Source organism: Vulpes lagopus, chromosome X (genome assembly GCF_018345385.1).
Source record: "Vulpes lagopus strain Blue_001 chromosome X, ASM1834538v1, whole genome shotgun sequence".
Taxonomy (NCBI): Eukaryota; Metazoa; Chordata; class Mammalia; order Carnivora; family Canidae; genus Vulpes; species Vulpes lagopus.
Genome location: NC_054848.1, coordinates 100,125,394 through 100,197,482, shown reverse-complemented (window position 1 = coordinate 100,197,482; position 72,089 = coordinate 100,125,394). Strand labels below are relative to the sequence as shown.

At 39.1% G+C, this 72,089-nt stretch overlaps 1 pseudogene; it reads left to right on the top strand.

Moving 5' to 3' along the window:
* The first annotated feature begins 25,959 nt into the window (after nt 1–25,959).
* Nucleotides 25,960–70,941, top strand: LOC121482664 (annotated as a pseudogene).
* The last annotated feature ends 1,148 nt before the right edge of the window (nt 70,942–72,089 follow it).

The following is a 72,089-nucleotide window of genomic DNA, read 5'->3' as shown; positions in this document are numbered from 1 at the left end:
CTATCGAGTGTAGAAAGTGCTAGACTGAAGTCATCAAGTATAAGTGTATTATTATCTAAGTATATCTTAAATTTGGTTATTAATTGATATATTTGGCAGCTCCCACATTCGGGGCATATATATTGAGGATTGTTAAGTCCTCTTGTTGGATAGATCCTTTAATTATGATATAGTGTCCCTCTTCATCTCTCACTACAGTCTTTGGGGTAAATTTTAGTTTATCTGATATAAGGATGGCTACCCCTGCTTTCTTTTGAGGACCATTTGAATGGTAAATGGTTCTCCAACCTTTTATTTTCAGGCTGTAGGTGTCCTTCTGTCTAAAATGAGTCTCTTGTAGACAGCAAATAGATGGGTCCTGCTTTTTTATCCAGTCTGAAACTCTGCGCCTTTTGATGGGGTCATTAAGCCCGTTCATGTTCAGAGTTACTATTGACAGATATGAATTTAGTGTCATCATGATACCTATTCAGTCCTTGTTTTGGGGATTGTTCCACTGGACTTCTTCTTAAAGGGGAATTTTAAGAGTCCCCCTTAAAATTTCTTGCAGAGCTGGTTTGGAGGTCACATATTCTTTCAGTTCTTGCTTGTCTTGGAAGCTCTTTATCTCTCCTTCCATTTTGAATGAGAGCCTTGCTGGATCAAGTATTCTTGGTTGCATGTTCTTCTCATTTAGGACCCTGAATATATCCTGCCAGCCCTTCCTGGCCTGCCAGGTCTCTGTGGAGAGGTCTGCTGTTACCCTAATACTCCTCCCCATAAAAGTCAGGGATTTCTTGTCTCTTGCTGCTTTAAGGGTCTTCTCTTTATCTTTGGAATTTGCAAGCTTAACTTTTAATTGTCTAGGTGTTGAACGGTTTTAATTGATTTTAGGGGGGGGGATCTCTCTATCTCCTGGATCTGAATGCCTGTTTCCCTTCCCAGATTAGGAAAGTTTTCAGCTAGGATTTGTTCAAATACATATTCTGGCCCTCTGTTCCTTTCGGCACCCTCGGGAACCCCAATTAAACGTAGGTTTTTCTTCCTCAGGCTGTCACTTATTTCCCTTAATCTGTCTTCATGGTCTTTTAATTGTCTGTCTCTTTTTCCTCAATTTCCCTCTTTGTCATCAACTTGTCTTCTATGTCACTCACTCGTTTTTCCACCTGATTACCCTCATTGTTTGGACTTCTAGGTTGGATTGCATCTCATTCAATTGATTTTTAATTTCTGCCTGATTGGATCTAAATACTGCAGTCATGAAGTCTTTTGAGTCCTTTATTCCTTTTTCTAGAGCCACCAGTAGCTGTATAATAGTGCTTCTGAATTGGCTTTCTGACATTGAATTGTAATCCAGATTTTGTAAGTCTGTGGGAGAGAGGACTGTTTATGATTCTTTCTTTTGAGGTGAGGTTTTCCTTCTAGTCATTTTGCTCAGTGCAGAGTGGCCAAAAATAAGTTGTATTGGGAAAAGGAGAATAAGAGAGGAGGGAAAGAAGGAAAGAAAAGAGAAAAAGAAAAAAGAAAAAGGAGGAAAAAGAGAGAAGAAAAAGAGAAATAAAAAGAAAGAAAGGAAAAAAGGGGTGGGGTAAGCAAACAGAAATCAAAAAGCAAAAAAAAAAAAAAAAAAAAAAAACCAAAAACAAAAACACGGGGGAGTATCCTCTGATTCTGTATACTTTAAGTCCCTTGACTTCCCCTGGAACTGGTCCATCTCGCTGGTCTTCTGGGGGAGGGGCCTGCTGTGCTGATTTTCTGGTGTTAGCACTTGGGGGAGCTGCTCTGCCCCTGCCTGGTGCAGGGCTCAGTGGGGGTTGTTTACCCCGTGAGGCCCCAGGAGGAACAACCCCAGTGGCGGGGGCAGCTCTGGAGCCCTGGATCAGCCCCCGCAGTAACTCCGGGGCTCTCCGTCTGCAGGGCCTGGGGGTTCCGGGGCGGGGCCGCTGATCTGCTCAGCTCCGGGCAGGAGCATCCTTGCTGTCCTGGGCCCTCCCGGCCTCTGTCTGTCCCGGGGGGAGGCCGGATCCTGGGCTGTGTCCCGGCGCCCTGTGCTCCGGGGTCTGCGCTGTTGGATTCGCGCTCCCGCCCCGCAGCCCCCTCCGCGGAGCCGCCCCGAAGCCCCTCCGAGCTGCTCCCGGAGCCGCGCAGCCCCCTCCGCGGAGCCGCCGCCCGAGCCCCTCCGAGCTGCTCCGGGTCCCGCCGCGCGCTGCAGCCCTTAGGGAGCTCGGCGCACTCTCCCGGGGCGCAGTTCCTCTGTTACTGCCCCAGGGAGCCCGAGGGCATCCCCGCCTTTCTGGGGATCCTGCTCCAATTCCCGGGGAGCCCCTTTCCCCCCGGGAAGGTTGGTGCAGCTCCTGCTCCTCCGGGTCGGGGCTCTCCTGTCCTGGGGACACTCGCCCCGGCCTCAGCCCGGCTCCTCGCGGGGCCCCTCCCCCTTGGAGGCCTTTTGTGTCTTTATTTCTTTTTCCCCCTCTTCCTACCTTGATGGAAGCGCGAACTCTTCTCACTGTAGCATTCCAGCTGGTCTCTCTTTAAATCTCAGGCCGAATTCGTAGATTTCCAGGATGATCTGAAAGTTACCTAGGTGAGTTGGTCGGGTCAGGTGACTTGGGGACCCTACTCTTCTGCCATCTTGCCCCGCCCCCCATGGTTATGTTTTGTTTGTAAGCTTCAGTGGCCTAATCTATATGATCTTCTTATTGAATATACTCTGGATATTATTTCTGACTTACTAGCTGGATAAGGAGTTCTTTGAGAATAGATATTTCGATCAAATTAGAATCTGGCTATGGAAGAGACTATAAAGTTTCCCCAGCCTATTGAAGAGTCTGTAACCAAACATGGAACTATCTGGATACAAGTCTCCACCATTGGACTTTAGGTCTCTGCAAGGAAATAGAACCATCAGAATTCTCTTTTTTATTACTAGGGAATTAGTATTATAAGTAATTTAGTATTACACATTACAAGTGACTTAGTATTACTGGTAAGCTGAACTGATGTAAGAAGGCAGCAAAGGGAAGGGATCAGATTGGGTCCAGAAGCCTCATCATAGTTGAAATTCAATGAAATATCAAAAACCATTTTACCATTCAATATTTTGCAGCTAGCAAATGTCTCCAGATACTGCACTAAGATGTTTTTCTTCATTATAAGCCTGGGCACATTTTAGGACCTATTGAATCCATGTGCTTCCAATTGATTTACATTCAACACATCAAAATATTGTTTTGTAAGAGAGATTTGATGTTCAAAAGCCCACTGAGCTGGTTTTATGAACATTTTAAAGCCTTTCTCTTTGAAAGGATTGAAACCTGGGCAGTGCTCCCTGTTGTTTCTGTTCTCAGAAGGCCAGAGGGTACTAGAATTGTAGAGGGTCCTGGGATAGCCTATCTCATATAGAGTGACTGGTGATCTGGAGTCAGTGAGATACTGAATTGAAATGTGGGTCAGGAGTGGGTGGGGGTACATTCTTTGTGTATGGAGGCCAGATAAACATCTAAAATACCAAATATCACCTATTAAAACATAGTTCAGGTCCTAACTCTTTCAATGAGTCTTTCTTCTTTCTCCTTCCGACTTTGTCTTCTTCAGTTTCTTAAACTTTATTCTAAAAACCACAGTGCTAGACACCGAGAAGTTGCTTGATTCAATGTTACTTTGGTGAGAGTGTATAGAGTGTTCTTGTTGGAAGAGCAAAAGAGTGCAAAAAGAATAAAAAGCCATTAGAACTTAATGAACATTAGGTATAAGGCACCTGATACAGTAGTCCTAAATGCAAATGCCCATGAGTGAAGCTGGTGGGGGATGGAAGACACTAGGGAGTAGAGGACACTTGGGGGAAGTAGAGTATATATTCTCCACCTATAATAAAATTAGTTGAACACCAAGCAAGCCAAGCAAAGTATTTTAATGGACCCAGTTCACCACACAGGTTTCCAGCTTACAGAATCTTGGTCTAATTCAATCCTCAAATTTATCAACAAAGAAAGCTAAGGCTTGAGAACTGTAAAGCAAATTGTCAGAAGGTGCTTAGCAGGTAAATGGCAGAAAGAAACTTGAATTTAAGCTTTTCTTTTCTTTTATTTTTTTATAGATTTATATTTTATTGGTGTTCAATTTGCCAACATATAGAATAACACCCAGTGCTCATCCCATCAAGTGCCCCCCTCAGTGCCCATCACCCAGTAACCCCCACCCCCCGCCCACCTCCTCTTCCCCCACCCCTAGTTCGTTTCCCAGAGTTAGGAGTCTCTCATGTTCTGTCTCCCTTTCTGATATGAACTTTAAGCTTTTTGAATATAAGCACTCCTAGTCTAGTGCTTTTTTTCATTACATGATCCTGCCTCCGTAGGTTGAATCATACAAATTTTTTAAAAAATAAGAGATAAACACATGAAACCAGTGAAGGAAACTCATATGAATAAATCATCCCAAAGCCTAGTTCTGGTACTTACATGGGGAGAAGACTTACAAATTTACAAAGGAGAAAGAATGAAATAGTGGCCTGGACATCAGAATTGAGGCAACGATTGGTGGCAACAGCCAGTCCCTCCAAAGAATTAGGTAAGGGAGTCTGAGACATTTAGTGGATAGTCATCTATGGTTGATATTTGAGTTAGCAGTTTAAAAGCATACCTGAAACTACCAAAGCTAAGAACTGGAGGAGAGACTATTTGCATTTATCTGGAGGCTTTGATTTTGAGCAATGTAATGTAAGCACATGCACATGCGTGTGTGCATACTTCTGTGTCTAGATCTGTGAGTTAAATCCTACTGTATGCCTAAGATCAGATGTTTGACTGACAAGAAAATGAGTTACACTGTATAAGTGTCTCATGTTACCTCCATATATATATACTAAATTTTGACAGCTTCTCCTGGGGAAAATTGTACCATCCACGTGTATCATGATCCTCATTTAATTGCTGTCTAATTTTTACATGCAGTTAGAGGTTGATATTATATGTACCTGTGAGGTGTCATTTCAGGCCCTCTGTTTTCCTAGCCAACTGTGTGATATAATTTTGAGGATTGACTGTGTTCAATAACACCCCCAAAAGAATAAATTTTCAGGTAAATTTAAGGGAGTCATAAAGTGGATTACTTCAGGGACATAGTCATCTTCTACATATTGGGGTAGTATGTTCAAATCTCAGTCCACAAATTTGGGTTTCTATAAACTTAATTTCTGTTTAGGCCCTTATATCTTTTGGGTGGAAGAACTCAGTACCATTCTATTCAAGGATACCTCTCTCTTTTCCTAGGGTCATGTACACTGGGGAGGTATCTGGTCCTCTGTGTTATATACCAGGCATGTTGCAGGTTGACTTTTCTCTACCTGTCCCCTTCAGCTCTAATGATACTTCTCTGATACTTTCATGCTTCATTTGAGGATTTGGAAATTATTCTGTTTCTTCCAGGCCACAGTCAGGCTCAAAAATTTCTTTTCCTTTCAATTTCCCAAGCTGTTGTCCAGGAAGCAGGTTGTAGAGACCTTCTTGCTAGGTTCCAGTCATATTTATAGTCTCAAAATTTCCCTCTTTCCTTTTCATGGCAAAAGGTCTTTTCTAGTCTGAGGAAATATGAAATATTTCCCTCCTCTATAAACATGTTAACTTTATGCTCTGTCCTGTCTAGTGCCATCAGAACCTAAGGTTTTGGACACCAGAGCTGAACAACATTTTTCTGCTTTTGTTTAGGCATATCCCTCTCTACAGAAATGAAAATAGAACTGCTGAACTGATGGAGATGGGAAAAGAGTGGTGGTCACTGGCATAGAGACTGAACTACCAGGAGAAAAATAATCTCAAATACTGTTATCCTGATCTAAAAACTAAATGATCTAAAAATCATCATGATGATCAGCATCACTATTCTTTGTTACTTCTCTTGACCCATTATGTGCACTTCAAGTTACTTCTCAAGGATGAAGGTCAAACTTTTCTGGGGCTAGTTCTACCATTCTTATTCCCAAGGAACTCCTAGGATTCTGGGGTATAACATCAGGGGCAGTATATGGTCTGAAAACTAACTAAGCAAAGCAGCCCGTGTGGCAATTGAATGATGCCAAATCTTCCTTGCACTTCTCACTTTAGTGTCTAAAGTCATTGCCTTGCTTAAAGATGCTGTTTAATGAATTCCTTTTTGAAAGGGATAACTACTCTTTAACGATTCTGAAAAAGCAGTGTGTGTAATTCTTGGTTTGCTTAAGATTTCTAGTTGGAAATACAGATACCATTGCAAATCTTTTCAAACCTTAACACATCTGCTTGCAGAATATGTATGTGTGTATGCATGTGTTCACATAGGGAGGTAGATCAGGAAGGAACACAAACAACAGACAGAAAACAATTAGGACAGTATACAACGGGGGGCAATAAAAGGCTTTTCGAATTTCAGAAAACCAATAAGTACTTGAATTATGGGTAAGAGCAATAGAACGAAATGGATGTGCAGAGGGTTAAAATAGGAAGATTGACTTTGTTTCAATAAGAGACAAGAGGCTTGCAGAATAGGGGAGAAAAGAAGCTGCAAATGTTAATTCAAGCTCATTGCCCCTTCTTTGCTCTTCTCCCACCCTACCTCCTCATCCCATGGTGAGAAATAATGATCATGTTCCGCACTTGGAAGATTGGGTAATGGGAAGCATGGTGAGAGGAAATGACTTTCTCAGCTAATTGTTAGCAGAGGTTGAAGGACCCATAAGTAGTGGCTCCTGGGGTGCTTTTTCATACACAATTCCAAAGCAGACTCTGTCTGGTTAACTCAGCTGGTCAGAGTCCGGTGTTAATGAGACCACGGTTGTGGGTTTCTTCTCTTTTGAGCCAGGTAGCTTCACTCTGTTCTCAGCTATAGACTGAACCCATAAATTCTGAACCTAAGGATAGTCTCAGTCTATGGCCCTAAACCTCGTTATGGGTTGATTCCCTTAACCCAGCCATAGATTGAACTCCTAACCCTTCTTAGCTACTTTGGATATATGCATTATGGGTCATAAAAAGGACCGGGAAAGGAGGTAAAGATATTGTAGTGTGTTTCTATTACTTCTACTAAAAACAAAACAAAACACAAAACTTACTCGGCTAAATAGGACAGGAGTGATCTATTTTCATATGGTAAATGCTACGTATATGATTTTATATTAGCAGCTTCGGTACTGGAGTGAGAATGAGAACTATTACCCCTAGCTCAGAGGATAGAAGGAAGGATAAAAGTGATAAGATCTCTTTGAAGATGTGTCTGGCATTCCCTGTATTGGTCAAAAGGACAAATAACAAATAATGTCTAGTTTATCTTAATCCACTTTCTTATGTTTAAGATTCCATGGCCAATGGCCATGGCAGCCATTTGTGAAAATGGCACCAAAGACTGAAAGCCCTTTTTATTACTGAATCATTTACCCCATGAGTGTGCCAAAGCATCTGAAATGTTCAACATTAGTCACTCTTTGGGTTTTAACATTTAGTAGCCTGTTTATCTGAAACTTTCGAAGTATATAGATACTGAGAATTCAAATGCTTTTGGGAAATGAGTCTATTCTGAAAAACCAAAATAAATGATTTCCAGAATTCAAACCAGCCCACAAGTTGGTGGGGAAAGTGTACAAGAGATTTAATTACTAATTGGACAAAGAAAACTTAAAATGGAGTAAATCTCACTTGATAGAAAAAAAATAATGCAAGTTTAAAATCTTCCAACATTTGTAAAAGTATAAGGAAAAGCTAATTTTAGATACCTAAAGGGAAGCTGTGTTAAAAGCAGGCAAAACCAGAGGGTGACCACTTCTAACTAATAGTTAAGGCCTAAGTGATAAATTGAAGTTGGCTAGAAGGTAGAGTATTTCACATATGCTGCCTAAGGATAGGCTTTTGGCCTGTTTGAGATTTTTAGTTGGAAGTCTAGCTATCATAGCATATATTTAAAATATTGGCACTTCTGATTATAAGGAGGCTCACATCTATTAGGGAAGCATGGAGTTTGGATTGCTGGAAAAGATGGTGGGACTATAAAAGGCTATCTTCTGATCCTTCAGTCTCTTTCTCTGTTCTGTTTTTAATCAGTCTCATGTAACTTGGATCAACATAAACAAAACAAAAACTGTTCTTCAATCCCATATTCCCATTCCTAGCCAAAATGTATTAAAAAAAATAGGGTAAACTAAAAAAAAAAATAGGGTAAACTTACGATCTCCCTCATCTACATTTAATATTATTACATTTCAAATTTATTTTTTTCTTTTTTCTTTTTTTTCTTTTTTAATAAATTAATTTTTATTGGTGTTCAATTTACCAACATACAGAATAACACCCAGTGCTCATCCCGTCAAGTGTCCCCCTCAGTGCCCGTCACCCATTCCCCCCCACCCCCCCGCCCTCCTCCCCTTCCACCACCCCTAGTTCGTTTCCCAGAGTTAGGAGTCTTTATGTTCTGTCTCCCTTCCTGATATTTCCCACACATTTCTTCTCCCTTCCTTTATATTCCCTTTCACTATTATTTATATTCCCCAAATGAATGAGAACATACACTGTTTGTCCTTCTCCGATTGACTTATTTCACTCAGCATAATACCCTCCAGTTCCATCCACGTTGAAGCAAATGGTGGGTATTTGTCGTTTCTAACGGCTGAGTAATATTCCATTGTATACATAAACCACATCTTCTTTATCCATTCATCTTTCTATGGACACCGAGGCTCCTTCCACAGTTTGGCTATTGTGGACATTGCTGCTAGAAACATCAGGGTGCAGGTGTCCCGGCGTTTCATTGCATCTGAATCTTTGGGGTAATTTCAAATTTATTGAGGTATAATTTACATATGATAAAATGCATACTTTAAAAGTGTACATTAAGGATGATTTGTACACAAATTTTATACCTGTGGTGTGTAACCATCATCACAGTCATGATACAGTACATATTTATCACCACAAAAGTCATTGCCTCTTTCTAGTCAATCCTTTACTTCCCAGGCAATGTCTAATCTGCTTTTTATCACTACCGATTAGTCTTTTCTAGAGTTTCGTATCAATAGAGTTAATGGAGTATAGCAAGGTAATTTTTACATCTGACTTTGGCTAAGTATAACGTTTTTGAGATTTATCCATCTTATAGCATGTATCAGTAGATTGTTAGCTATAGGGTTTTTTAAAAAATCATTTTATTTTCATCATAAGTATACTTCTTAATCCCTATCCCTTAATTCCCCTCTCCCCCAACCTATCTCCCCTCTGATAACCATCAATTTGTTTTCTGCAGTTAAGTCTATTTCTTTGTCTCTCTTTTTTTTATCCTTTGTTCATTTGTTATACTGTCTAGCTGCATCCATGTTATTGCAAATGGTAAGATTTCATTCCATTATGTACATAGTGGAAAATTATTCAGGCATAAAAAAGAATATATATATATATATATATATATATATATAACTTAATGGAATATACTTATATATTCTTTTAGATATATAAAAGAATATATATGTGTATATATATATACACATAATAGAATATATATACATATATTCCATAAAAATATACACATACCACCTCTTCTTTATCCATTAATCTATTGATAGATACTTGGGCTGCTTCTAAAATTTGGCTATTGTAAATGATGCTGCAGTTAACATAGTGGTGCATGTATCCCTTTGAATTAATGTTTTTGTGTTTTTTGGGTAAATACCCCATAGTGTGATTACTGGATCACATGGTATTTTTAATTTTTTGAGTAACCTCTATACTGTTTTTCACTGTGGTTGCACCAGTTCATATTCCCACCAGCAGTGTAAGAGTGTTCCTTTTTCTCCACATCCTCACCAACACTTGTTTCTTGTGTTGATGATTTTAGCCATTCTGACTTGTGTGAGGTGGTATCTCATTGTGGTTTTGAATTGTATTTTCCTGATGATGAGTGATGTTGAGCATCTTTTCATGTGTCTGTTGGCCATCTGTATGTCTTCCTTGGAGAAATGTTTGTTCATGTTTTCTGCCCATTTTTAACTAGATTGTAAGTTATGTTTTTTGGATTCTGACCCACAGGATGAGGAAGTCCCCTCATCTTCCATCTTTCCCAAGAGTTTTTATAAGGAAGAAATAGAAGGTGGATTTTGTCAAATGTGTTTTTGTACCTTTTGAGATGATCATATGTTCCTATCTTTTTAGTCTCTTAATATGGTGACTTATTTTGATTGATTTTCTTTTTTTTGATTGATTTTCAAATATTAAATCAACCTTGAAATGCTGGGATAAACCCCCTTAATCAGGATGTATTGACTTTTTTTTTAATATATAGTTAGATTTAGGTTCTTAAATTTTGTTAAGACTATATTTTTCATGAAGGATATTGGTCTGTAGTTTTCTTATAATGGCTACATCATGTTTTGGTAACAGGAATGCTCTTGAGTTTTCTAGAAGCATTTTTAAAAATATTTAATTTATTTATTCATAGACACACACACACAGAGAGGCAGAGACACAGGCAGAGGGAGAAGCAGGCGTCATGCAGGGAGCCCGATGTGGGACTCGATCCCGGGTCCCCAGGATCACACCCCAGGCTGCAGGCGGCGCCAAACTGCTGCACCACCGGGGCTGCCCTCTAGAAGCATTTGTGTTGAATCTATATTATTTCTTCTTTAAATATTTTGTAGAATAACCCAGTGAAGGAACGCCTGGGTGGCTCAGCAGTTGGGCATCTGCTTTCAGCTCAGGGTGTGATCCTGGAGTCCTGGGATTGAGTCCTGCATCAGGCTTCCTGCATGGAGCCTGCTTCTCCCTCTGCCTATGTTTCTGCCTCTCTCTCTCTGTCTCTCTCATGAATAATTAAATAAAAATCTAAAAAAAAATATAACCCAGTGAAAACGTCTGGGCCTGAAGTTTCTTTCTGGGTAGCTTTTTAACTACAAATTTAATTTCTTTAATAGATACAGGTTTATTCAGGTTATCTATTTATTCTTGAGTGAGTTTTGATAGTTTTTGTCCTGCAAGTAATTTGCCAATTTCATGCAAAATGTCACCTTTATTTTTTATTTATTTTTAAAAAGATTTTTATTAATTTATTCATATTTATTCATGAGAGACACACAGAGAGAGGCAGAGACACAGGCAGAGGGAGAAGCACACTCCATGCTGGGAGGCCAAAGTGAGACTAGATCCCGGGTCTCCGGGATCACGCCCTGGGCTGTAGGTGGCGCTAAACCACTGAGCACCCAGGCTGCCCAAATTGTTACCTTTATTAATAAAAGTTCCTCATGATATTCTCTTAATGGCCTTTTAATATTTGTAAAATTTATACTAATGGCACCACTCTCATTTCTTACATTGGTAATTTGCTTTTTTTCTTTTTTTCCTGATCAGCCCAGCTATAGGTTTATCATTTTTGTTGGTCTTTTCAAAGAACCAGATTTTGGTTTTATTGGTTTTTCTTTATTGTTTTTCTGTTTTCTATTTCATAGATTTCCATTCTGATTTTTATTGTTTTCCTTATTCTGATTATTTTGGGTTACATTTGCTCTTCTTTTTCTAGTTTAATATGTAGAAGACCTTTCTTTCTCTCAAATATATGCATTTAATGCTACAAATTCCCTCCTAACTACTGCATTATCTACCTCCTATAAACTTTCATATGCGGATTTTCATTTTCATTCAGTTCAAAATGCCTTGTAGTTTGCCCTTTTCCCATTCTTGTTTAACCCATGGTCATTCATAAGTGTGTTGTTTAGTTAGAAACTAAACATTTCATCCTTTATGGGTGTTCCTCCCCACCACCAGGATTGGGTAGTTTCCTCACATGGATGTGCTAATACTCAGCTGAGTAATCAAGGAGGACTCTCTATAGCTCTCCAGAGTTCTCTGCTATCCAAAAACTTGCCCTATCTAGCCTCCTGACCTCTCTAGACTTCTGGATCCATCTTATCAACTCAAGGATTCTGTTAAGCTAGGAATGGGTTTCCTCTTCCTGTGCCATGGCCTAGAAGTTCTTTCCATGTGGTAAGCTGGGACAACCATAGGCATGGGGCTCACCTCATTTACTTCCCATCTGTTGAGCATCATTGTCATTTGTTGCTTGATGCCCAATGTTTGAGAACTATTGTTCCATTTATTTTTGTTCCTTTTTATTAGTTGTTTGAGGCAAGAGAGTATGTTCCATCCCTAGTAGTTCATCTGGACCAGAAGTAGAAGTTCCACTAACTTTTTTTAAAGATTTTTATTTATTTATGAGAGAGAGAGAGAGAGAGAGAGAGAGAGAGAGAGAGAGAGGCAGAGGGAGAAGCAGGCTCTATGCAGGGAGCCCAATGTGGGACTCGATCCTGGAACTCCGGGATCATGCCCTGGGCCAAAGGCTAAACCACTGCGCCACCTGTGCATCCCCCCCCACTTCCTTTTTTTTTAAATTTTTTATTTTATTTTATTTATTATAGGCACACAGTGAGAGAGAGAGAGAGAGAGAGAGAGAGGCAGAGACATAGGCAGAGGGAGAAGCAGGTTCCATGCACGGGGAGCCCGACCTGGGATTCGATCCTGGGTCTCCAGGATCGCGCCCTGGGCCAAAGGCAGGCGCTAAACTGCTGCACCACCCAGGGATCCCCCCCACTTACTTTTAAATACACTCAAATTAGTCTTCTATGCTCATGATACTGAAACTATCCTGTTATGAGAAACCAACATTTTTTGACAAATTCAATGTATGATTTCTAACCTCTTATTTGACCTTTTGGTAGCATTTGACCCTGTTAGACTAGTACTTTCATCTTGAAATACTCTTTACCTTTGACTTCTGTGAAATTACATGCTGTCCTACTTTTTCTCCAACCTTGCTAGTACCCCTTCTCAGTCTATTTCATTAACTCATTTTCTTCTAGTTGTCTCATTAATATCAGTATTTTTAAAACAATAACAAATATTAATCGAACCATTCCTAGATACTAGATACAGTGCAAAGTGATACAGGGACCTCAAACTCAATATGCCTCAAACTAAAATCATAATCCTTTACTTCTGACCCTGACCTCATAATTTACTTTTTCTGTGTTTCTTATCTGAGGAAATGCCTTCTAGTAGTCCCAGCTGGAAACTTAAGAATAATCCTTGGTTTTCCCCTCAACGTCACTATTTATCTTTGTCCATTTGGGCTGGTATAACAAAATGTAATAGACTGGGTGGCTGATAAACAACAGAAACTTATTTCTCACAGTTCTTGAGACTGAAAAAGTCCATGAGCAAGGAACTGGCAGATTTGGTGTCTGGTAAGACCTCTCTTCCTGGTTCATAAATGACCATCTTTTTGCTTTATGTAACCTTACATGGTAGAAGAAGGGAGAGGTCTCTTTTGGGAGGGTTTTATAAAAGATAAGGGTATTAATCCCACTCATGAGGGCTCTCCAAGGCCCCACCTCCAAATACCATTAGAGGGGAATTAGCTTTCAACATATAAATTTGGGGGGGCACATATAAATATTCTGTCTGTAGCATTGTGCTCTTGGCCCCTCAAAATTTGTGTCCTTCTTATATGCAAAATACATTCATTCCATCTCAGTAGCTCTTCAAAGTAATATTTTCCAACATCAGTTTAAAGTCTAAAGTCCAGGGCAGCCCGGGTGGCTCAGTGGTTTAGTGCCAGCTTCAGCCCAGGGCCTGACCCTGTAGTCCTGGGATCGAGTTCTGTGTCTGGCTCCCTGCATGGAGCCTGCTTCTCCCTCTGCCTGTGTCTCTGCCTCTCTCTGTGTGTCTCACATGAATAGATAAATAAAATTAAAAAAAAAATAAAGTCCAAAATCTTATCTAAATATCAGCTAAATCAGATATGAATGAGACTCAAGATACACTCATCCTGAGGCAAATTGTTTTCCAGCTGGGACTCTCCAAGGTCAAACAAATTATGTTCTTCCAAGGTACAATGGTAGGACAATCATAGGAAAGACAGTACCATTCCATAAGGGAGAAAGAAGAAAGGAGTGTGATAGGTCCTGAACAAGCTCTAAACTTTTACCCCATCAGCACACTTATCATATTTTAATTATAATTGCCTATTTGTTATTTGTCTTTAGAGCTTGACTGTAAACTCCTTGAAAGCAGGGACTCTTCCTTGTTCATCATTATATTATAAAAGGTGAGCATAATTTCTAGTACATAGCACATTTTAGGAACAGATTTATGAATGGTAAATTTAACCTACATTTAAGAGGAACCAATACCTTAAATGTGTCTTGAAGTACCCCTACATTGTCCTCAGGTTCTCTACTCTATTCCTGTGGAAGGTATGGAGGAGGGAGAGAGTACTTCTCCATGGAATGATTAGCGAGGCTCTATGGGAAAGTAAATTTTGAGCTAGATTTTTAAAATAGATAAAAGAGGGATCCCTGGGTGGCGCAGCGGTTTGGCGCCTGCCTTTGGCCCAGGGCGCGATCCTGGAGACCCGGGATCGAATCCCACATCGGGCTCCCGGTGCATGGAGCCTGCTTCTCCCTCTGCCTGTGTCTCTGCCTCTCTCTTTCTCTCTCTGTGACTATCATAAATAAAAAAAAAATAAAATAGATAAAAGATTGCTAAAACTCAGACAGCAATTTGGCAGTGTGGCAGGATACAAAATCAATGCCCAGAAGTCAGTGGCATTTCTATACACTAACAATGAGACTGAAGAAAGAGAAATTAAGGAGTCAATCCCATTTACAATTGCACCCAAAAGCATAAGATACCTAGGAATAAACCTAACCAAAGAGGTAAAGGATCTATACCCTAAAAACTATAGAACACTTCTGAAAGAAATTGAGGAAGACACAGAGATGGAAAAATATTCCATGCTCATGGATTGGAAGAATGAATTTTGTGAAAATTTCAATGTTACCCAGGGCAATTCACACATTTAATGCAATCCCTATCAAAATACCATGGACTTTCTTCAGAGAGTTAGAACAAATTATCTTAAGATTTGTGTGGAATCAGAAAAGACCCCAAATAGCCTGGGGAATATTAAAAAAGAAAACCATAGCTGGGGGCATCACAATGCCAGATTTCAGGTTGTACTACAAAGCTGTGGTCATCAAGACAGTGCGGTACTGGCACAAACACAGACACACAGATCAACGAAACAGAACAAGGAACCCAGAAATGGGCCCTCAAATCTATGGTCAACTAATATTGAACAAAGCAGGAAAGACTATCCACTGGAAAAAGGACAGTCTCGTCAATAAATGGTGCTGGGGAAATTGGACAGCCGTATGCAGAAGAAGAAAACTAGACCATTCCCTTACACCACACATAAAGGTAAACTGAAAATCAATGAAAGATCTAAATGTGAGATAAGAATCCCTCAAAATCCTAGAGGAGAACACAGGCAACACCCTTTTTGAACTCAGCCACACTAACTTCTTGCAAGATACATCCACGAAGGCAAAAGAAACAAAAGCAAAAATGAACTATTGGGACTTCATCAAGATAAGAAGCTTCTGCACAGCAAAAGAAACAGTCAACAAAACTAAAAGACAACCTACAGAATGGGAGAAGATATTTGCAAATGACCTATCAGATAAAGGACTAGTATCTAAGATCTATAAAGAACTTATTAAACTCACCAGCAAAGAAACAATCCAGTCATGAAATGGGCAAAAGACATGAACAGAAATCTCACAGAGGAAGACATAGACATGGCCAACAAGCACATGAGAAAATGCTCCACACCACTTGCCATCAGGGAAATACAAATCAAAACCACCATGAGATACCCCCTCACACCAGTGAGAATGGGGAAAATTAACAAGACAAGAAACAACAAATGTTGGAGAGGATGTGGAGAAAGGGGAACCCTCTTGCACTGTTGGTGGGAATGTGAACTGGTGCAGCCACTCTGGAAAACTGTGTGGAGGTTCTTCAAAGAGTTAAAAATAGATCTGCCCTACGACCCAGCAATTGCCCTGCTGGGGATTTACCCCAAACATACAGAGGCAGTGAAATGCCGGGACACCTGCACCCCGATGTTTCTAGCAGGAATGTCCACAATAGCCAAACTGTGGAAGGTGCCTCAGTGTCCCTCGAAAGATGAATGGATAAAGAAGATGTGGTCTACGTATACAATGGAATATTACTCAGCCATTAGAAATGACAAATACCCACCATTTGCTTCGACGTGGATGGAGCTGGAGGGTATTATGCTGAGTGAAGTAAGTCAATTGGAAAAGGACAAACATTATATGTTCTCATTCATTTGGGGAATATAAAAAATAGTGAAAGGGAATAAAGGGGAAAGGAGAAAAAATGAGTGGGAAATGTCAGAAAGGGAGACAGAACATGAGAGACTCCTAACTCTGGGAAACGAACAAGGGGTGGTGGAAAGGGAGGTGGGCAGGGGGTAGGGGTGACTGGGTGACGGGCATTGAGGGGGGCACTTGATGGAACGAGCACTGGGTGTTATGCTATATGTTGGCAAATTGAACTCCAATTTAAAAAATGTAAAAAGAAAAAAGAAAAACATAAAAATTTTGACAAGTGATCTTGGAAGGACATATTCAAATCCAGGGAACAATTTGAGCAAGGCAAAAAGGAAAACCTGATTGTGCATAGAATGTTTGGCAAAGAGTTAATGCTTTAGTATTATTAGAAGAAAGGGTTGATACTATATATAGAAAACCCTAAACACACCACCAAGAAACCACTATAATTGATAAATGAATTCAGGCTACAGGAAACAAAATCCATATATAGAAATATGTTGCATTTCTATATACTAATAATGAAACAACAGAAAGAGAAATTAAGAAAACAATCCCTTTACGATTGCACCAAAAATAGCAAAATACCTAGGAATAAACTTAACCAATGGGGTGAAATAACTGTACTCTGAAAACTGTAAAACATTGATCATAATCACTGAAGAAATCACAAACAAAAGATATTCCATGCTCATGGAATGGAAAAGCAAATATTGTTAAAATATTCATACTACCAAAGCAATCTATAGATTTAATGCAATCCCTCTCAAAATACTAACAGCATTTTTCACAGAACTAGAATAAACAATCCTAAAATTTGTATAGAATCACTAAAGACCTCGAATAGCCAAAGCAATCTTGAAAAAGAAAAACAAACCCGAGGTATCACAATTCTAGATTTCAAGTTATACCACAAAGCTGTAGTAATAAAAATTGTATGGTACTGGCACAAAAATGGACACATAGATCAATAGAATAGAATAGAATAGTGAGCCCAGAAATAAACCCATGATTATATGATCACTTATTCTTTAGCAAAGGATGCAAGAATATGCAATGAGAAAAAGATAGCCTCTCCAACAAATGGTGTTGGGAAACCTGGATAGCTACATGCAAAAGAAATAAACTGGATTACTTTCTTTCACTATACACAGAAATAAAATTAAGAACTTAAACATGAGACCTAAAGTAATAAATATCCTAGAAGAGAGCACAGGCAGCAATTTGTCTGATGTTGGCCATGGCAACATTTTTCTAGATATGTCTCCCAAGGCAAAGGAAACAAAACCGTAAACTATTGAGACTACATCAAAATAAAAAGCTTATACACAGGAAAGAAAGCAATCAACAAAACAAAGAGACAACCTATGGAATGAGAGAAGATATTTGCAAATGACGTATCTGATAAAGGGTTAATATCCAAGAGATATAAAGAACTCATACAACTCAACGCTAAAAAACAAATAATACAGTTAAAAATGGGTAGAAAACATGAACAAACATTTCCCCAAAGAAGGCATCCAGATGGCCAACAGATACCTGAAAAGATGCTCCACTTCCTATATCATCAGGGAAACGTAATTCAAAACCACAATGAGATGTCACCTCACACCTGTCAGAATGGCTAAAATCAGAAACAAGAAATAATGAGTGTTGACAAAGATGTGGAGAAAAAGGAACCCTCCTACACTGTTGGTGGGAATGTAGACTGGTGTAGCCACTGTGAAGAAGGAATGGTGTTTCTTCAAAAAATTAAAAATAGAACTACCATGTGATCCAGTACTTCCACTAGTGAATATTTACCCAAAGACTACAAGAATACTAATTTGAAAAGATATATGAACTACTATTTTTTAAAGTATTATTCCCAATAGCCAAACTATGGAAACAGCCCAAGTGTCTATTGATAGATGAATGGATGCGCATACACACACACTGGAATATCACTCTATTAAAAAAGCATGAAATCTTGCTATTTGCAACAACATGGATGGATCTAGAGAGTATAACGCTAAGTGAAATAATTCAGAGAAAGACAAATGCCATATAATTTTACTTGTGTGTAGGATTTAGGAAATAAAACAACTGAACAAAGAAAGAAGAGAAAAACCAAGAAACAGACTCTTATCTACAGAGAACAAACCTAAAGGAAGTGGGTAGGGGATAGGTGAAATACGTGAAAGGGTTTAAGAGTACACTTATCCTGATAAGCATCAAGTAGTGTATAGAATTGTTAAATCACTATATTGTACAACTGAAACTAACATAATACTACATTAATGATACTAGATTTAAAATCAAATTAAAAGGACTGATATAGAAGTGTGTAATAGGAGATGAATCTAGAAAGGTAGGTTGGAGATCTGAAGTTGGAAACTTTGAATAGTACACTATGGCATGTGGAATTGTGTAGTCTCTGAAAAATGTTTTTCAGATGTTTATAATATATTTCAAACTTCTTAATGATTTGAAAGGATTGGGCTATCTTGAAACACTGTATTTTATCTTTTTATTCTGGGAATATATCTCAAATTGTACTATAAATCAAGAGAGAAAGAATTATTTTACAAACATCTATTTTGCAGACAACCTTTCAGGAACACATGGTATTCTTTAAATGATGTGAATTTAAAATATATTTTAAACTCAAATGTCTTTGAAATGAATCCACAGTTTTGGACTATACTTGCCATGGCTTCCCTTTTAGCAGAGATAATTGACAGTTAACTATATATTAAATAGACAAACTGTCAGCTTGGTACATGATGCCTTACCTCTGACAAATATCTTAAATTATGGTTGCAATTCTTAGGATCAAATGCAGTAATCAACCATGTCAGTTGTTAGCTATGGCAGGAGAGGGCAATGTGAGTTAGTGGGATGGGAGTGGGGAGAGAATATGAATCACTGAACTACAAAGGAAAGGAACTGGATTCTGGTCTTGCTTTGATTCTGGCTAATTGTGTGATTTTGGAGGAGTCACTTTCCTTTTTTGTTCTTGAGTTTACCCAACTGCAAAATAAACATTTAACTGTAACATTATGTATGGCTTTATTTATGTTAACATTTTTCAACCAAGACATCTTTATTTGTTGAGAGAAGATTCCGTTTCTTAGAAACCAATTTGTTTCTAGTGGGTTATTACCCTGATCATGTGGCCTATTTATTTGGTTCTGATTGGTAGGAACAAAAAAATAGTTATTTTTTTTCTATGTAGTGCTTTATTGAAAATGACTCAATTCAGTTCCCAAGATAACTGTCTCCCATTTAGAAACTTTGTTCAAGTCTCCTCCTTATTTCTCTTTATTCATTCTGGTGGGTGATCTAATATACTCTTGCAAAAGATTTCTCAAATCTACATTTTTTAGTTTTGACCAATTTTGTGAAATTTGGATTTAAACTTCTAACACCTTTTGGGACATTTTCACTTACTTAGATATCCTGCAGGCACCTCAAACTCAAAAGGTCTCCGAATGAAGTACTCACCCCCAAACAATAAGAATGATGATACAAACAAAACCAAATATAGTTCTCCCCTTATTCCCTAACTCAGTGAATAGTGCAGGAAGTACAACTTAACATCACTGGTATCTCCTTCATTTTCCCCAACCCTTAAACCTAATCAGTTACACATGCTTTACAACATCTCTCACTTCTTTCCTTTCATCTCCTACTGCTCCTGTCCTTAAATAGGCCTCAGTCATCTCTGGTCTGTTGCAGGAGCCCCCTGAATGGCTTTACTCTTTCTACTTCTGTCTGCACTCCACATGCCCATCAGAGTCATCTTTCTAAAGCACAGCTGTCATTATGTCACTCTCCTCTTCACAAACTGCCACTGCATTGTTCATAGAATAAAACCCAAACAACTCGAGTTGGCATCTGAAGCCTTCCATAGTCTGGAGGCTTGAGCCTACATTTCCAGTCATTTTCCTCTTGTATCCTATTCTCTGTATTTGAAACCTATCATATTCTTTTTTGCCTCTATACCTTTGTTGACATATTGCCTTCTACCTGCTATGTATTTCTCTCCAACTCTGCCTGATAAAATCCTTCCATCCTTTAGCTTGTTATGTGTGCTTTCCTTAAATATTTTGAAATTCTTGGTTATGAAATTATCTTTATTGATGATATTTCCTACTAGACTATTTACCTACTCCTGTTTATTACTCCATGCCAACCAGCCACAATGACTGTTCAGCTCTAATCCCATACTTCATGCCTATCACCAACAACTACTCATTGGCATTTCCCATCACCAAAGTATCTACCAGACATTCCTACTGCAAGCAGCCATGCAAGCATCCATTAGCAGTGGCCACATCACTGGTTCCCCCAGTACTAATTATATTTAGCACACTTCCTTGCTACCACCTTTCCCCTATTATGTCCTTAATTTTCTGGGCTGTTTTTGCTCATACTCATTCCTCTGCCTAGAGTACTTCCACTCTCTTGTCTCTCCCAGGCTCACTCTTCATCTAGATAATACCAACTCACCTTTCATTTCTCAGCTTACATTGGCCTCTCATAGTAAGTTAGAACCTCATTTTATTTGTCTTTTATTTTTCCTTCACAGACTATTACATATTTTAATCACTTAATTAATTGCCACCATTTAAGTTCTGTTAGGGTACATTTATATCTTGTTCACCACTGTATCCCTCAAGACCTAGCATAGTTCCTGGCCCATAATCAGTGTTCAAACAATATTTGTTGACTGACTGACAGGCTAGGTCACTCTTTATTCTTCAGCTAGTCCTTCAGAGTGTTCTGGTGGTGTGAATTAAATTGAACCTTGAGGTATTTATTTTCCCATTGTCTCCCCACCCATTGGCCAGGGACCTGATATTCCCACTGTTCCTTACTCTTCTGTGTTGAGGCTTTACAGACACCTGTGAGATGCAAAACTAGTGGCCATTGATTATTACCAGCAAAAAGGACTTAGCCTAGATCAGAGCCCTTTGGGATAGACATTAAGCCATAGGTTATGATGGTAGGGGAGGACATAACTTGGCAGAAAAATCCTACAGCATAAATTCTGGGGAGGGTGTGTGAGAGCAGTGCCCAAGCACTCAGTGCAAGGATATTGATGAACTAGGGTGGGGGTAGGGATGGAGAGAGGCAGTGATGCTATAAACCAGGCTCACTTAGCTTAAGTTAAGATATGTGTACATTATTTTGGTTTCTATATGGGAATTTATTGGCAAAAATTGGGGCTTTTTGTGGGAAATAAAAATTCTAACCTTTTATCAAATGACACTGTGAGATTTATAATTAGATAATAGTGGCTGTCTCCTGAGGGGACTGTCAGTTTGCAAATGATTCTCACCAGATTATGGTGAGATCAATAGGAGCTGAATAATTAAAATTCGATACTACTATGTCTCTCTCAATAACACTGTGGAGAATGATGTATGACAGATTTAATTGAATTTGTCAGACACCATGGCTACATGCATAGATCACCGGGGATATTTTTAGAGTTATGTATTTGATTTTCTGATGAAACTTGCAATAGGCCTTTTTAACATTTGAGGTTCCTCCTGAGCCTTGCACTATTGTGCTCTGGGAGTGTTGACAAGGCCAGGGAGCACTGACCTGACTTTGTGCCAAACGTCAAAAAGTCTAAACATAGTGGAAAGGCAGAGGTTGCTGCTAACTACACAGAAAAAGTTGATTTTGGGGGGTAAAAGGTCCTAAAAGGCAAACCCCACTTTTTACTACCTAATAATTGTTTTCTCATAGCATTTTATTATTAGCCACTGAAGAGAGAATTCTGGAATAACTCAAGTGACTTGAGTTCTAGTTCCAACTCTGACATGCACTAGATCTGTCACCTCCAAAAGTCACCCAAATCTCCCATATGCAGGATGATAGAGTGATGCCATCTGTTTACCTTTTCCGCCTCACAATATTATCAGGGACAAATAAAATAGGAAGTTTTAAAGTGCTTTGTAGACTGTGGCGCACTATGAACATGTAATGTGTTGCATATTATTTTTAACATTTGTTCATTCATCAATCCATTCATTTCCTTATCCATTTAATCATCCATCCACCATTAATTCAATGGACTTTTACTAAGTGTGAACTGTGCCAAGCTCTGCATAGTCCTTTTTGAGGGACACCATGCCTAGTGACAGAACAAGCCAATATACGTTAAGTGCTATAAATTGCTACAGGTATTATGACAGAATCATGTACTGGTGTGGGGCACAAATTAGGCCATGGTGATGACATCAGGAAAGGTTTGAAAGAGAAGTTAGCATGACATGAGTTGTGAATATTGGGTGGGAGTTCACCAGGCAGATGCGGGTGCAGAACATTTAAGGTAGAGGGAGCAGTATAAACAAAGGCACAAAAACATGAAATGTTCTAGTGTGCTTTGGCAACTCCATATAGTTTGGTGTGTTTGGAGAGCTGAATCTGGAGAAGTAGGTGGGGTCGGTTCATGAAGTGCTTTGTGCATCATTTGAGGGTACTGGATCTTTATGTCTAGTGAAGTGGGAAGCCACTGAAGGGCTTTAATTTAAGCAAGGGAGTAAAATAAAGAGATTTGCATTTGAATTAGAATCCTCAGCAGCAGTGTGGAGGGAGTATTAGAAGTGGTAGGGTAGAGGCAGTAAGACCAGTTAAAAGCTTATTATGATGGTTCTAGGGAGCAATGCAGTGGTTCTGAATTACAGATTTAATCCCTACATGAATGATGACTTAGTCATTTCAGTGGAGACAATGGGAGGATTTTAGACAAACTCCTCTTCTGTGACAACTTTTGAATTTCCCTCCAACTCTGGTTCTCTCTCCATTATTCAGTCTGAGATACTGGGTCTATCATTCTTCTATTTGCACAAATCAGAAACGTGCCCCCTTCTAACCCGTGACATCCAATAGTGCTGATTATACCTCCAAGGAACACAAAATAAGCAAGATTAGTATGAAAAGTGTTTGAGAATCTTTTTTAAGCTGATGGGAAAAGACAGGATCCATTTTTGGTGCATTAAGTATCCTGAAGACAAGCCAGTTCTTTTTGTCTATTGAAGGTGGTAGGGGGTAGTGATTTACAGAATCTCTTTTTTTTAAAGATTTATTTATTTATTTATTCATGAGACACACACACACACACACACACAGAGCGTGAGAGAGAGAGAGAGAGAGGCAGAGACACAGGCAGAGGGAGAAGCAGGCTCCATTCATGGAGCCTGCGACATGGGACTTAATCCCGGGACTCCAGGATCACACCCTGGGCTGAAGGCAGCGCTAAACCACTGTGCCACCAGGGCTGCCCTGATTTACAGAATCTTATATCCATACAACTTACTTTGCTTTCTCTTACAGGGTTCAGGTGGGCGTGTTTCATTTATTTTTCATTATTATTTTGTTTTTTAAAGATGTGTTTATTTTTATTTGAGAGAAAGAGAGAGAGAGAAAGAAGGGGCAGAGGGAGAGGGAGAGAGACTCCTTAAGCAGGCTTCCTGCTGAGTGTGGAGCCTGATGCAGGGCTTGTTCCCAGGACAAGCTGATCATGACCTTAGCTGAAATCAAGAGGCAGTTGCTTAACCACCTGAGCCATTCAGGTCACTTATTTTTAAATTTAGCAGACACTTTACTCTTTTAAAGAACTCTTTTTCTGGTTTACTCACTGTTATGCTTAGGTGCCAAATGCGCTTTGCTCATTATCTCATTTATGTTACCCAATTTTTTCTTTTCACAAATGTTTATGGAACTGGCATCTTAAAAACGTAGACAGCTGTGTACATAGTAGGATTTTACAGACTCATAAGGTGTCAAAGCTGGAAGGGACCTTAAGGATTATCTGTGCCATGGCCCTCAAAACAATGTGGTCAGAAACACAAATCTGGATGAAAATATCTCTTTCCTACCACACACAAGCTTTACAGATTTATACAAGTCACATAACTGCTCAGAACTAGTGTTCCTTATCTATAAAGTAGGCATTTTAATAACTGCTTAGGAAGATTAAGGGAATGATTGATATAAATAGCCTTGAGCACATTGTCTAACACATGGTAAGAGTCTATAAATTTTAGTTCCTTTGATCTTCCTCTCATTTTATTAATAAAGATACTGAGACTAAGAGAAAAGTGACTTCCCTGAGGTCAAATAGCTAGATAGAGCCCAAATTAGAACACAGGTTTTCTGTTTCCTCATTCATATTTGTAGTTATACTTAGAATCTCCCTGCTCTGGTGTAGGAACAGGTAGAGGGTGGAGGTTGGAAAGACTTTGTGTTGCTGGCCTAGGAGATAGGGACAGAGAAGAGGGAGGCGTGGAAGGACAGGGAAGCCAGTGAAGACAGACTTCCCCTCCCTCCTAATTTTGCTAAGGGCTCTAAGGGCTGCTTTCATCCTAGAAAATGATGTGGTCTCATTTATCATTAATGATTTCTACTTATGAGTTTGTCTATTGTCAGCACACAGGGCTGCTAGAGATAGGGATACACCTGATCCCTAGAGGACCTTCCTAGCAACATGTTGCATGCTAGGAGGAGTTAACTGGAAGGAGCCATTAGCATCTGGGGAATAATTGGGAAATGACCGGATTCCTGAGATTGTTAGAAAAAGACATATGAATGAATCCCCAACAATTAATAACAAGCAGAACTTGACAGTTGTTTCAGAGTGAGCTGCCTTGAGGTCATTCAGATATTTTTTCCATATTTCAAATATAATGCCATTGGGAGACTGAAATTTATTTTAAGAGCCATTATTTACAGCTCAAAGCTACAACAAATGGCAGTGATGTTGGATGTTTCACATTTGGATACTCCTAAGGTTGTTGCTTTCAGACATTTATTGTCTACTCTGTTTATAAATATTTACTTTCATGAACATTATTGCACCATGGCTCAGTTCTTATTTTTCCAATATGAGCAGAGTCAGGGTTATGTCAGTAAACACAATAAAAAACACATCTTGATCTTGTTGACCATGAATCTCTGAGGTCTTAGGTGGAGTAGGCTCTCCTTAATTCACTTTGTTTGCCTACATAAAAGACTCTATTGTTATCCCTCCCTGCCTCCTATCTCTCATCTTTTACTGGTAGATTATAAAATATAGTTGATAACTTGGTATCCTTCCTATAGCAAAGTAACAGCATTGATTTATAGTTAATTAGAAAAGATGTGTCCTTTGAATCATGTCTCTACTGGTGGGTCATGGGTTTTTTCTGAATCAATCATACTTTTTTTTGGTCGTCTTAGTATCCAGCCATAAATAACTGTCAGTTAGCCAGGGTTAGAGTTTAGCCAGTGATTAGTGTTAGGGGCTCAGTCTGGGGCCAGGATTAGTTAGGTGCCAGGGGACACAGTGAAAATAACTGGATTGTTTACCATTGATGGAATGATTAGTTCAAATTGCCCCCAATTGGATTTTTCCTTAAACCCCAAATAGCATATACTTACATGATCTGGCACCTGCCACATTCTACTTAGAGCACAACCTTGAGGGAAGAAAGCCAGAACTGTAAGGTAGAGGGCAAAGGAAGAAGGAAAGGAAGGTCAGAAGCAAGCCTAGTCTAATTCAACACATAGGTCAGCTGTCACTGTGGGATGCCTGAGGACATCAGATCCTATCAGATGGACTATGCAGGAAATGAACATGAAGACTGAGGAATCTCAGAAACAAACCTCACATACTTCACAACTTTTTCTTTCACAACTTCTGTAGAATCTAGCAGTTCTGTCTGGTGGTATTTTAAAAGGAGGCATTTTAGAATATCACATGTGGAATGACATCTGTGATGTTTGTTTTCTCCATCCTTGAAACCATGGGCTATTTTGGAGTGTTAACCACCTTGAGCAATCTCCTGGTCCCATTGGTAGTGAGGATCTTTGCATGTGAGTACTTATAATCTGATCACGTAGCATGGTATTTAACCTGGAGGTCTGAGCCTGCTGCCAGGCCTCTCACTTGGGAGAGGACAAGTCTTTCACTGGCTGCTGGATGTGATAATCAGAGAAGGTAAAAGGTCTCTGAGGAAAACCCTTTTAAAAGTATGCAACTTTAGTGTCACTACAGATGCCTACTGCAGCTTTGTAAAGAAAACAGGAAATGCCCTTGGTGTCTGCCAGGGGACATATGCTAGAACACAGTTGCGATGGCAGCCAATTTAACAATGCTTTGGTGAAGAATCAGGCAGTCCAAAAGGATTGTGGCTTAGGAATGCAGTAAATAGTGGTTACCAAAACTATCCTAAAAGTTTGTTGAATATGGAGATGGCAGGGCCTTATGTGGAGATTTTGATTCATTCCATCTAGAATGGGACTGGGGAGCCTGTATGTTTAACAAGTGCCTCAGGGAGTTCTGATGGTATCTATGCTCAAAACTGATGCAGTAAGAATTCATTATTTCAAATTCTTGTATTGGGCTTTGTGGTCATTCTGATATGAGTTGAACTGAAACTTCTGTTGGGATCTGTGATGAGAGGGTCACGTTAGCAGTGGAACACTGCAAACAAGTTTAAAACGTGGAGAACAGTTTACCTACATAGAATACCCTGATTCTAGGAGAAAGAAACGTTAGCAAGCACTGTCAGATTATTGCTTTTTGTACTAAAAATTACTACTCAAAAAAATAAAATAAAAAAATAAAAATTACTACTCTATGTACATTTCTGGTAAATTTTTTTTCTTTCTTTGTAGTATATTCCATAAGGGCCTCTCATATGCAATCATTTCTTTTCTAAATTTAGCTTAGTATTTTTTAGGTTTTATTTATGAGAGAGAGAGCAAGTGAGTGAACAAGCATGGGTAAGAGCAAGGGAGAGGGGCAAGCACCCTTCACACTGAGCATAGAGCCTGATATGAGGCTCGATCTCAGGACCCTGAGATGCTTAACTGACTGAGCCACCCAGGTGTCCCTCCAAGTTTAGGTTAATATTGAATGACAGAATAAAAATCTGCTTCTGGTTTTAAAAAAAAAGTCCATAATTAGACTGACTGGATTGACTTCTTCACAGTATAGTAGAATTACAGGTAATGAAGTTGAGGGTATAAAGGGGAGATCAGTAGTTGAATTGAAGGAAAGATTGACTTCAAATAAAGGACTTTTGTGCATCTTGATATAGAGATCTCTACTAATATCTGCCCCACCCCTAGCAAAATCCCATTTTTATCAAGCTCAAAGCATTAAAAGCCAGAAAAGAGGAAAGGAAAAAGGAGGGGTGGGAGTGAGAATGTAAGAAAGAGAGAAAGATAATCAAAGGGCTATCTAGTGAGTCTGAACAAGCTTCTGAGTTCTTTGGATTTTTTTGCTTTGGTGTTGTGGACTTCATCAACTTTCTCCAACACTGACTTCCTGTTACAGTCTAGACATAGGAAGGGGGTATATAGGAATATGGAAAAAGAGGAGCAGCCAGACCAAGCCCAGCAGATCCTCCATAGCCCATTCTTTAGCAGCATCCTGATACTGTCCCTGCACCTGTCCTGGGTGTAGTACTCTTCATATATAGTACCATAATCTGGTTTGCTGACTATTTCCCTGTCCATAAGCTAAAGCTCACAGGCCCAATCAGCAATTTGTTTTGCATTTGGCAGGGGCAGCGGAGACTAATGTATATATAATTAGCTGGCAGCTAACTTAATTATATGAAATTGTGGTCCCAAAATAGAGAAGCCTGATTGAATAAAAACTAGGGAGTTTGGGGACTTAAATAACATAAAGATTGTGGAAGGGGCAGGTTGTGGGTTATAGATGGTTGGGAAACTACCAAATTTCCTGATTCTCTTGTATCTCCACAAGTACGAGGAATACATAGTAAGGATGTAAGATAGATGGGGAAAGTAGACTTTGGTTGCCTATCATAATTGGCAGTCATAGGTATCTTAGTCTCTTTTTTTTAATGGTACACATCATAGCATTGTTTAGGACAGTGCTTTTCAAGCTGTAATATATATAGAATCTTGTTAAAATACAGATTCCAGTTCTGTAGGTCTGGTAACAGGTCTGATATTCAGCATTCCTGACACTTCCCATTGTATGAGTGGGGGCAACTGGGCAAGGCTTCAGGGAAGAGTTATGTCTTGAGCAGGGCATTGAACAATAAAATTACATTTAGACAGAGAGGCTATAATGGTGCAGACATACATTGTGTAGTGCAGAGGAATGGGAGAGACTTATGAAATAAGGGCTCTGAGGATGGGGTAAACATATGTGGGCGGGACAATGAAAAGCTGATCTTTGCAGGATAGAAGTCTCATTTGAGGAAATAGATGAAGCTAGGATTGAGTTGGCAACATGGGGGCATTTCATGGAAGAGGGTCTTGAATACCAATCTGAGGAGTTTGAGCTTTGTACTGTAAATAAACAAAAAATCAATGAAGGATTTTGAGAGAGGAATAACAATCTGGAAGTGGTGCCTTCAAAAGAACTAATCTTACAGCAGTCCATAGGATGGATCAAAAGAAGAGAACCTTATAGGAAGGTAAAAGATCAATTGCAATAAGACAGGATGAGGCCCTGGATCAGGGTGGCAATAGAGTTTGAGAAGCAAGTCATCAGACTGGGAAACAGACTGACTGATTGAAGCCTCCCCTGTGTCTTTCTGCCACTCCTTTATATCACCTCATTCAGAAGAGGTAAGAGGCTATGGGCCAAATTTATCTCACTAGTGCATTTTTAAAATATTTTATTTATTCATGAAAGACACACACACACACACACACACACACACACACACACACAGAGGCAGAGACATGGGCAGAGGGAGAAGCAGGCTCCCTGCAGGGAGCCCAATGTGGGACTTGATCCCGGGTCTCCAGGATCAGGCCCTGGGCTGAAGGCGGCTTAAACTACCGAGCCACTTGGGCTGCCCTCACTAGTGCATTTTTGAAGCTCTTGTTAAACTCCTGAAAATCACACTGTGAAATGAGATGGCTACAGTGACCTTGTGGGAGAACATCCCTCTCTTGTATTGCCAGAGGGGCTGAAAGGTGATGTTCTAAATTTTATATAAAATTCTGAAAGAATGGGACAAATGGTGGCCAATAAGCCTTGTGAGACAGTAACTACTGCTGAAACACAAGGTCATAGTCAGACCTTGGAGAAGCTAGAAATGAAGAAAGCAATTTAGGCTGGATTTTATTTACAAGGTAGGTGTAATTGGAGACCATACAGACAAGAGCTAGGCTATAAATATAGATTTCATCCAGAAGCTATTTGAGGACAATACCTGATATGCTGTGGGAATGAAGGGTTAAGAGGAAGAAGTAATTGTGGGTTTGGTCCTTTCAGAATTTGTGAGGCCCTCGCCTGATTGGCCAAATGTTCCTCTGCCCTTTCCAATACCTACATTGTGTCCCCACAGCGTGATAGCATCCCTAGTGTTCATTTCATTCAGAAAAGTGACATATGCCCCTATTCCTGGGCTGTGAATTGAACATGACACTAAAAATCCTCTTCCTCTGTCTATAAGTCCCTCCCATCATTAATCTGCCATGAGACCTGAAAATGCCCACTATGCAAGTCATTCTGTGAAGGAACAGGGCCCTGTGAAAAGGTAAGTATGTTAAATTAAGAGGAGTTACTTCAATAGAGATTGTTTTTACTATCACCTTAGCATAGAGAGAACCTCAAGGGAATGGGGATATAGGGCAAGTAAGTTGTGGTAACCGGAAGCAGGAAAGTTTTGGGTGATGAGATAGTGTTGGGAAAAGACTCTCTGATATGCATGTAGATGGTACTAGATAGGTAAGGGCCACTGCTGGGTGTGGAAAGATGAAAGATTTGTATCAACTTACATATGTTCCCGGATCAGCTCATAGAAGCCTCACAGCCAAGGAGCAGCAATCTTGAGAAAGTCTTAAGTTTGAGGTCTGGTAAGTGACAGTTTTCTATTGAAGGGAGGCTGGTGAAATGTGCTGTTTGATAGGTATCTTGCCAGGCATTAGACTTTTGTGATAAGAGCGTTAATTCATATCATAACAGTATGTTTCTGCTGGGATGAAAAATAACCTGCTAGACCTTAATGAAAGAAATTTACTAACTGTGAGACTAATATATGTGAATATACCTCCCCTAGATTCCTTTGTAGCACTAAGAAGTGGAACTGAGGGGAAATTTTAGACTGTGAACAATGTGAGAGCTCCTATTACCTGGCAGATTCAGCATTTGATAGATGTTTGTTGAATGAATGAATGAATGAATGAATGAATGAACAAAATTCACATTTAGTGAAGAAAGCACTAAATTTAAAGCTATAAGGTCTGGGTTCAAATTTCTGCACTGCTATTGGATCTTGGGACTTTTTTTCTTTCTCTGGGCCTCATTTTCTTAATATTTAGAATGAGAATAATGATACTTGTCCTGCCTCCCTCGCACAGTTATGGGAAAAATAGTATATACAAAGAAATTTTCATTTGGAGACCCCTAAAATAGAGGTGGCATGGGCTGATTAAGGATGGCTGTTTTGGTGCTTGCTAAGATAAAAGTATCTCCGGAACTCCTTAATGGAAGGTCACTAGACCTGCGCTCTGCCCCTGTAGGTGTATCTCCTATAAAGAAACCTCTGTGCTGTCCAAAATCCAGTCCTAAACTCCTATGCAATCAGTGTACTAATCAAATTCCTGTTCTGCCTGGCTAGCCTGCTTTCCTGAGTGACAGAGAGCCTGAGGAGCATTGTGGGCTTTGTATGCAATATCATGGGAAAACATCAGCCAGAAAGCTGTGCTGTGTCCTCTGTGGGCACAGTCATCCCTCCAGAGATGAAAAAGTCATCTCGGGATATTTTGTCGATATCCTCAACTGTCTTCATGATGACACTGTCCCAAGGGAGAGAGTGGGAGGACAAGAATAAGAGAAGAATGGGTCCCCCTTTCTCTTTCTCTTCCTCTCCCCTCACCTTATGATTCACAAGGAGCAGTTGATTTGACTTTTAATCAGTTTCCTCTTTGTGTCCTTCTCCTTTCATCTGACTTCTCACTCCTCACCTTGGGCTCTGCTCAGTTTATCTCAAAGGAAGCTCCCTCACATTCCCTTTCTTGGACACATTGTACAGAGCCCCTATTTAAATGGATGCTTTGTTCTCAGGGTTAGGAGAGAGTAGGTGGGATGATTTAAAAATCCTGCTCAGAGTCCTTGAGGAAGCAGACTGGAGTAGCTTGCAGAAGTCAATAGGCTTGTTGTAAGCAGGCCATTGTGTGTTCCAGCACAGGCTGCTGAAACAAATCAATTTCAATTTACTTGTCCAGCAAAAGGAGCCATTATTTAGAACTGAATGGCCAGAGCTCCCATAATATATTGTGAAAACTTATTGTAGTTTTTACTGAGAACTAGCTTATGATGAAATTATTTGTTTAGAAGCAAAGTGTAGATGTTTACAGAATATAAATTCTGGAGGTATTGATTAGAGGCAGTTGAAGAATGAGCCACATTTCTTTTCTAAATGTGGTGGCTGGGTGATATTCATCCGACATTGATATCAGAGTACACTGCTGGCTGGAAAGCTGGCAGGATCCTTATTGTGACAACAAGCACAATTAACACTAGGGGAGAGTGTTTGCTAGTTAGGGAGATACGATAGTTACGGCTGAAGTTCATTCACCTTTAAAGAACGAGTTGGCTCATAAATTTGGCTCCCTTACATTTTCCCTTGCAAGAATGTCTGCCCCTGCCTTTATATTTTATGTTAGCTATATCGCTTTGTATATTACCAGTAAATTGTTGAAACTCCCTGTGGGAGTAACATTTAAGTCTTGATTCACTAAAGTTTTGTGTTTCTCTTTCTGCACAGTTTACGTTGAAAACAACAATGCATTAGGTTTGAGATGTGGACATCTTAAATATGCCTCTCCTCCAAATTGACTGATGATGTATATGTTTTTTAATTTATCAAGTTTTTTCTGTGCATCTTTTGTAACTTCTGATTACTGCTCCTTTGGAAAGTAGCTACAGTTTTTATTGTATATATTGTGTTTTTCTGTTGAAGAATGTCTTTCTACCTCTTCCACGAGGAGGTTTTCATGTTTTCTACAAAGTTCAGATATATTTACCTTTTGCCATCATTGGGGTCTAGCAGAACTTTGAATCCTGTTTAGTTGACTTAATTGGGAAGGACACTGGGCATAGTAATAAATGATGACAACTAAATACAAAACTCTTAGTATCTGGTGGTAACCTAGAGGTTGTTTTTGCCTTACTTGTGGAATCCTGATTGTGCTTGCCTTTCTCAAGCAGTGGTCCCCATACTAGTTCCCTCAACTGTTCTTCTTGAGTGCTTTATCAATAGTACTTACATAGAACTTGAATTTAGTGAGGACTCAGATGTTTATTAAATGAATGAATAGAAGGACACTTCAAGGGCATAGAGGTAGACAATTTAATATACTAAATGAAACTAACGTAATAATGGAACAGTTATGACTTGGCATGCTCTTTTGCTCAGGTATAATATTGATATTGGTGGGAACTTTAGACACCATGACTATCCCTAAGGTGGACCATAGCTGTTCCCAAGGTGGCAACAAGATAATATCCCATATGTAAATTACCTGTGTGTGATTTGGACTTGCCTATTTTCAGGACTTGCCTTTATTTACATACGAATGTTGTTTTGGAAGGGGAATGGAAGGTGGGACAAATGAGCCAGAGTTCAGTCAATACTGGATAGTGAATACATACTCAAAAGCCATGTATTGGTAATTTAAGGTAAATTGGCTACTTTAACCCGTGCTGCTTAATATCCAGAAAAAGGCATGATTGATGTGATTCATGTCAATTAGAATTTTCAAATCGTAAAGAGCAAGGACTCAGTCACACCATTTTAATATTGTGCCAACACAAGTGGCTAATTAAGGCAGCTGAGTGAGCAGACATTGGTGGCAACCCAGTAAAACTGGATGTTTGCAACCTATAGAACAATGAAACATAATCAAAGCCCAGAAATAAGCCCATGCATATACAGTCAACTAATATTTGACAAAGAAGCTAAGGAATACTTAGTGAAGAATGTATAGTGTCTTCAATAAATGGTATTTGGAAAGCTGAATATTTACATGCAAAAGAATGAAATTGGACCCCTGTCTTATATCACTCACAAAAATGAATTCAAAACAGATTAAAGGCTTAAATGTAAGTCCTGAAATAGTAAAACTCCTAGAAGAAAACATAGGGGAAAATTTCCTTGATGTTGGTCTTGACAATGATTATTTGTATAGAACACCAAAAGTACAAGCAACAAAAGCAACAATAAATCAGTGGGACTACATCAAACCAAGCAGTTTCTGCACAGTGAAAGAAATAATCAACAAAATGAAAAGGCAGCCTACAGAATGGGAGAAAATATTTGTAAGCCACATATCTGATAAGGGTTTACTATCAAAAATATATAAGGAACTCATACAGCTCAATAGTATAAAAATAATCTGAGCAAAAAATGGGCCGAGAATTTGAATAGACACTTTATTTTTTATTTTTTGTATATTTTTTATTGGAGTTCAATTTGCCAACATATAGTATAACACCTAAGTACTCATCCCATCAAGTGCCCCCCTCAGTGAATAGACATTTTAAACCAAGATATACAAATCTCCAATATGTACATGAAACATGTTCAGCATTACTGATCATTAGAGAAATGCAAATCAAAACCACAGTGAGATGTCATCTCACACTTGTTAGGTTGGCTATCATCAAAAAGACGAGGGATAACAAAGTCACAGCAGGTGACACAAACCAGTGAATCCTGAACCTTTAGACCTTTATTTGCTTCTTAAAGAGCCTGATTGTGGTAGTCTGGTTTGAATATTATTTGGATCATTTAATGTAAATAGAAATACTCTTATATGTATCAGAGCCTCATTTGTAATTACAACTTTTTTTTTTTTCAGAAACATCTACAGTCTCGTATTTTGATACAGCTCTCTGTCTCCTGACTTGTCTTATTTAGCACATTTCTCTTGACTTATTATCTGGACCATTCCTTTGCCACTTAACTCAGTTGCCTTTTGACTTCTTCTATATTCCCTGCTTTTGTAGTTATTTAACATTGTTTTTGATAGGTTTTGTTTCCCTCAACTTTAGTAAATGTTCCTTGAGAGCTGAGACTGTATCATTCCTTGTTAACTCTCTTGGGCAGTACTATCTGTTGCAATGTTTTTTAAATAAGATGCAATATTCAATATTTTGCATTAGTATTTCAAGGAGTAATATTGCTCTTAAAATGGATTTAATATGCACAAAATAATAATGGTCACTGAGTCTTTACTATGTATCATTCTGGAAACTTTGCCTGTATTATCCCATTTAATCCTTGCAATGATTCCATGAGGCAATGTCTTTAGTATCACTACATGAAGAAAGTAATGTTCAGAGATGTCAAGTCATTTGTCAATATAGCCCAGCTAGTAAGTGGTGAACCTGTGAACTCAGGTTTGAGTGACATGAAAGCTCATGAAAAACACTTCCTCATACCAGCTTTTCATGAATTCCTCCATAGACTGTTTTGAGACAACCTGCCCTACCCACGCATCCTGTTACCTTCTCCACTTACTTTGCATTGGAAGAAATCCTTCAGATTTTACCATAGTGAACACTCTTGCCAGGATCCACAATCTATTCCATGGCTAAATAATGACAATTACAATGATGGAGTAGGCCAAAGAATGAACACAGGCCCCCAAAATAGAATATGTATCCCTGTTTATTTTCTTCTGTGGAACCATCAAGGTCCAGAATATTAACACAATAAAGTGTTGGGTATTGAGAATGGCAGTTTATAAGTCATCACAAGTCTCTGATAAATGATGAGTCTCATAAATGATAATAACAAAATTCAATTTTCCTAACTGGAAAACTGTCTCCATGAGTCTTCAGTGTTGAAAGGAATGGGGATGGGTACCCTGGCAGAAAAGTTTCTGTCAAGAAGGCTGCTCAATCTATATCATGTGTTTCTTCTGGAAACAATCAGTTCTGGAATTGTATTTAATAGTGTGTATGTTTTTAACAGCTTTATTGAGAATTCACATGCTATATAATTTAACCACTTAATGAGTACAGTTCTATGTTTTTCAGTATATTCACAGGGTTGTGCAACCATCATCATAATCTAATATTAGAGAACACTTTTAACCTCCCCAAAATAGACCTTTTGCCTCATAGGGTCACTATTCTCCCATAAACTCTGCCTCTAAGCCCTAGGCAGTTACTAATCTACTTTTTGTCTCTTTAGATTTACCTATTCTAGATATTTCATATAAAAATAATTGTACAGTATGTGATCTTTAGTCATTAGCTTTTTTTCACTTGCCATATGGTTCATCTGGATTAGAGCTTATACTTTATTCTTTTTTATTGTTGAGTAAAATAAAATATTCAATTATATGGATATACTGCCTTTTATGTACTCACTCATCAGTTGATGAACATTTAGGGTTTTTTTTTTCTAACTTTGGCTATTATGAAAAATACTGCTATGAATATTTGATTACAAGTTTTGGTGTTGATGTAGGTTTTCATTTCTTTTGGGTATATACCTAGAAGTGAAATTGATGAGTCACTGGGTAATTCTGTATTTAACATTTGAGAAACTGCCAAACTGTTTTCCAAGAAGCAATACCATTTTTACATTATAACCAGCAATGGATGTGGGTTCCAATTTCCACATTGTCACCAAAACTTATCAGCTGCCTTTTTACTTTTAGCTAAACCAGTAGTTGGGAAGTGGTATTTCATTATGGTTTTGATTTTCATTTCTCAGTGACTAGTGATGTTGTTGTGGACTGAATGTATCCCCCCAAATTCACACATTGAAGGCCTAGCCCCTAACATTATGGTATTTGGAAATGGAGACTTTGGGAGGTAATTAGGGTTAAATAAGGTCACAAGTTTGTGGCCTTCATGATGGATTTAATGCCCTCATAAGAAGGTACCAGGGAGCTTTCTGTCTCTCTACATACATGCCCATGCATTTAAGAAAGGACATGTGAGGAAACAGCAAAAAGATGGCCATCTGCAAACCACAAAGAGAGCTCTTACCAGAATCTGGCCATGTTGGCATCTTGATCTTGGACTTCCCAACCTCCAGAACAATGAGAAATAAAATTCTGTTGTTTAAGCCAAAGTACCAGTCTATGGTACTTTGTTATGGCAGCCTAAACTAAGACAAAGATTGAGCATCTTTTCATGTGCTTTTGGATCATTTATATGTTTTCTGTGGAGAAATGCCTGTTCAAGTACTTTGCCCCTTTTTAAATTGGTTTTTTTTATTGTTGAGTTATACTAATAATTTATATATTTTTATACACAGGTCTATTATCAGTTACATAATTTTCAGATATTTTCTCCCATTCTAAGAATTGTCTTTTTAACTTTTTTCTTGAAATTCAAGTAATAGTTTATTTTATTTTTTTTACATTTTTTAAAATTTAAATTTAATTTGACAACATATAGTATAACACCCAGTGCTCATCCCATCAAGTGCCCTCCTTAGTGCCGGTCACCCAGTGTTTTTTAACTATCTTGATAATGTCCTTTGAAGCACAATATTTTTAATTTTGAAAAAGTACAATTTATCAATTTTTGTTGTTGTTGGTTATGTTTTTAGTGTCATATCTAAGATTTCATTGCCAAATCCAGGGCAATGAGGATTAATCCCTACGCTTATTCTGAGAGTTTTATGGGATTTGTCTTTTATTCAGATCATTGATGATTTTGAGTTAGTTTTTGTATATGATGCAAGGTAGTGGTCCAGCTTAAGTTTTTTGAATGTGGCTATATAGCTGTCCTAGCACTATTGTTGAAGTGATTGTCTTTTCCCCATTGTATTATCTTGTCACCCTTGGGTCAAAATAACCATAAATGAAAGGTATATTTCTGAGCTGTCATTTCTATTTCATTGATCAGTGTCTATCCTTTCCAGTACCATACTCTTTTTAAAAACAGCTTATTGATGTATAGTTGATATACAAAGAATTATACATATTTAATGTGTACAATTTGATGAGTTTAGATGTATGTATACACATATGATACCATCACCACAAAGTGATAGGCATATCCAACTCTTAGAGTTTTCTTGTGTCCTTGTGTGTGTGTGTGTGTGTGTGTGTGTAGTGTATAAGAATACTTAACGTGAGCTCTACCTTTTAACAAACTTTTAAGTTTCTTAAAATTTTAATATTAGTTAAATTTAATTTCCTAATATTATAAGAACTATGTTATATAACAGATATCTAGAACTTATTCATCTACCACAATGGAATCTTTATACCTTTCGAATAACAATTCCCCATTACCCTCACTCCTAACGCCTGGCAATCACTATTATATTCTCTGCTTCTATGAGACTTTGACTATTTTAGATACTTCATATACATGGAATCAAGCAGTATTTGTCCTTCTATGACTGATTTATTTAACTTAGTAGTGTCTTCAAAGTTCACCCACGTTGTTGCAAATAGCAATATTTCCTCCTTTTTGTGGCTGAATAATATTCCGTTGCATGTATATGCCACATTTTAAAAATTTATTATCTGTTGATGGAGACCTGAGTTGTTTCTGTGTCTTAGTTATTATGAATAGCACTGCAATGAACATGGTAGTGCAGATTTTCTCTTCAAGATACTAATTTTAATTCCTTTGGATATGTCCCAGAAATGGGGTTTATTTATCCTTTGGATAAATCCCAGAAGTGGGCTTGCTGGTTCATATGGTAGTTTTAATTTTTGAAGAATCTCTATACTGTTGTCTATAGCTGATGCATTCCCAGCAGCAGTGTACAAGGGTTCCAATATTTCCACAATTTTATCAACACTTATCTTTTGTTTTTTAAATAATAGCCATCCTAATAGATGTGAGGTGATATTGCACTGTAGTTTTGATTTGTATTTCCCCAATAATTAATGATGTTGAGCATCATTTCATATACCTGTTGCCATTTGTATGTCTTCTTTTTAGTTTTTTAGTTTTCTTTTTTCTTTTTTCTTTTTTTAGAGAGGGAGAGAAAGAATCCTAAGCAGGCTCCACACCCAGCATGGAGCCCAATGTGGAACTCAGTTTCACAACACTGAGATCATGATGTGACCCAAAATCAAGAGTTGGGCAGTTAACCAACTGAGCCACCCAGGTCCTCCTGTATATCTTCTTTAGAGAAATATCTGTTCAAGTCCTTTGCCTATTTTGAATCTTGTTATTTGCTTTTTTTGTTGTTATTGAGTTGTAGGAGTTCTTAATAGATTTTGTAAATTAACCCCTTATCAGATAGATGGTTTGCAAGTATTTTCTTCCTTTCTGTAGATTGTGTTTTCATTCTGTTGTTTCCTTTGCTGTGCAGAAGCTTAGTTTGATGAAGTCCCGCTTATTTATTTTTGCTTTTTTTTGCCTATGTTTTTGGTGTTATATCCAAAAAATTATTACAAGATCAGTGTTAAGAAGCTCTTCTATTATGTTTTATTCAAGGATTTATGGCTTCTACTTTTACATTTAACTTTTTTATCCATTTTGAATCAAGTTTTGTATATGGCATAAGGTAGGGATCCAATTTCATTTTTTTCCATGTGGATATCCAGTTTTCCCAATATCATTTATTGAACAAACTATCCTTTCCTCATTGAGTATTCTTGGTTTCCTTGTCAAATAATAGACTATCTTATCATCCATTCCCCAAGGGTGTTTTCTTGGCACCCTTGTCAAAGATCACTTGACTCTATATGTGTTGGTTTATTTCTAGGCTCTCTATTCTGTTCTATTGGTTTATATGTCTTTTTTTAAAGATTTTATTTATACATGAGATACAAACAGAGGGAGGCAGAGACAGGTAGAGGGGAGAAGCAGGTTCCCTGCAGAGAGCCCCACATGGGACTCGATTCCAGGACCTTGGGATCACCACCTGAGCCAAAGGCAGACGTTCAACCACTGAGCCACGCAGGTGTCCCTATATGTCTGTCTTTATGCCAGACATATGTGGTATATACATGCAATTGAATATTATTCAGCCACAAAAAGGAGGAAATATTGTCATTTGCAACAACATGGATGAACCTTGCAGACACTACTAAGTTAAATAAGTCAGTCATAGAAGGATAAATACTGCTTGATTTCATGTATATGAAGTATCTAAAATAATCAAAGTCTCATAGAAGCAGAGAATATAATAGTGATTGCCAGGGGTTAGGAGTGAGGGTGATAGGGAATTATTATTCAAAAAGGTATAAAGAGCACCATGCTTTTTAAATTATATGCTCTTTTAATTACTATAGCTTTATAATATATTTTGAAATCAGGAAGTCTTAAGCCTCAGACTTTGTTCTTTCTCAAGATCACTTTGGCTATTTTGGGTCTTTTGTGATTCCACATGCATTTTAGGACTTAAAAAAATTCTATAAAAAATGCCACTGGGCTTCTGATAGCAATACCATTGAATTGTAATTGTTTTTGGTAGTATGGACATTTACAAAATATTTGATTTTCCATTTAATGAACATGAGATGTCTTTCCATTTATTTGTGTCATCTTTAATTTCTTTCATCAATAGTTTGTAGTTTTTAGTGGACAAGTCTTTTACTGGCTTGGTCAAATTTTTAAAAATAAATGTTATATTCTTTATGATGTTACTTATAAATTGGATAGTTTTCTTAAAATTGTTTTGAGTGGTTTGTTGCTAGTATTTTGTAACTTAATTTTTATATATTATTTTGCAACCTGCAACTTTACTGAACTTGTTTACTAGTTCTAAGAATTTTTTTGCATTTTTTAGGGTTTTGTACATGTAGGATCATGTCATCTGCAAATAGATAATTATATTTCTTTTTTCCAGTTCAGATTATTTTTATTTAATTTCTTCTTATCTATTTGTTTTGACTTGAACCTCTAGTAAAGTGTTGGATAGAAGTCGGAAGAGCAGACATTCTTGTACTTTTCCTGATTTTAGGGGAAAGGTATTCAGTTTGTCATTATAACTTATTATATTAGCTGCACATTTTAGAAAGACCCTCTTTATCGGTTTGGGGCAATCAATCCCTTATTCTTGTATGATTAACGATATTCCATGAAGGGTATTGGACTTCTGAAATGGTTTTCTGCATCTTTTGAGGTGATCATGTGGATTTTGTCCTTTATTCTATTAAGTGGTGCATTACATAGGTTTTCATATGTTAAATAAAACTTGCATTCTTGGGTTAAATCTCATTTGAGCATGATGTATAATCCTTTTTATATGTTACTGGATTTGCTTTGATAGTATTTTGCTGATGATGTTTGGGTCTATATATATATATAGATATAGATATTGGTTTCGGTATATATATATATATTGGTTTGTACTTTAATGTTATGTTGCTTTGGATAACATGTAAGATCATGTCATCTGCAAATAGATAATTCTATTTCTTTTTTCCAATTTAGATTATTTTTATTTAATTTCTTCTTATCTATTTGTTTTGGCTTGAACCTCTAGTAAAGTTTTGGTATCAAGATAATGCTGGCTCCATTGAATTAGTTGAGACAAATTCTCTTCTCTTTTGTTTTTTGGAAGAACCTGTGAAGGATTGGTATTACTTTTTCTTTGAATGTTTGATAATCCCAGTGAATCCATCTGGCCCTGGGCTTTTCTTTGTGGGAATTTTTTTAAAGATTTATTTATTTATGATAGACATAGAGAGAGAGAGAGGCAGAGACACAGGAGGAGGGAGAAGCCGGCCCATGCCGGAAGCCTGACGTGGGGCTCCATCCCGGGACTCCAGGGTCACGCCTCCGGCCAAAGGCAGACGCTAAACCACTGAGCCACCCAGGGATCCCTCTTTGTGGGAATTTTTAAAAATTGCTATTTCAGTTGCTTCACTTGTTATAGGTCTATTCAGATTTTCTATTTATTTTTAAGTTTCAGTGGTTCATGTTTTTTTAGAAATTTATCAAATTCATGTAGGTTATCTAATTTGTTGGCGTACAGTTGTTATAATCCTTTTTATTTCTGTAAGATCAGTAGTAATCTCCTCTTTTATTTCTCATTTTAGTAATTATTTTTTTTGTCTCAAGAGTACTTTAAAAATATTTATTAGTTCACTCATTCATTCATTCATTCATTCATGAGAGACACAGAGAGAGGCACACATATAGGTAGAGAAGCAGGGTCCCTGCAGGGAGCCTAATGCAGGACTTGACCCTGGGACCCCGGATCATGACCTGAGCCAAAGGTAGGCGCTCAACCACTGAGCCACCCAGGTACCCCAACAGTACTTTTTAAATAATAGAAATTGGATATTTTATTAAATCAATGAAGAAAGATGATTCACTTACAATAATATTTGTTTTAGTTATAATTAGGGTTGAACTTTGTGGATGTTCATTCTAATACAATATAGCGTAGTTTATATGTGGACTTTTAAAGGTGAAGACAAAGTATTTTTGCCTTTCTTTCCTGGTTACCTGAGGTTATGTGTGTCATCTAGGTTCTCCTTGGTTGTTTGGCCAAGTTTATAGATCCCCTTGTGGTTATGAAATATTTCTATGTATTTGGGAACAGTTAGGAAATAAGGAACCTGGTACCTGCATTTGAGGGCAAAAGTCATTAGAAAGAAGATTATTTCAGAGATAGTGGTTACTATCATTTATTATTTCCATCTCACAAATTATAATAATGAGATCAAGGGAAGTAAAGTGACTTTTGCAAGATTTTATAGGAATTTACTGAGAAAAATGAAACTGGAACACAAGCCTCTTACATCTGTAATCACATAACCACAGTTAACTGCATGAATGTTTAGATAATGTATTCCCTGTCCATATTTCAGAAAGAAGAGAAGAATGGATTTTGATGGACACCTAATAATATCTAACATACTCTGGTAGTTCAAATTAGGAAGGCAAGATAAAAGACATATGGAAGCAGTAGATAAAACAAGGAAAAAGAAGTCTTGATTAAATACTCCAGGATCCTCATAGAATTGTTATGAAAGCATGCATACAATAATAGCTATTATTCATTTAGGCACTTGATTAGTGCTTTCTATGAATTATCTTATTTGATGCTTACAAATTAGTGAGATAGTTACTATTATTATCTACTTCTTAAACATAAGGAATGATAAGGTCCAAAGAGATAGGCTGCTTATCCAGGTTCACACAGTTCATAGAAAATGAGAGGATGGTTATGAAGCCAGACCTGTCCAACTCTAATCACTGTGTGCTATTGTATTTTTCTGTATTTTAGTTATAATGCAGAAAGGCAAATAAGTATTTGGTGAGAGATTACTTTTGGTTGAGATGCTTAGGGAAAGTTTTATAGAAGAGATAGGGATTGAGCTGTGCCTTTAAGAATGAGTGGGGTTGAAGTTGGAAGAATTTAGTTTTAGGGAATCATAGGGAGAAGAAGCCTCATGAGAGCAAAAATTAGTAAGTAAAGAAATATTTGAGAGATAATGAGTGGAGTAAAGAAGTTTTACAGAGGAACATTGGAAAATGAGCCTGGAAAAATTGTGAAGATTTGAATGCTAGACTAAGGAGGACGGACCTGATTCTGTAGATGGTGGGAACAAATGAAGTACTTTGAGAAGGTGTCAACATTATGTTTTTACATATAGAGAAGAAAAATTATTTGTGTAACTTGAATGCTGGAAACCCCACTCCTCCCTATTTCCTTACCACTTATAACTTCCTTACCCAACTACTGTATTTCTGAAATTCCAGTATTAGGTGTTCATTCCTTAGGTTTATATCCTCTACTCTCTTTTGAAATGCAAACATTCTTAGAAAGAATAACATGTTATTAAGCTTTCAGTCATAAGGTCTTCATTAGCTCCTTTCATCCCTCAGAGTTGACGTTTTCCCAAAGAGTACAGAAAGTCTGAGCAGGAAGGAGGAAGTTTCTCTGGAGGAGAAAAGAAAGGGAGGCTCTTGCCACAAAGCCTCTGCCTGCCTCTGGCTTTGATTACTAACCAATTAGATGTCTGCACTTTCTCTTGAAGAGTAGACTAAGAGTTTTGTTTTTCTCTCTGCACAAAGGTTTCCTTTTTTTTTTCTTAAAGATTTTATTTATTCGTGAGAGACATACAGAGAGAGGCAGAGACATAGACAGAGGGAGAAGCAGACTACCCGTGGGGAGCCTGTTGCCGGACTCAGTCCCAGGACCCTAGGACCATGCCCTGAGCCAAAGGTGGATGCTCAACCACTGAGCCACCCAGGCATCCCTGCACAGTTTTCCTTTGAGAATAAGTCACTATCCACTGTGAGAATCCAAATCCACAGATTGTCCTAATCTCATTCTCTCTCTGACTCAGTTCTTAAATTTATTTGCTGTGTAATAGTCATATAAATAATGCTTATGTCTTTGTATGAATGTATATACATGTATAGTCATCATTTCTATGGCCATATTTCTGTGCCCATGTTTCTATTTTGGGAGTATGTGTGAAAGTATTGCAAGGGTCTAATTAGTTAGCTTTCAACTTTGGTGCTGAGGTAGCTGAGAATCTCTCTCCATTGTTCTTTGAGTGGAAACAGCTCCTCTGCTAAGAGGGATCAGTTTTAGCTTGGAGAGGTAATGGCGGTAGTCCCGGAGAAAAGGAGTGATGGGGTGGGATTGTGGGAGTTGGGGTGGATAGTATGGAAGGAAGATCCTCAGATGTCTTAATCACAATGGGTAGACTACACTGGGAGAGAAGGGAAGGCAGAGTGAAAAAGGGCAATCAGGCAGGGAATTAGACTCTGACGTGTGTCCTCAGGACTCTATTCTAGGAAATAGGGATTTTACAGACCACAGACAGTGCCAGCTCTAAAAACACTGTGTGGTTCCACATGAAAGCCACTGTCTGTGACAGCAAATGCCATGCAGTAACTTTGGGTGACCTTTGAGTGTGTCTCTTTGGTGATAAACTTTAGTAGCTGTCTGAGCTTTTTTTTTTCTCAAATAAAATGTTCTGTTGAGAGAGTGAGAAAAAAAGAATGAATGAGATCTTGAAAACTTTTCTAGTCAAGGAGAGCTGGAGGGCTGGATTTGCTTTGTTAAAACAGTTTCTTTCTTTCTTTTTTTTAAAAAGATTTTATTTATTTATTCATGAGAGACACACAGAACGAGAGAGAGGCAGAGACACAGGCAGAGGGAGAAGCAGGCTCCATGCAGGGAGCCTGACGTGGGACTCAATCCCGGGTCTCCAGGATCATGCCCTGGGCTGAAGGCAGCGCTAAACCGCTGAACCACAAATGGTAACTATCACTGAATGTGTTAGCTGATAGGATTGAGAGAATGACAAGAGAGTGTTGTGTACTCAAAACAGCTCTATAGGCATGATCTGGGCAAATGCAAATGTTTCCTCAGTCCATAACCATTTCAGTTGGATTGTCCCCTCTCTTTTCTAGTTGCTGACTCACAATCACAGATTACCATCACTGAAGGAATGTTGCAGCTGTTCGTAGGCTGATGGGGTAGATGTAATGGGTGGTGGTATAGGAAGGAGAGAGAAAGATGGCTGAGAATGTACCTATGAAGTGCTGGGATAAGCCAAGTCTTGGGAATTATGTGGCTTTTTAAAATCCAATCTCACTAGGTGACCTAATAAGCTTTTTTTTAATCCCCCAGGCTAACTGGTCTCAATTAGAGTTCACATTGTCCCAGGCTAGAGATTCTTTCTTAAGCCCTATGCTCTTGATTCCTAATTATGCCTTTGTTGTGCAGTATGAAGGTCTACAGAATACCTGGAATCTAAAATCTAGTACTTAGTTGCTGGAATACATAAACAAACCTACCTGGAACGTGGGAGGTGAGGAAAGAGCTAGTAGTAATCAAATGGATAATGATCTGTTAGGAAATTTTTGGCCAGCAATAGGATGTTATGAATTACATTTATTCAACCAGATTTTATTACAGTATGACTAAATGCATACCTCATGCTGAGTTGCTGGGGCATGTTCTTTTTTTTTTTCTTCCAAATTCATTCTCTGCACAGCTGTCAGAGTGATCTAGAACATAAATCAGATTATACCATAGTCTACATATAACCAATTTTCTTATATGTCATTCAAGGACTTTCATGACCTTGCCCCTGCCTGTCTCTCCAGCCTCTTTTTAAACATGTTATGGCTCTTATTTAATACTACTTGGAGATGCTCAGCTACACCATTCTGTTTCATGTGTCCATGTCTTTCTTTATTCATTATGTCCCCTCTACTTGGAATGCCTTTCCTACCTGTTAACTTTTAAAAAAGAATTTATTTATTCATGAGAGACACACACACACAGAGACAGAGGCATAGGCAGAGAAAGGGACAGGCTCCCCAGGGAGCCTGATGTGGGACTGGATCCTAGGACCCTGGGATCATGACCTGAGCCAAAGGCAGATGCTCAACCACTGAGCCACTAAGGCTCTTTTTTCAAATAACATTCTTTGAACCCCCTTTCCCTTCTTCTGCTCTAATGGAACCATAAGTTTACCTCTTTTTAAAAGTCTTAGCCATATTATATTCAAATAATTTTTAAAATATTATCTCATTATATGTCTATCTGGAATGATCTAATGTCGGCCAGAGACTATGCTACATAAATTTGAATTGGAACTTTGAGAAAGATCTTGCCTTTGCATGGCTAAATCAGTAATGTATGCTCAAGGATTATCTGGACCTATGCTTTTTTTGTTAAATTCATTCATGAGACACACACACACACACACACACACACACACACACACACAGAGGAGAGAGGCAGAGACACAGGCACAGCAGGCACTCCCTGCTTCCCTCAGGGAGCCCGAAGTGGGACTTGATCCTGGGACTCGAGGATCACGCCCTGGGCCAAATGCAGGAGCTCAACCACTGAGCCACCCAGGCGGAACTATGCTTTTTACCATATTGGTCCTCACGGTAGAGAAACTGGTTTGCAAAGAAAGATAGAGGGATAAAAGTCCATTTCCTTCGGTCCAGCTGTATTTCTCTCAATGGGTCGTATAAGATAATTCTATATTCTTTAATTAAGTCACCATTTATACTTAAGCTATTTAAGTGGGTTTCTGTGATTTGCAACCAAAAACATCCTAACTGCTACAATATAGAACATAATAAGTGCAAGAAGACATTTGTTAAACTGGGCTCAAATGGGAAGTCTTGATTTCTGCCCTAGAGGATCTTCCTATTACTCTCCTTTGGGAAGAAAAAAAAATATCCTGCATCAAACAATTGGAAAACAGTGCATAGCACCATATCATCAAACCTTTACTCATGGGACATAGACTGTTAGCACCATAAAAATCCAGAGAACGTTTTTGTTTAGGTAGGAGAGGAATTAACTAGGAAAGTTTCATTAAGGTGATAGAATTTGGCTTGGCCTTGAAAAATGGGTAGTTTGCCTTTGACCTGTGGTGTTCCAAAAGAAAGATTCGAGAGAGACTCCTTACAGACTTCAGGAATGCCCAAATAAGTCTAGATGAATATGATCTAAATAACTTCAACATCACTAGGGTGAAGATAGGGATCCCCAAATGGGCTAGATCTTCACTGTGTCAGAAAGGCCTTCAAACAGAAATGATTTAATGCTGACTAGGCCTAATGGTGATGAATGATTTGGTATACCTTGGAGAGGCCTTAGGAAGCCAAAAAAGGCTTTAGTTATTATTTTATTAACTTCTCTGTGCACCTGGAAGATGATCCTACTGATTCTTAATCTAAATGCTGGGACTAAATAATGGCAGTGGCTAGCTAGGCTTTGCTAACTCAGAATTGGTATCTCTGAGTTTGAAAGTCCCTGTGTAGAAAGAAAAGCTATTTTTGCTTTTCTTTTTTATCTGTCATTAGCTATGCTAGCCCCAGTTCCTTCATGTGACCTGAAAGGATGGCATGGAATGCTTGCATGGGCACCAAATGGCTGGTTTGTTCACTGCTGTTAAATTGCATAGTCTATAAAGGCCATTTGCTTTGCCTTCCTTGCCACATGGATTTGAAACCTTAGATGTGAGAAAAAAAGGTCTGTTTGCCCTAGATTTGGCTGTGTCCCAGGGAGACAAAGTTTTATACAGCTTTTCAACCAGCAGCATGAAGGTTTATTAGATGTAAAAAAAACTATGCATTTGCTGTTATTTCAGTTCAGTTAATGGAGTTACTACATATAAAATTCTTGATAATATTTTCTATTGCTCAGGAAAAATTCTAAGTATGCAGGTATTACTATACTGTAAATAGTTTATACTCAAACACACACAATCTGTGTTCAATTAACTTCAGACATTTAGTGTTTACTTTGTACTAGTTATGTGTTAGGTATTAGAGGAAAAAGATAAGACAAAAATTCTTGCCTGGAGAATATTCACAGTATGGTAAATGCAATAAAAAGAAAAAGACATACAAAGTTTAGAATAAGCACAGAGGAAGCATGAAGGAACTTTAGGAAATCAGAGAAGACTTCTTTGAAGAGACACCTCTAGCTACTTTTTATGAGTGAGTGGGTATTCAATAGGTATACATGAAGGAGAAGAAGGGAGAAATAATTGATATGACAAGATCCATATATACAAAGGGGCACAGGATCCATATATACAAAGAGGCAAGAAGAAGTAGTAAGTTTTTTTATCAGAACTTTGTATTCAGGGGATCCCTGGGTGGCGCAGCGGTTTGGCGCCTGCCGTTGGCCCAGGGCGCGATCTTGGAGACCCAGGATCGAATCCCACGTCGGGCTCCTGGTGCATGGAGCCTGCTTCTCCTTCTGCCTGTGTCTCTGCCTCTCTCTCTCTCTCTGTGTGACTATCATAAATAAATAAAAATTAAAAAAAAAAAGAACTTTGTATTCAGATTGCTAGAGCATGAGCTTCAAAGGCTTACGTTAGTGAAGAAGAGCCTGGAGAGGCATGCAGGAGCCCAATCATGAAGTAAAGTCATATATTCCTTTTTCAGATGATAAAGAGACAGTTTGGATTCATTTATTCATTCAGACTGTCAGCCAGTTAATAATTTTTTGAGCTACTACTACGTGCCAAACTCAGTCAGGCACTGTGAGTTTCTCTTGATGGAAGTGGGGAAGACAACTAAGGGAAAAATAAACATAAGTGTGATGAGTGTTCTGAAGGATAAGGGAAAAATGCTATGGGAGCTGATCTAGTCTAAGAGGTGTGGGTTGGGAAGAAGTGGTGAAATACTAGCAGAAGTTAACTAAGCAAATGGGGAAGGGAAGAATATTAAAGAAATGAGGGATATATGTAAAATCCCTGAGGAAGGAGCTAATGAGATGTTTCAGGTAAATGAAGGTGTACTAGGATGGCTAAAATGTTAAGGGTCATGGGAAAGAGTAGCAGAGGAGTCTGAGTTGGTTTGTTAGTCTTTGTTTTGGAAGAGTTAAATTGGAAGATTATTCTAGCAGCAGGAAAGGGGATGGGTTGTAGGAGTAGAAACTGGAAGCATCAAATAAAAGAATATTGTAGTAGTCCAAGGGAGATATGATAAGTAGCTGATTTAGGGCAATGGCAGTGGGAATGATGAGGAGAGAATGGAATGGGAAGATTTTTGGTAATAGGGCAAATAGGACTTAATAACTGATTAAATCTAAGGCTAAGAAAAAGGAGAAGATGACTTGGTTTTCTGGTTTGGTTACTGGAAAAATGGTACTCAACAACCAAGATACAGGGAATATAGTAGGTTGTTTCAACTCTTTATGGCTTCCAGTTGCTGCCTGATTGCAGGACTTTCAAGTTCTTGTCTCACTCTGCTGGTCAGCATTGTGCCCTCTATCAAAAAACAAAGCATTTTTATTTAATTAAAAATAGCACACTAATGTAGTAAACTAATTCGAACAGCATAGGAGTGTATAAAAGGGAACTTAAAGTTTTCCTCTTCATAACTCTTAGTCCAACTCCCCAAAGGTAACCTCTGTTAATATTTTCTTCTCAAAGTATTTTATGTGCCCATTAGTATATATATATAGTCTTTGTAAATTTGGACAAATAGAATCCTGTAGACTTTTTTGTACCTAGCTTTTTTTCATTTTAATATGTCTTAAGAAATCATTCTGTATTAGGATATAGCTCATTTAAAAAAAATGGCTGTTTAACACCATGGACATTTGGGTACTTTGAGTTCTTTGTTCTTATTCTTTAGATATTTATTGAGGAAGTACTCTGTGCAAGATATAACTTCTGCCTCTGTGAAGTAAATGGTCCAGTGGAGAACGTGGTCATTAATTAAATTACAGAAATAAAGAATTGAGCCATGGTACGTGTTCCAAAGGTGTGATGAGAACCTGTAATAGAGCATTTGACCTAGTCAAGGGGACCAGAAAAGGCTCCCTTGAGGAATTCATACTTGAACTGACTCCTGAAAGTTGAGCAGGAGTTAACAGAGGGGAAAAGAATATTCTAGGTAGGATACAAGGGGTAGATGCATTTTAAAATTTTGGTATGTAATAGGAAATCCTTATTATCTAAGTATTCATTTTCTCAGCCCTCACAGTTAAACAAGATATTATGGAGAAGCAAAAGTCATTAGAGCACAACAATATTCTTTAGTTAATTGACCACTTAGGAAATGGTTTCTCAGCTAACACTCTCAGCGCTGGAGCCTATCCTTGCCTATCATATAAATATTTTAGACAGTCTATGCAATGAAAAGAGAGTAAAAATCAAATGCAAAGTGAAATTTCAAATTTTGTAAAAGACAGAAGACTTACTGAGGTTGATGAAAGTGATAGAGATTTGCTTGACTTCCATAAATCCATTGGCAGGTGAGGACTTGGCAAAGTTAACTTTTGAGGAAAAGAACAAATTTACACAATGACAAGATAGGTAGAATAAAATAGGATAATTGGAATGTCAGGAATCAAGAGAAGTCCTTGGGAAAACTGATTAAGCTCTTAAATATTTTGTAAAACTTACTCTTAATGATCCTGTTATGAAATAATGAGAAGGATGCCTTATTGTGCTATGATGCCATTTTTGTCAAAAAAGCCACAGCAAAGAAAGTCATAGTTAACATTTGATTTATTTACTGTTGGAAGAATACACACATAGTTGCATTAAAACTTTCTTTAAAAAATAAGATGTAGTAGACTTTTGTAATTGTAATTTAGTTTTAAAGATAAAATTCCAAGTAAATAAAAAAAACTATGATATTCTGGTTCTCATTTTAAGTAGATTTCCTTTAAGTGGCTCCCTTTCCAGTAGTGGTTATTCTTGGGTACATGACCTGCCTCTATTGCCTAATTATCCTCCCCAGAGGTGGGACCAATTTGCATTTCTGCTGACAGCCTATGAGAGTTATGAGAGTGCCTATTTCTCTTCATCATGGTGAGCTTTTGAAATACTGAGAATCTAATGGCTGAAAAAGGCTTCTTCATTGCTGTTTTTATTTATTTCATTAATCATGAATAAGATTGAACATCTTTTCATGTGTTTAATGGTCATTTGTTTTTCTTTTTCTGAGAAATGCCTGTTACTATTCTTTGCCTGGTTTTCTTTGGGGGTGTTAATTTTTTAGTTATCGACTTGGAAACCCTTATTGTAAATGAAAGAACATATTTGTTTGTCATATATTCAGCAACACTTTTCCAGTCTCTTTTGTTTTTGACATTTTCAATAAAAAGGCTTACATTAATTGTAGTCAGTTTTGTCTTTTTGGGTGTTTGGTTTGGTTCTGAATCCTGTTTAGAACGTGCTTATATTTTTTTAAAGATTTATTTATTTATTCATGAGAGACACACAGAGAAAGACAGAGACACAGGCAGAGGGAGAAGCAGTCTTCTTGCAGGGAGCCCGATGTGGGACTCGATCCCAGGACCATGGGATCACGACCTGAGCCAAAGGCAGATGCTCAACCGCTGAGCCACCCAGACGTCCCTAGAAAGTGCTTCTAACTTCAGGTTTATAAATTAATCCCCCTATGTTTGCATTTAGTAATTTCATGGTTTTGTTTTTTATACTGTTGAAATCTTTGATCCATTGAGGATTTATTTTATTGAGGAAGAAATTCAATCTTTTTCTGAAACAGTCACATGTCCCAACATCAGTAATTGAATTATCTATTTCTTCTTTGCTTATGTGAAATGCCACCTTTGTAATATGTATATCAGTCTAATTCTAGACTCCATTGGATTCCATTTATCTACCTATTTCTTCTTCATTATTAAACTCTTTTAGTCTTTGCAGCTTCATAATGCTCTTAATTCTGTTCTCTTATACTCCTCTTTCAGAATCGTCCTGGCTATTCTTGCCTTTTTTTTTTTTTTTTGTCTATCTCATCTGTCCTAAATGACAGAAATGTGTTAAGGTCTACTCCTATTGTTTCTGGATATTTTTCCTTGCATTTTATGTATGTTCTGTGTATTCTAATTGTGTTATTTGGCATATGAATATTTATGGCAGTTATATCCTTATTGTGGATGGTGTCCTTTATCAAAACATGATTTTATCCCCTTGAATTCAGTCTTCTCTGATATTAATATCATGACCTCTGCTTTCTTCTTTCATCATTTTTATGGTATATGTTTCATAATTCAGTAATGCTGTTTTGGTTTTTCAATTTGTTTTCTTATCTCTGTAGTCCCCCTTTTTATTTTATTTTCCTAATTCCATTGTTTTATCATTTGTCTTTGATGTCTTGTTTCAATGACTATGCTCTTGTAATTTTTCTTTAATGGGAAATGTTTACTTTAAGCATGGATTCATTATCTGTATTCCCTTCATTCCTCCTTTCTCTCCCTTGTTCTCTCCTGTAGTGTTTTTTTTTTGGGGGGGGGGGTTGTCATTCTATATCTTTTCATTTATTCATGTTTCACTTAAAGACTTATCCGAGAAATTCTATATATAGTGTTATGAATTCATTTCACTCAATTTTCTCTTTGTGTCTCTCTTTTTTTTAAAGATTTATTTATTTATTTATTCATGAGAGACACACAGAGAGAGAGAGAGAGAGAAAGAGAGAGAGAGAGAGAGAGAGGCAGAGACACAGGCAGAGGGAGAAGCAGGCTCCATGCAGGGAGTCTGATGTGGGACTTGATCCCGGGACTGCAGGATCACACCCTGGGCCGAAGGCGGCGCTAAACTGCTGAGCCACCCAGGGATCCCCAACTTTGTGTCTCTTTAAAACCTTCAGCTTGACGATGAGGCATTGGATGTTTTAGTCATATTTTGCTGACTGAGGGCAATCACAGTTAATGTATGTATCCCTACTTTCATGGCTGTAATTTTCTTCAAGTATCTATAATAAGATTTATTCCACCCAATTCAGTAATTATCTACCCTCAATATGCGCTAAAATCATCTGGGTAAACTTGTTTAACATACCAGTGCATGGGCCTTGCCGCTAAAGGTTCTGGCTCACCTTATCTGGGCTGATGCTGACAAAATGGCACTTTAAGCAGATCCCCAGGTGGTGACTTGAATGCATAGTTATAACTGGGAGCCATTGACTCAAGTGGCAGCACAATTTATTCCATGTAGATACCATTAGCTTCAGGTTGTCCTCTAACACAAGATAAGCCTAGAACCTTCCCTTCTAATAAATATAATCAATTCTAAAGGAAAAAAAATATGTGAAACCTTTGTCTTTTGGCCACAGTACTTATTTAAATTTTTTTTAGAGGGAGAAAGAGTGTGAGGTGCGGAGGGAGAAGAGAGAGGAGGAGAGAATCTTAAGCAAGCTCCACACCCACAATACAGCTCAATGCAGGGCTCCATCTCACACCCTGAGATCATGACCTGAGCTGAAATCAAGAGTTGAATACATGACTAACTGAGCTGCCCAGGTGCGTCTGGCCACAATACTTATCCGGTTTGTTTGTGGGGGAGGGGATTCATCACTGCATGTCCATGTGACTCTTCATTCTGAGCTTCTCACTCCTCTGAATAATTTTGTCTTATTTAATTTCTTGTTTGTTTTCCATTCTGCCTACTCTCAGCTGTTGCTAGAAAAAATTAGCTGTGGATGATTATGATTGCTTTGTCTTCTTACTCCAGCATCTGTCCTAGTCTACAAAAACCAAAATGAAGCTGCATAGACTTGCTTGTACTTTTTTCAGTATCCTGGCAAGATACTGAAGTAGTAAGGAGTGACTTCTCCTCTTGTGAAATTTTCAAATCTATTCCTTTCAATATACTTTCAAGGGTTTTATCCACCCACATTCTCTCCACTGTACTAATTCATGGGATTTAGGGGCTTGATGAAAGCTATATCAGATCTGAGAATTTTCTATTTCTCAATTCCCATGGCTGTAATTTTTCAAAGATTGTGGCATGAGTATAAGCCTTTTTGGTTTGATTGCTGCTTGCTTTTTTGTAATTTTTCTTTATTATTTTTTTTGTTAAATTTTTGGAATAGATTTTGTGTGAAAAAGCCTTGTTCCACCATCTAACCCTGAGAGTTCATTTATGTTGTCTTTATATCCAGATTTGTTTGTTTAAGAAGTGCTACAGTCCGTGGTCCTGTATTTCTACCTATTCCCACAGTCTAGGGGAGCCCAGAGCATACATTTTTAATCTGTGATATGGTTAAGAGTACTTATTCCAGTACTAGAATGGCCCTGGCTTGTGAGGATTAGCGACTAGAGATTAACTTAATAGTATAGAGAGTTCAATTTGTTATTCTGTTATCAAACATAGAAATATCTTATTGCCATATTTTCTAAGTGATTGTATAGGGATGTATGACACAGAAATACTATCAGGAACTTCTCTGGGCAGAAAAAATCTCAAAGATTTGATTTGGGAAGATGAGATATTTCAACTGACATTACAGAGCAGCATAATTCAGACCTGCCACAAGGGAGTTAGAAAAGGGTGCATCTCTCCTTCAAAAGAATTTTTGGACATAATATCTGCTCTGTATGATTTTGGGCAGTGATACTGGTTTGGTCATTTGGTCTCAAGGTTAATGTTTCTTGGTATTAGGTGACCAAAAGAGAGGTACATTACATGTTTAGTATGATTTTTTTTTCCTTCAACAAATATTATTGGAAGGCTACTATATGCTAGGCACTATTCTAGAAAAAGGATATATAGCAATTTTATCCTAGAGACACAACCTCTGCTCTTTTGGAGCTTATGATCTAGTAGGGGTGATAGACAAAAACAGATGAATAAATAAAAAATACCATGTTTTTACTGGGTAGTGATCAGTGCTAGAAAACAGATAAAGGCAACTAAAGAGATAGATTAGAGTGAAGTTGGGGCTACCCTAGAGAAAATGGTCAGGACAATCTCTCTGAGTAGATACCATTCAAGCAGGAATTGTTTACGTGGCTGAGGTGTCACATAGGCAAGGATGCTCTATCAAAAAAGAAATGGATAGTTATATAAGTTTGTGAGATGCTACAAGCTGTTTTATTCCTGGAGCTTTTAAATGAAGATTAGTATAATAAAGGCTCTTGGCAGTTCTGCAGGAAAGAAATCATTTAACTTTGTATAGCTCAATGTTTCTCAAGCTTAGTTGATGACTTTTATCTGTGATTCATAGTCTAGGGAATGATATATTTGTTTTGGGAAACACAGTACAAAGTTTGATACGATAAGCCATAGTAGATCTTAAATTCAGAGAAGTCCTTTAACTAATGACCAATAATTTAGAACCATAATTACAGGAAAGTCTGTGTTGAATCTTCCCTTCCCACTGGGTATTTGGTCTCAAGGTCATTTGCTCCACCCACTGAGCAAAAAGAGGCAAATGGCAATAAAACAGGCTGAGATAGAGGATATAAAAACATTGAGAATCATTTTAATTTTTTTATTGGAGTTCAATTTGCCAACATATAACATAACAACCAGTGCTCATCCCGCCAAGTGCCCCCCTCAGTGCCCGTCACCCAGTCACCCAAACCCCCTGCCCACCTCCCTTTCCACTACTCCTTGTTTGTTTCCCAGAGTTAGGTGTCTCTCATGTTTTGTCACCCTCACTGATATTTTCACTGATTTTCTCTCCTTTCCTTTATTCCCTTTCACTAACTTTTATATTCCCCAAATTAATGAGACCACATAATGTTGTCCTTCTCCGATTGAATTATTTCACTCAGCATAATACCCTCCAGGTCCATCCACGTCAAAGCAAATGGTGGGTATGTGTCGTTTCTAATGGCTGAGGAATATTCCATTGTATACATAGACCACATCTTCTTTATCCATTCATCTTTCTATGGACACCGAGGCTCCTTCCACAGCTGGGGTATTGTGGACATTGCTGCTATAAACATTGGGGGGAAGGTGTCCTCTCATGTCACTGCATCTGTATCTTGGGGGTAAATCCCCAGCAGTGCAATTGCTGGGTCCTAGGGCAGTTCTATTTTTAACTCTTTGAGGAACCTCCACACAGTGTTCCAGAGTGGCTGTACCAGTTCACATTCCCACCAACAGTGCAAGAGGGTTCCCCTTTCTCCACATCCTCTCCAATATTTGCTGTTTCTTGTCTTGTTAATTTTCCCCATTCTCACTGGTGTGAGGGGGTATCTCATTGTGGTTTTGATGTGGTTTTGATCCCCTCCCTGATGGCGAGGGATGCGGAGCATTTTCTCATGTGCTTGTTGGCCATTTGTATGTCCTCCTCTGTGAGATTTCTCTTCATGTCTTTTGCCAATTTCATGATTGGATTGTTTGTTTCTTTGCTGTTGAGTTTAATAAGTTCTTTATAGATCTTGGATACTAGTCCTTTATCTGATAGGTCTTTGCAACTATCTTCTCCCACTCTGTGGGTTGCCTTTTAGTTTTGTTGACTGTTTCTTTTGCTGTGCAGAAGCTTTTGATCTGATTAAGTCCCAATAGTTCATTTTTTGTTTTTGTTTCCCTTGCTTTCATGGATGTATCTTGCAAGAAGCTGCTGTGGCCAAGTTCAAAAAGGGTGTTGCCTGTGTTCTCCTCCAGGATTCTTTTTTCCAGTGGATAGTCTTTCCTGCTTTGATGAATATTAGTTGGCCATAGAGTTGAGGGTCCACTTCTGGATTCTCTATTCTGTTCCATTGATCTATGTGTCTCTTTTTGTGCCAGTACCACACTGTCTTGATGACCACATCTTTGTAGTACAGCTTGAAATCTGTCATTGTGATGCCCCCAGCTCTGGTTTTCTTTTTCAATATTCCCCTGGCTATTCGGGGTCCTTTTTGATTCCACACAACTCTTAAGATGATTTGTTCCAACTCTCTGAAGAAAGTCCATGGTATTTTGATACGGATTGCATTAAATGTGTAAATTGCCCTAGGTAGCATTGACATTTTCACAATATTCATTCTTCCAATCCATGAGCATGGAATATTTTTCCATCTCTTTGTGTCTTCCTCAATTTCTTTCAGAAGTGTTCTATACATTTTAGTGTATAGATCCTTTACCTCTTTGGTTAGGTTTATTCCTAGGTATCTTATGCTTTTGGGTGCAATTGTAAATGGGATTGACTCCTTAATTTTCTTTCTTCAGTCTCATTCTTAGTGCATAGAAATGCCACTGATTTCTGGGCATTGATTTTGTATCCTGCCACACTGCCGAATTGCTGTATGAGTTCCAGCCATCTTGGGGTGGAGTCTTTTGGGTTTTCCAGGTACAGTATCATGTCATCTGCAAAGATGGAGAGTTTGACTTCTTCTTTGCCAATTTGAATGCCTTTCATTTCTTTTTGCTGCCTGCTTGCTGAGGCTAGGACTTCTAGTTGAATAGCAGTGGTGAGAGGGGACATCGCTGTCATGTTCCTGATCTTAGGGGAAAGGCTCCCAGGGTTTCCCCATTGAGGATGATATTTGCTGTGGGCTTTTTGTAGATGGCTTTTAAGACGCTGAGGAATGTTCCCTCTATCCCTACACTCTGAAGAGTTTTGATTAGGAATGGATGCTGTAGTTTGTCAAATGCTTTCTCTGCATGTATTGAGAGGATCATATGGTTCTTGTTTTTTTCTCTTGTCAATATGATCTATCACATTGGTTGCTTTACGAATGTTGAACCAGCCTTGCATCCCGGGGATAAATCCCACTTGGTCATGGTGAATAATCTTCTTAATGTATTGTTGGATCCTATTGGCCAGTATCTTATTGAGAATTTTTGCATCTGTGGTCATCAGGGATATTGGTCTATAATTCTCCTTTTTTTGGTGGGGTCTTTGTCTGGTTTTGGAATTAAGGTGATGCTGGCCTCATAGAATGAGTTTGGAAGTATTCCATCCCTTTTATCTTTCGGAACAGGTTTAGTAGAATAGGGGCTGTTTCTTCTTTAAGCGTTTGATAGAATTCCCCTGGGAAGCCATCTGTCCCTGGACCTTGTGTCTTGGGAGGCTTTTGATGACTGCTTCAATTTCCTCTCTGGTTATCAGCCTGTTCATGTTTTCTATTTCTTCCTGTTCCGGTTTTGGTAGTTTGTGGTTTTCCAGAAATGCGTCCATTTCTTCTAGATTGCCTAATTTATTGGCATATAGCTGCTCATAATAAGTTTCTAAAATCGTTTGTATTTCCTTGGTATTGGTGGTGATCTCTCCCTTTTCATTCGTGATTTTATTGAGTCTTTTCTCTCTTCTTTTTAATAAGGCTGGCTAATGGTTTATCTATCTTATTAATTCTTTCATAGAACCAACTCCTGGTTTTGTTGATATGTTCCACAGTTCTTCTGGTCTCGATTTCATGGAGTTCTGCTCGAATCTTTATTAACTCTCTTTTTCTGCTGGGTGTAGGGTTTATTTGCTGTTCTTTCTCCAGTTCCTTTAGGTGTGAGGTTAGCTTTTGTATTTGAGTTCTTTCCAGTTTTTTGAGGGAGGCTTGTATTGGGATGTATTTCCCCCTCAGGACTGCTTTTGCTGTATCCCAAAGATTTTGAATGGTTGTGTCTTCATTCTCATTAGTTTCCAGGAATATTTTTAATTCTTCTCTAATTTCCTGGTTGACCCTTTCATCTTTTAGCAGGATGGTCTTTAACCTCCAAGTGTTTGAATTCCTTCCAAATTTCTTCTTGTGACTGAGTTCTAGTTTCAAAGCATGGTGGTCTGGAAATATGCAGGGGACAATCCCAAACTTTTGGTATCGGTTAAGACCTGATTTGTGACTCAGGATGTGGTCTATTCTGGAGAAAGTTCCATGCACACTTGAGAAGACTGTGTATTCAGTTGCATTTGGATGTAAAGTTCTGTAAATATCTGTGAAATCCATCAGGTCCAGTGTGTTATTTAAAGCTCTTGTTTCTTTGGAGATGTTGTGCTTAGAAGATCTATCAATTACAGAAAGCGCCGTGTTCAAGTCTCCCAGTAGAAGTCTATTATTATCTAAGTATGTCTTAACTTTGGTTATTAATTGATTGATATACTTGGCAGCTCCCACATTAGGGGCACAAATATTCATGATTGTGAGGTCCTCTTGTTGGATAGATCCTTTAAGTATGATATAGTGTCCCTCTTCTTCTCTTACTACAGTCTTTGGGATAAACTTTATCTGATATAAGGATGGCCACCCCTGCTTTCTTTTGAGGACCATTAGAATGGTAAATGGTTCTCCAACCTTTTGTTTTCAGGCTGGGGGTGTCCTTAGGTCTAAAATGAGTCTCTTGTAGACAGCAAATAGATGGGTCTTGCTTTTTTATCCAGTCTGAAACCCTGCGTCTTTTGATGGGGTCATTAAGCCCGTTCACGTTCAGAGTTACTATTGAAAGAAATGAATTTAGTCTCATCATACTCGGTATTCAGTCCCTGTTTTTGTGGATTGTTTCCTTGGACTTCCTCTTTCTTTTCCAGTGTCACTCTTTTTTTTTTTAATTTTTTTTTATATTTATTTATGATAGAGAGAGAGAGAGAGAGAGAGAGGCAGAGACACAGGCAGAGGGAGAAGCAGGCTCCATGCACCGGGAGCCCAACGTGGGATTCGATCCCGGGTCTCCAGGATCGCGCCCCGGGCCAAAGGCAGGCGCCAAACCGCTGCGCCACCCAGGGATCCCTCCAGCGTCACTCTTAATATTTCTTGCAGAGTTGGTTCACATATTCTTTCAGTTTCTGCCTATCTTGGAAGCTCTTTACCTCTCCTTCTACTTTGAATGAGAGCCTTGCTGGATAGAGTATTCTTGGCTGCATGTTCTTCTCATTTAGGACCCTTAATATATCCTGCCAGCCCTTTCTGGCCTGCCAGGTCTCTGTGGAGAGGTCTGCTGTTAACCTAATACTTCTCCCCATAAATGCTAGGGATTGTTTGTCTCTTGCTGCTTTAAGGATCTTGTCTTTATCTTTAGAATTTGGAAGTTTCACTATTAAATGTCAGGGTGTTGAACAGTTTTTATTGATATTAGGGGGAATCTCTCTATCTCCTGGATCTGAAGGCTGTTTCTCTCCCCATGTTTGGGAAGGTCTCAGCTATTATTTGTTCAAATACCCTTTCTCTTCCTCTGTCCCTCTCGGCACCCTCTGGAACCCCAATTAAATGTCGATTTTTCCTTCTAAGGCTGTCATTTATTTCCCTTAACCTTTCCTCGTGGTCTTTTAATTGTTTTTTTCTCTTTTCTTCAGCTTCCTTCCTTGCCATCAACTTGTCTTCTATGTCACTCACTCATTCTTCTACCTTATTAAACCTCATTGGTAGGACCTCCCGTTTGGATTGCATCTCATGTAATTGATTTTTAATTTCGGCCTGATTAGATCTAAATTCCGCAGTCATGAAGTCTCTTGATTCCTTTATGCTTTTTTCCAGAGGCACCAGTAGCTTCATAATTGTGCTCTTGACTTGGCTTTCTGACATCGAATTTTAATCCAAATTCTGTAACTCTGTAGGAGAGAGTACTGTTTCTGATTTTTTTCTTTTGTGGTGAGTTCTTCCTTCTAGTTATTTTGCTCAGTACAGAATGACTAAAAACAAGTTGTACTGGAAAAAGGAAGGAAAAATGGGGAAAAAGAGTGGGGGGAGCAAAGAAACAAAAAACAAAGTAGAAAGAGGGGTATCCTCTGACTGTATATACTGTAAATCCCTCGACTTCCCCTGGAACTTTCCAGTGCTGCTTGGTCAAGAGCTTGCTCTTCTCTTGTCCTTCCAGCTGGTCTTCTGGGGGAGGGGCTTGCTGTGCTGAGTCTCAGGTGTGTGCACCTGGGGGAGCTGCCCCACCCCCTACCAGGTGCATGGCTTAGTGGGAGCTGTTTATCTTGTGAGGCCCCTGCTCCCTGGTGGCCCTACTCAGTCTCAGGCACAAGGTGACACCAGGAGGAACAACAACAACAGTGGTAGCGGGCAGTCTTCCACCTCTGGAGTCAGCTCTGGCAGTCACTACCACAGCTCCCAGTCCACAGGGGCCTGGATGCTTCGGGGGCCGGGGGCACTGCTCTGCACAGCTTGGGGCCACCTGGTGGCAGAAGCGTCCCTGTTGCCCTGTGTCCTTCCCACCTCCGCCTGTCCCAAGGGGAGCAACGGATCCTGGGCTGTGCTCTCCGGCGTCTTGGGCTCAGGGCCTGCACCACTGGAATTGTGCTCCTGGGGCCATGCAGCCCCCTCCGCGGGGAGCTGCCCCCTGAACCACCGCCGGAGCTGCTCCTGAGGCCCTGTCGGGCAAGCGCTGCAGCACTTCAGGGAGCTTGGCCCGCGGGGTTGTGGCGCGCTCTCCCCCAGGGCGCACCTCCTCTGTTAGTGCCGTGGGAACCTAGGGGCTCCACTGCCCCTCCTGGGATCCTGTCCCAACTCCCTGCAAGCGCCTTTCCGTCGGGGAAGATTGGTAAATTTCCTGATTCTCCGGAGCTGGGCTTTCCTGTCCTGGGGACACTTGTCATCCCCCTTAGCCCGGCTCCTCATGGGGGCCCCTCCCACACTGGATAGTGTTTTATTATTTTTTTCCCATCTTCCTACCTTGATAGATGCGCGAACTCTTCTCTCTGTAGCGTTCCAGCTGTTCACTCTTTAATTCTCAGGCCAAATCCGTAGGTTTTCAGGATAATTTGAAAGTTATCTAGGTAAGTTGGTGGGGACAGGTGACTTGGGGACCCTACTCTTTTGTCATCTTGCCCCACCTCCTCAGAATTCTTTTAATTAAAATAAAACCAATAACTATGTTGTCATGGAATTCATTGGGCTAGAATAATTTAGTCCAGTTTTATTTATCATTTTCTTTTTAAATATTTTATTTATTCATTCATGAGAAAGACAGAGAGAGGCAGAGACACAGGCAGGCAGAGAATCAGGCTTCCCACAGGGAGCGGGATGGGGGACTGGATCCTAGGATCTTGGGACCACAACCTGAGCCAAAAGGCAGATAGAGCCACCCAGGTGCCCTTTAGCCCAGTTTTCTATCTCTGATTCAGATATGGTCTTGTGTTTTTGACCACTGATATGTTCAGGAGACTCTGAGGCGCAGCAGAATTCTGTATATTCACGGAGGAAGTCATCTCTATTAACCAGTCTAGACTTCTTTCAGATACAGAAAAGTAATCACAGTTTAGAAAGATATTTTCACATTAGAGGTTGAATCTAGATTCTGCCTAATCTGTAATTAACTAGAAATCATAAATGACGCTAAGCCCCCCTTTCCAATATCGACTCCAAGAAGCTTTCCCAAATGAACACTAAGTGGGTTGGGGCCAAGTGACCATGGTGCTGGCTACTTTGATGCAGTGCTGAACTCTGCTGAAATGGGCAGAAGCCTTTGAAAATACATTGGGTAATATGTAAGCTCTGTGCATGGAGAAAAGAAAACCTATGGTGCTGACGTTTCTTTCCACACTCCTGTGTGTCTACGCAACTATATATCTACAGTCTTGGCTGCTATTTTCAGGTTTTGCTTCATGATAGAATATATAGTTGGTTAAACTCCTTTTCAAATGCAAAGAATCCTGGGGAGAGCTATACCTTGGGATGTTAGCCCACTTGCAGAAGTATCAGTTTAGTAGTTCTGAAACTTTGATATTCATAATAATCACTTGAGGGTGATTGCTTAAAACTGCAATTTGCAAGGTATTTCCCCAGTCGAGAATCTGGTTCAGTAGATTTAGGGTATAGCTCAGGAATCTTTTTTTGTAACAACTCCCCAGGTGATTTTGATGTAGTGGTCCAAGGATGACAATAAGGTAAAACGTAAACATTAGTTTATTTTAGATCTCATCTCATCTCCTATGTTCCTTACTTCCAATTTGGCTCTAGGTCTCAGCCCTGGAGCACTGCCATTCAGAATCCTCTGGTTCATCAATACTGACACTGATGCTACAAGTTGCCAGATCCAGCATTGTTTCTTCCAGGGCAAGCTTGCTTCATCCATTGAACTGTGTACTAGGAAAGCTATGTCAAAGCTTCTTAGTCTCTAATTTTTGGAGTCAAGAGGTCTTCCTCATTGTTTCCCCTTGTAATAAATCTTCAAAAGGAGACAAAGTCACAGAACACTTCAACAATATTTTTTGAGAGCCCACTACATTCAAGGACAGAGGAAGATATTTTATGCTTTCAAAGCAGACTTATTAATAAAGCCTTTAATACCTTTATAACTGGGAAGATATTTCAAAAGGAGCCATCCTCAGGGGTTCAGAATTCAACTTTAGAATAAAGATTGAAAGGTTTTTTTCCACCTAAAAATTCCAACACTATGCTTGGTAATTTCTATGATATGGCAAAATCAAATTGAATGCACTTGTGCATAAAACATCATTTAATATTCTGGGAAATTTATTTTAAAGAGGAACTGTCAGTCTTTTGACAAGCTTTAAACTTAACTTGCTCTTATAAATGTCAAGGTCAGGCATCAAGTTTATCTCATCAATCTTTCGGGTTTTACAACTAGGGAAGGAACTAGCTAACATTATCTTAGGGTCATGAAAATATTAGTTTAGTAAATCAGCAGACATGAAAATCTGTCTCTGGTTTGATGTTTTTAGTACCTGGACATAAGTTATAGTGCTTCAACACTGTTATATTATCTAAAAATTTTAATAAATACTATAGGAAATCCAGATCTTTGAAGAAACATACATGAATATCATTTTACAGTTTGAGAAACTCCAAATATAAAATGACTGTTCTTAACAAAATGATAGTGATACCTCAGTTTGAACTTTGGCCTGGCTGCACCTTGCTCTACTTTCTCTATAATCTTTATTCTTTCCAGAAACCGCAACTAATTGGACAAAAGAGAACACTTGGCTTTTCATTTTCCCCTTTCATTGCACAAATGGTGGTCACTGCTTGCATCCTGTCCTCCTAAGAGAATATGGGGAACTGAATGTAAATGTCAGATTTATTTTTTAAATTAATTTTTATTGGTGTTCAATTTACTAACAGAAAAACACCCAGTGCTCATCCCATCAAGTGTCCGCCTAAGTGCCCATCACCCATTCCCCTCGAACTCCTGCCCTCCTCCCCTTCCACCACCCCTAATTCGTTTCCCAGAGTTAGGAGTCCTTATGTTCTGTCTCCCTTCCTGATATTTCCCAACATTTCTTTTCCCTTCCTTTATATTCCCTTTCACTATTTTTTATATTCCCCAAATGAATGATAACATACACTGTTTGTCCTTCTCCGATTGACTTATTTCACTCAGCATAATACCCTCCAGTTCCATCCACGTTGAAGCAAATGGTGGGTATTTGTCGTTTCTAATTGCTGAGTAATATTCCATTGTATACATAAACCACATCTTCTTTATCCATTCATCTTTCGATGGACACCGAGGCTCCTTCCACAGTTTGGCTATTGTGGACATTGCTGCTAGAAACATCGGGGTGCAGGTGTCCCGGCGTTTCATTGCATCTGAATCTTTGGGGTAAATCCCCAACAGTGAAATTGCTGGGTCGTAGGGCAGGTCTTTTTAACTCTTTGAGGAACCTCCACACAGTTTTCCAGAGTGGCTGCACCAGTTCACATTCCCACCAACAGTGTAAGAGGGTTCCCTTTTCTCCGCATCCCCTCCAACATTTGTTGTTTCCTGCCTTGTTAATTTTCCCCATTCTCACTGGTGTGAGGTGGTATCTCATTGTGGTTTTGAGTTGTATTTCCCTGATGGCAAGTGATGCAGAGCATTTTCTCATGTGCATCTTAGCCATGTCCATGTCTTCCTCTGTGAGATTTCTCTTCATGTCTTTTGCCCATTTCATGATTGGATTGTTTGTTTCTTCGGTGTTGAGTTTAATAAGTTCTTTATAGATTTTGGAAACTAGCCCTTTATCTGATATGCCATTTGCAAATATCTTCTCCCATTCTGTAGGTTGTCTTTTAGTTTTGTTGACTATATCCTTTGCTGTGCAAAAGCTTCTTATCTTGATGAAGTCCCAATAGTTCATTTTTGCTTTTGTTTCTTTTGCCTTTGTGGATGTATCTTGCAAGAAGTTACTGTGGCCAAGTTCAAAAAGGGTGTTGCCTGTGTTCTCCTCTAGGATTTTGATGGAATCTTGTCTCACACTTAGATCTCTCATCCATTTTGACTTTATCTTTCTGTCTGGTGTAAGAGAATGGTCTAGTTTCATTCTTCTGCATGTGGCTGTCCAATTTTCCCAGCACCATTTATTGAAGAGACTGTCTTTCTTCCAATGGATAGCCTTTCCTCCTTTATCGAATATTAGTTGACCATAAAGTTCAGGGTCCATTTCTGGGTTCTCTATTCTGTTCCATTGATCTATGTGTCTGTTTTTGTGCCAGTACCACACTGTCTTGATGACCACAGCTTTGTAGTACAACCTGAAATCTGGCATTGTGATGCCCCCAGCTATGGTTTTCTTTTTTAAAATTACCCTGGCTATTCGGGGTCTTTTCTGATTCCACTCAAATCTTTAAATAATTTGTTCTAACTCTCTGAAGAAAGTCCATGGTATTTTGATAGGGATTGCATTGAACGTGTAAATTGCCCTGGGTAACATTGACATTTTCACAATATTAATTCTGCCAATCCATGAGCATGGAATATTTTTCCATCTCTTTGTGTCTTCCTCAATTTCTTTCAGAAGTGTTCTATAGTTTTTAGGGTGTAGATCCTTTACCTCTTTGGTTAGGTTTATTCCTAGGTATCTTATGCTTTTGGGTGCAATTGTAAATGGGATTGACTCCTTAATTTCTCTTTTTTCAGTCTCATTGTTAGTGTATAGAAATGCCACTGACTTCTGGGCATTGATTTTGTATCCTGCCACGCTACCAAATTGCTGTATGAGTTCTAGCAATCTTGGGGTGGAGTCTTTTGGGTTTTCTATGTAGAGAATCATGTCATCAGCGAAGAGGGAGAGTTTGACTTCTTCTTTGCCAATTTGAATGCCTTTAATGTCTTTTTGTTGTCTGATTGCTGAGGCGAGGACTTACAGAACTATGTTGAACAGCAGTGGTGAGAGTGGACATCCCTGTCTTGTTCCTGATCTTACGGGAAAGGCTCCCAGTGCTTCCCCATTGAGAATGATATTTGCTGTGGGCTTTTTGTAGATGGCTTTTAAGATGTCGAGGAAAGTTCCCTCTTTCCCAACACTCTGAAGGGTTTTCATCAGGAATGGATGCTGTATTTTGTCAAATGCTTTCTCTGCATCTAATGAGAGGATCATATGGTTCTTGGTTTTTCTCTTGCTGATATGATGAATCACATTGATGGTTTTACGAGTGTTGACCCAGCCTTGTGTCCCGGGGATAAATCCTACTTGGTCATGGTGAATAATTTTCTTAATATGTTGTTGGATCCTATTGGCTAGTATCTTGTTGAGAATTTTTGCATCCATGTTCATCAGGGATATTGGTCTGTAATTCTCCTTTTTGGTGGGGTCTTTGTCTGGTTTTGGAATTAAGGTGATGCTGGCCTCAGAACGAATTTGGAAGTACTCCATCTCTTTCTATCTTTCCAAACAGCTTTAGTAGAATAGGTATGATTTCTTCCTTAAACGTTTGATAGAATTCCCCTGGGAAGCCATCTAGCCCTGGACTCTTGTGTCTTGGGAGGTTTTTGATGACTGCTTCAATTTCCTCCCTGGTATTGGCCTGTTCAGGTTTTCTATTTCTTCCTGCTCCAGTTTTGGTAGTTTGTGGCTTTCCAGGAATGCGTCCACTTCTTCTAGATTGCCTAATTTATTGGCGTAGAGCTGTTCATAATATGTTTTTTAAATCGTTTGTATTTCCTTGGTGTTGGTAGTGATCTCTCCTTTCTCATTCATGATTTTATTAATTTGAGTCCTCTGTCTTCTTTTTAATAAGGTTGTCTAATGGTTTATCTATCTTGTTAATTCATTCAAAGGACCAACTCCTGGTTCTGTTGATCTGTTCCACAGTTCTTTTGGTCTCGATTTCATTGAGTTCTGCTCGAATTTTAATTAACTCTCTTCTTCTGCTGGGGGTGGGGTCCATTTGTTGCTTTTTCTCTAGTTCCTTTATGTGTAAGGTGAGCTTTTGAATTTGAGTTCTTTCCAGTTTTTGAATGGATGCTTGTATTGCAATGTATTTCCCCCTCAGGACTGCTTTTGCTGCATCCCAAAGATTTTGAACGGTTGTATCTTCATTCTCATTAGTTTCCATGAATCTTTTTAATTCTTCCTTAATTACCTGGTTGACCTTTTCATCTTTTAGCAGGATGGTCCTTAACCTCCACGTGTTTGTGGTCCTTCCAAACTTCTTGTTGTGATTAAGTTCTAATTTCAAGGCATTATGGTCTGAGCATACACAGGGGACTATCCCGATCTTTTGGTATCGGTTCAGACCCGATTTGTGACCCAGTATGTGGTCTATTCTGGAGAAAGTTCCATGTGCCCTTGAGAAGAATGTGTATTCAGTTGAGTTTGGATGTAAAGTTCTGTAGATATCTGTGAAATCCATCTGGTTCAGTGTATCATTTAATGCTCTCATTTCTTTGATGATGTTATGCTTAGAAGACCTATCGAGGGTAGAAAGAGCTAGATTGAAGTCACCAAGTATAAGTGTATTATTATCAAAGCATTTCTTCAGTTTGGTTATTAATTGGTTTAAATATTTGGCAGCTCCCACATTCGGGGCATATATATTGAGGATTGTTAAGTCCTCTTGTTGGATAGATCCTTTGAGTATGAGATAGTGTCCCTCTTCATCTCTCACTACAGTCTTCGGGGTAAATTTTAGTTTATCTGATATGAGGATGGCTACCTCTGCTTTCTTTTGAGGACCATTCGAATGGTAAATGGTTCTCCAACCTTTTATTTTCAGGCTGTAGGTGTCCTTCTGTCTAAAATGAGTCTCTTATAGACAGCAAATAGATGGGTCCTGCTTTTTTATCCAGTCTGAAACCCTGTGCCTTTTGATGGGGTCATTAAGCCCGTTCACATTCAGAGTTACTATTGACAGATATGAGTTTAGTGTCATCATGATATCTATTCAGTCCTTGTTTTTGTGGATTGTTCTACTGAACTTCTTAAAGGGGAATTTTAAGAGTTCCCCTTAAAATTTCTTGCAGAGCTGGTTTGGAGGTCACATATTCTTTCAGTTCCTGCCTGTCTTGGAAGCTCTTTATCTCTCCTTCCATTCTGAATGAGAGCCTTGCTGGATCAAGTATTCTTGGTTGCATGTTCTTCTCATTTAGGACCCTGAATATATCCTGCCAGCCCTTCCTGGCCTGCCAGATCTCTTTGGAGAGGTCTGCTGTTACCCTAATATTCCTCCCCATAAAAGTCAGGGACTTTTTTTCTCTTGCTGCTTTAAGGATCTTCTCCTTATCTTTGGAATTTGCAAGCTTCACTATTAAATGTCAAGGTGTTGAACGGTTTTTGTTGATTTTAGGGGGGGATCTCTCTATTTCCTGGATCTGAATGCCTGTTTCCCTTCCCAGATTTGGAAAGTTTTCAGCTAGGATTTGTTCAAATACATATTCTGGCCCTCTGTCCCTTTCGGCGCTCTCAGGAACCCCAATTAAATGTAGGTTTTTCTTCCTCAGGCTGTCATTTATCTCCCTTAATCTATCCTCATGGTCTTTTAATTGCCTGTCTCTTTTTTCCTCAGTTTCCCTCTTTGCCATCAACTTGTCTTCTATGTCACTCACTCATTCTTCCACCTCGTTAAGCCTCATCGTTAGGACTTCTAGCTTGGATTGCATCTCATTTAATTGATTTTTAATTTCTGCCTGATTGGATCTAAATTCTGCAGTCATGAAGTCTCTTGAGTCCTTTATGGTTCTTTCTAGAGCCACCAGTAGCTGTATAATAGTGCTTCTGAATTGGCTTTCTGACATTGAATTGTAATCCAGATTTTGTAACTCTGTGGGAGAGAGGACTGTTTCTGATTCTTTTTTTGAGGTGAGGTTTTCCTTCTAGTCATTTTGCTCAGTGCAGAGTGGCCAAAAACAAGTTGTATTGGGAAAAGGAGAAAAAGAGAGAGAAGGAAAGAAAAGAGAAAAAGAAAAAAGAGAACGAAGAAAAAAAAGGGGGGGAGAAGAAAAAGAGAAAGAAAAAGAAAGAAAGGAGAAAAAAGGGGGGTGGGGTGGGGGAAGCAATCAGAAATCAAGGAGAAAGAAAAAAAAACACAAAACAAAACAAAAACAAAAAAACAAAAACAAAAAAAACACGGGGGAGTATCTTCTGATTCTGTATACTTTAAGTCCCTTGACTTCCCCTGGAACTGGTCCGTCTAGCTGGTCTTCTGGGGGAGGATCCTGTTGTGCTGATTTTCAGGTGTTAGCACTTGGGGGAGCTGCTCTGCCCCCTGCCTGGTGCAGGGCTCAGTGGGGGTTGTTTACCCCGTGAGGCCCCGGGAGGAAGCCCCAGTGGTATGGGCAGCTCTGGGACCCTGGAGTCAGCTCCCGCAGTAACTCCGGGGCTCTCCGTCTGCAGGGCCTGGGGGCTCCCGGGCGGGGCCGCTGATCTCCTCAGCTCGGGGCAGGAGCGTCCTTCCTGTCCTGGGCCCTCGTGGCCTCTGCCTGTCCCTGGGGGAGGCCGGATCCTGGGCTGTGTCCTGGCGCCCTGTGCTCCGGGGTCTGCACTGTTGGATTCGCGCTCCTGGAGCCCCGCAGCCCCCTCCGTGGAGCCGCCGCCTGAGCCCCTCCGAGCTGCTCCGGGTCCCGCCGAGCGCTGCAGCCCTTAGGGAGCTCGGCGCATCTCCCGGGGCGCAGGTGCCTGTTAGTGTCCCAGGGAGCCCGAGGGCATCCCCGCCCTGGGTCCTGCTCTCCCTGCGAGGCCTTTCCGCCCGGGAAGGTTGGTGCAGCTCCTGCTCCTCTGGGACGGGGCTCTCCTGTCCTGGGGACACTCGCCCCGGCCTCAGCCCGGCTCCTCGCGGGGCCCCTCCCCCTTGGAGGCCTTTTGTGTCTTTATTTCTTTTTCCCCGTCTTCCTACCTTGATAGAAGCGCGAACTCTTCTCACTGTAGCATTCCAGCTGGTCTCTCTTTAAATCTCAGGCCAAATTCCTAGATTTTCAGGATGATTTGAAGGTTTTCTAGGTAATTTGTTGGGGACAGGTGATTTGGGGACCCTACTCTTCCGCCATCTTGCCCCTCCTCCTCAAAGTGTCAGATTTATATTAAGATCTTTATTTTCCATAAGAAGGAAAACCATGTTTATTATGTTCTAAGTCCACATTCATCGTGGTAATCCTATCTCCCCTCTTTTTTTCTTTTTTCTTTTGGTAATCCTATCCCTTATGTTCATTTATGTATGTGTGTGTACCCAAGTCACTAAAGTGTTCTTAATTTGATTATTTCATCTTCTTCAATTTAATTGACGTACTGACCAAATAGATTACTCATACTCCTACAGCAAGATTCCTGGTTTTACTGATTAACCTTGGAATGTTTTGGAGAAAATATTCATCGTTTTAGGAATTAAACTTGAGGTTCTGATTGCATCCTCTTCTATCAAGTATGTTTCTAATACATTTTGGACTAAAAAAAGTAAACTTTGTAAAAACAACATGTATTGAGTACCAGGCCCTGTGTTAAGCATTTTCACATATATTCTCTCACTTTTAGCTATGAATGACTCCATTAATACTCCATTTTATAGTATGTATTCAATACACATTAATTTAGTCATTCTTTAATAAGAAATGTACTAATATTGAGAACCAACTATATACAGGATACTCTACCATACTCTAGGATGGGGATTGTTTTGGTGAAACTAACGAGATATAAAGGAAATGAAAGGTTCAAGCAGAAGGTTATAAGTCAACTCATCGAGAAGTATAGGTGCACTCTAGTTACCATCACACCCAGGGAGGAGCCGCAGCTGCCACAGCCGACCCAGTCACCATTACTGCAACCATGAGCAGCGGGGCAAGACCCAGAAGTCTCCCACTGCCCCCACTGCTGCCCCCACCCTCAGTGCTGCAGACACCAAACCTGGCACCATCTGCAGCGGTGCAGGGAGCGGCGGCCTGGGCAGCCTCACATTGGCAGTGCCTGCCAGCGGGGACAAGAAGCTCATCACAATGAAGGTTTGGGAACAGTAAAATGGTTCAATGTAAGAAATGGATATGGTTTCATCAACAGGAATAATACCAAGGACGATGTATTTGTACACCCGACTGCCATAAAGAAGAATAACCCCTGGAAGTACCTTCACAGTGTAGGAGATGGAGAGACTGTGGAGTTTCATGTTGTTGAAGGAGAAAAGGGTGAGGAGTCAGCAAATGTTATAGGCCCTGGTGGAGTTCCAGTGCAAGGCAATAAATATGCAGCAGACCATAACCATAGATGCTATCCACGTTGCAGTGGTCCTCCACGCAATTACCAGCAGAATTACAATAGTGAGAGTGGGGAAAAGAACGGGGTTGGAAAGTGCTCCCGAAGGCCAGGCCCAACAGCGTGGGCCCCACCGCAGGAGACGGTTCCCACCTTACTACATGCGGAGACCCTATGGGCATCTACCACAGTATTCTAACCCTCCTGTGCAGGGAGAAGTGATGGAAAGTGCTGACAACCAGGGTGTAGGAGAACAAGGTAGACCAGTGAGACAGAATATGTATCGAGGTTATAGACCACGATTCTGTAGAGGTCCTTCTCGCCAAAGACAGCCTAGAAAGATGGCAATGAGAAAGATAAGGGATGATCCCATCAAAAGGCGCAGGGTTTCAGACTGGATAAAAAAGCAAGACCCATCTATTTGCTGTCTAGAAGAGACTCATTTTAGACCTAAGGACACCCCCAGCCTGAAAACAAAAGGTTGGAGAACCATTTACCATTCTAATGGTCCTCAAAAGAAAGCAGGGGTGGCCATCCTTATATCAGATAAAGTTTATCCCAAAGACTGTAGTAAGAGAAGAAGAGGGACACTATATCATACTTAAAGGATCTATCCAACAAGAGGACCTCACAATCATGAATATTTGTGCCCCTAATGTGGGAGCTGCCAAGTATATCAATCAATTAATAACCAAAGTTAAGACATACTTAGATAATAATAGACTTCTACTGGGAGACTTGAACACGGCGCTTTCTGTAATTGATAGATCTTCTAAGCACAACATCTCCAAAGAAACAAGAGCTTTAAATAACACACTGGACCTGATGGATTTCACAGATATTTACAGAACTTTACATCCAAATGCAACTGAATACACAGTCTTCTCAAGTGTGCATGGAACTTTCTCCAGAATAGACCACATCCTGAGTCACAAATCAGGTCTTAACCGATACCAAAAGTTTGGGATTGTCCCCTGCATATTTCCAGACCACCATGCTTTGAAACTAGAACTCAGTCACAAGAAGAAATTTGGAAGGAATTCAAACACTTGGAGGTTAAAGACCATCCTGCTAAAAGATGAAAGGGTCAACCAGGAAATTAGAGAAGAATTAAAAATATTCCTGGAAACTAATGAGAATGAAGACACAACCATTCAAAATCTTTGGGATACAGCAAAAGCAGTCCTGAGGGGGAAATACATCCCAATACAAGCCTCCCTCAAAAAACTGGAAAGAACTCAAATACAAAAGCTAACCTCACACCTAAAGGAACTGGAGAAAGAACAGCAAATAAACCCTACACCCAGCAGAAAAAGAGAGTTAATAAAGATTCGAGCAGAACTCCATGAAATCGAGACCAGAAGAACTGTGGAACATATCAACAAAACCAGGAGTTGGTTCTATGAAAGAATTAATAAGATAGATAAACCATTAGCCAGCCTTATTAAAAAGAAGAGAGAAAAGACTCAATAAAATCACGAATGAAAAGGGAGAGATCACCACCAATACCAAGGA